The sequence below is a fragment of the Salvia splendens genome, chromosome 1, assembly GCF_004379255.2.
Source record: "Salvia splendens isolate huo1 chromosome 1, SspV2, whole genome shotgun sequence".
NCBI classification, from domain to species: Eukaryota; Viridiplantae; Streptophyta; class Magnoliopsida; order Lamiales; family Lamiaceae; genus Salvia; species Salvia splendens.
This window is the reverse complement of record NC_056032.1, coordinates 33,016,074-33,087,631: the sequence shown is the minus strand read 5'-3', so window position 1 is coordinate 33,087,631 and position 71,558 is coordinate 33,016,074. Positions and strand designations below refer to the sequence as shown.

Sequence of the window (71,558 nt, the reverse complement as noted above, 5' to 3'; positions counted from 1 at the left end):
ACTCGATGCGCAGCTTCACGATCAAGTCTTCAAGATTCATCTCCTTTCGCTTGTGCTTAAGGTAGCTCTTGAAGTTCTTCCAGCCGGGTGGAAGTTTTTCAATGACTGTGCCCGCCGTGAAAGCTTCGGGCAGGGCCATTCCCTCGGCGGCGAGGTCGTGGATGATGAGCTGGAACTCTTGCACTTGGTCCATGATTGGTCGGGAGTCGACCATTTTGTAGTCCAAGTACTTGGCTATTACAAATTTTTTAGTACCCGCATCATCACTACGGTACTTCTTATCTAGCATTTCCCACACTTGTTTTGATGTGGGAACAGTGCAATACACGTTATAGAGACTATCATCTAAAGCACTTAAAATAAAGTTTTTACAAAGATAGTCTCCTTTGCGCCAAGCGTCATACTTGACGTATATCTCGACACGTGCCTCGTCCTCGCTTGGCGGGGTTGGCTCGTTCTCCTTGAGGAAGTTCACGACGCCCAACGTTGTTAGGTAGAACAACATTTTCTGATGCCATCTCTTGAAGTCTGTTCCAGTGAACTTCGACGGCTTCTCGGCGGGTGGCATCATCCTTGGTGCCATCGGTGCCGAGGTTGTCCCATGGAAGGGACCAAGTCCGTTGCCCCCGTAGGAGCTAACCATTGGTTGGGTCACAGTACCCCCCATAGTTGTGTGGAGCATGGAGGCCCCCGCATTTGTACCGACCCCGAAGGATCCAGCACCCGTGCCGACCCCGAAGGGTCCAGCACCCGTGCTGCCCCCGAAGGAGCTAGCACCCGTGCCGACCCCGGAGGGTCCAACACCCGTGCCGACCCCGAAGGGTCCAGCACCCGTGCTGCCCCCGAAGGAGCTAGCACCCGTGCCGACCCCGGAGGGTCCAGCACCCGTGCCGTGCCCGAAGGCCCCGACACTTGACCCAATGAAGGATCCAATGGAACCACTGAAAGTGGAACCGACCGACCCACTCGAGGTGAATCCAGAAACCGTCCCAAATGGGTTGTCAAACACCCAAGGGGCTGTTGATGAAGAGGTTGAGAAGCCAGGAGTCGGAATCATCGTTATGTCCGACGACGTGGTGACGGGAGCGACGGGGGACACCGTGGATGGAACGGTGGCAGCGGCGGTAGACGGGTCATTCGACATCTCCAAGCAAAGGTGTTGAGATTGTTGTGAAAATCGAGGTACAACTTGCCGGGTGAAATTACAATGGAAAATAAAGGAAATTACACGGAAAATAACTGAACAAAATACACAGAAAAATTTGTGGAAAGCGGTAAGCCGAGTCGAGGAGTCCTCTTTCCGCAAGACGAGATACGCCCCGGTAGTGCTCTCGGTTTGGCGTGTCGTCCCCAAAGATAAAACGGCTTCGTCTCTGGAGTAGCAGCACCGCTAGCAACAGAGCTCCGGCGAACGGGAGTGAGGCGGGGGCAGAGCTTCGACGGGAAGTTTATGCAGAGAGGGAGAGAGCGTGTATGCAAAATGCTTGAGTATGTTGTGTATAGAATGCAATGGATGCATGGCTATTTATAGGCCAAGTCCACCTGCAGGGCATTGATGGAGTCAACAGCCATTATGTGTGCCATGATGGCTTGACTGTAACCGCCGGGGGTTATTGACTGGTGCACTAGCCAGTGGGAGCTGAAGAGACACGACGCACCTGGACACGCTACACGACGGGATACACCATGGACCCGTCAGGGTCCATCGGGGACCTTTTGTCTCCCGTTATGGGTCGGGGTCCAGCGGGGACCTTTTGACTCCCGTTGTGCGTCGGGGTCCAGCGGGGACCTTATGTCTCCCGTCATGCGTCGGGGTCCAGCGGGACCATGACGTGGACCAGACCCGACGGGTATAGCGTGGAGTTTGGGTTGGTCTAAAAAGAACAAGCGGGGCACGAACCACGCTCAACGACCAGCTCCAAAGAACAGCCCAAAGACCACCAAAAGACCAATTGCCAAGGCACAAGGCACAAGGCACCCGGTGCACGGGGCACGGGACACGGGTCACGGTGCGCGGCTCGCGGGCGGGCGGCGGCGGCGCGCGCGTGTGCGCGCGTGTGGGCTCTGTCACCCGTCTTATTCCACGATAATTATTACACATGATAATTCATCTGATTAAATACTTCATCAAAGAAGTTTATCATCCCCGATGTGGAATAATTAACACCTAGTTAATTAATCCCTTAGTCTTTTCACATAGCTCATTTCTAGTTTTATTGTGACCAACTTTAATATATTATTTCTCACTCACCGGGAATCGGATTTGAGAAAGTGAATATACTACGGTCATCTACTCGGAACGTAGATCGACGCTATTGCATTTAATTTCACAAAATTAAATGTCTTACACCATTTATTATTAGTCAAAAATCCTTTGACCAAGCACGATTCCAATAGTATATTGAATACAAATCTCAAACAGAAAATGATTTAATTGCAAACTGAGTTTAGAGTATGAGCAAGCACATTCTGGATCCGTACAGCCCTGACAAGCTTGGTGCAGAAAAAGTCAATAAAGGCGGCGACGCGAGTCCAAAGACGGCGGAGGAGGGATAGTCGGACATGGGGTTGAGGTAGGCCCGCGCGGCCTGCTTGACAAGGCGGTTTCGGATGCAGATATAGGATCCGGGCGGGGCTATTGTGACATTGGGGGCATTCACTGCCCCGAGCGGCGGCAGCAGATCTCTTAGAGAGCTCTGTAGGTGTGGGACCCGCCTGCTTTCAGTGGCAGCAACTCCAGATCGTCGGATGCCACGGAACAAAAGCCGCGGAGGTTGATATCGTATTCCACCGCTGCAGATGACGGCGGTTTGGCGAATTAAACGGCGGCGTTGTCGTTCCCATCGCTGCTGGATTCATTCTGTCGTGTGTGCGTGTTTAATGTGTGGCAACGGTGGTGTGGGAAAGTAACATTAAATATGCAACATTTGGAAATCGACACGGGTTTTTATGTAGGGTTTTTTTGAGTTAATGAAGAGAGATGAAAAAATAGAGATAGAGACGATTCCATTTTAGGAAACATTTCATTTTTAATGGGATAACCTAAAAAGGAAAACGTTTCATTTCTAATGGGACAGATGAAGTATTTGTTATTTCTTTTTTCCCCCTTTTTTAAATATATGGAAGGTTTTTTAACATAAGTTCATCCACAACCATGTTCCAAAAATAGCGTAAAAATCTTCTCCAACTATACGCCAAACTCAAACTCATTTTTAGTATTTTTTGTGAAACAACACCAAATATGATGTTACTGCAAAAATTTTGTCAAACAAAAACTAAAAAATGGTGTAAATTTTTAATTTGTTGTAAATGATTGGAGTAAAACTACTTTTTGGTGTGACGCATACTCAAAAATGGGTTTGAGTTTTGTGTAAATGGTTGGTGATGATTTAATGTATCAATTCAATATGACTACAGTAAGGGAGGGTTCGGTTTGCAAAATTGTATCTTAAGATTAAATATATACTACTCCCTTCGTCCCTTAAAATTTGCCACCATTTGACCCGGCACGGGTTTTAAGAAATGTAATAGAAAGTAGGTTGAAAAAGTTAGTGGTATGCGGGTCTTATTTTTATATATTAGTTTTAAAATAAAATGTGAATGAGAATAAATTAGTGGAATGTGGAGTCTACTATAAAAAATGGTAAAAGTGTAAGGTGACAAATTTTTAGAGACGGACGAAAAAGGAAATAAGCGACAAATTTTCAGGGACAGAAGGAATAGTATGTTTGGTTTATGGAATTTAATCACACAATTCAATCTTAGATGAATAATAATAGAACAAGTCATAGCTAACTTTCTTCAATTAAAATAATCTAACAGTTAAATCCTAGATTGTATCTTAGTACTATTTTATCTAGTAAATCGAAAACCAACTAATTTGGTTTAGATGAATCGACTATACGATTCCATATTTTTTTATGTGTAAATAATTACTATAGTCAAACCGATTAACTAATTTGGTTTAGATGAACTAAATGATCCCATCGAATATCCACAAGTTGACTGATTTCTCTAATAATCGAGCTTTTATTTTTAATTGCAGAGATCGTATGCGCAATGGCTAAACTGAAGCTAATCTATAATTTTATTTTTTATACATATACAAACGGGAGAAAATAGAAGATTCTGGAGGTTGCCAACAATAAGATAAGATAAACTTGCAAATTACTCCCTCCGTTCCAAGGAAGATGGCCCCTTCCTTGGGTGACACGGAAATATATGCAACTTTATTTTGTGTGTGAAGTGGAAAGAGTTAAGTGAAGACAGAAATATTTCTATTTTTAGTAATGAGTCATCTTGATTGGGACAAATCAAAAAAGAAAATAAGTCATTTTCAATAGGATGGAGGGAGTACTCTGAGAACTGATGCATCACGTGAACGCATAATAATTGATAAAATCATAAAATTAATTCCAAAGTAGGAGTATGTCTATGAATTAAAGAAGGTCTAAAACAAAAACGTTGCAAGATCGAATAAGCACCGTGAAGTACTCCTTGACACTTCTATGAATTAAAGAATGTCTATGAACTAAAGAAGGTCGAATAAGCACCGTGAAGTACTCCTTAACACTTCTTACTCAATTTTATACTTCATCTGTCACAGCTTAAATGGAGGCATATTACTTTTGGGACGTCTCAAAAAAATTAAGTCATTTCTTTTTTAACAAAAAATATATCATCTAATTAATCGTACTTTATTCTATTATCTAGTTTATTCTCTCTTATCTTTCCTACTCTTTTCATTACTTTTATTTTATTTTATTATTATTTAACTCATTCAATACAATTTCTTAATCTTTATATCTAAAAAAATAACCTTTTACTTAATTGGTACAAAGGAGTACTAATGAAATTAAGAGGTGTTACTTTTTTGGTTAGCTTAACCAACTTATTAAACTTAAATATCCATCCGGCTAACTTTTTCTTTTGTAACACAACGACCAACACGCATTATTATATACTCCTAGTTCTCCTAATTCACTAAGCTTACTACTGTGAAAACAACTTTTAACAACTATAAATAGCATATTAATCACATTACCTCAATTTTCAGCTTCGATATTGGTATAGATAGAAATAGAACCCATTAGCAAGAATAACGTTACACTTTACAAGATAAACTATGTAAAAGCAAAATTCTCACTTACTACTTCACCTTTACTAGCAAATTCATAGTGATTTGGCCTATGTAGTTGTTCAACATGTGTGACACTGTAGGTGGGATGGACCTCAAAAGGCTGTAATCGCATTTCAAAATTATCTAATGCCTAAAACTTTAATCCATATCTAGCAATGTTTCATACTATAATCTGATACTGTAAACATTTTGAAGCTAAAATTCGGAACTCTTGATAGAATGACCGAAAGGAAATTGTATTGATATAAATATTAACTCTTCAGCTCTAAAACAATGAGAAGATTGTCCACACAAAACAAAAGTGTATCTCACAAAACAAAGAAAAAACTGCAACAAACATAAAACCAAAAAACTTTTAAACAAAGGAACTAACGCTAGTTTTTATTAATGGATTATCTCATATTAGAGAATGAGTAACACTTGCAAGCATATATGTTACTTATTCCAATTCTATTAGTATTAGGTTTTTTTTCCTTATGAGTTACCTACTCAAGCTCTCATAAGGGAACTCCACCTCACTTCTGTTGTTGGTAAGCTCTAACTCACTTGAGACTTTAGGGAGCTCCACCTCACTAGAAGTGGACACGACATCGAAGGACTCGAGACACGGAAAAATATTTTTTTTAAAATAACATCCCAGCTTATAGTTACCTTAAACCCGGCTGAATACCCCTTATCTGAATACCCTAGGAAGATACTCCCTCCGTCTCACAATAGGAGTCACTCTTATTGTCGGCACGAATTTTAAGAAATGTAAAGTATGGTGAGTTGGTCTAGTTTGTGGAATATGAGACCCACTTTTTATATTGGTTTTATAATAAAATGTGAGTGAAGTGAGTTAGTGGAATGTGGGACATGCTTACTATTTATGGTAAAAATGAAGTGTGATTCTTATTGTGGGACGGACCAAAATGGCAAAGTGTAATCTTATTGTGGGATGAAGGGAGTACTATTCTTTTGGCGAGTTACAACACTACACCCAAAAGTCCTAAGGTGAGAAATATTTAATCTTTTTCTAGAAAGACAGACTCGGGATGCTTTCCCACGAGGGGTATAGACTCGGGACATTGTCCTTACCATAAATTATCTCTTGTGTTGATATAAGAGATGTTTAGATATACATTTATTATGTATAGAGGAATGATATGCTACATACCTTATGTGAGTACCCCTCTCATTTGACACACGTTTAGTATTATTCGTTTCGATTTTATGTATTTAGTTTGATTATAATACATTAAAACTGTTATTGAAATTTTTAATTTCATAAAATTCATAAAAATTATAGCTCGATTTACTCATTTTTTCTACAATTTCAAATAAATTAATAAAATAATAAATCAAGCTTTGATATTTACGAATTTTGTGAATTAAACATTTCAATAACATTTTTACTGTATTAGAATCAAACTAAATAGTATATAAATCAAAACGAACAACGTTAAACATGCATTAAACGAGAATAGTGTTCGCATACGTACGCAGCATATCATTCCTCTGCTTAACTAATAAGCTAAAACTGTATTGGAAATGTGAGGAATATTTTAATATTAATTTTGTTTAACAAATCACAATCTCTAGCTTCCTGACGCTATAATGTACGTATAATCTGAAATAGAGGATTTTATTTTATTAAAAAAGAAATAGTTTTAGAGGAAAAAAAAAACATTTGTCCAATTAAATGCGCTTGATATTACTATTATGCAATAATTGCCTAAAATATGTTTATACTAGTATATGCTAGCAGTATTAATAACTAAAGATTAAAAATTAAAATTGGTCCTAAATATATAGTCAGAATATGAATTTGGTCTAAAACATTTAAAATTGTTATCGAACTGGTCCTAAACATTTGAAATCATTGTCGAAGTGGTCATTTTCTGCCACGACCGCACTTGCTAAAGATAGCATAGTCGGGGAACCGTGACTAGGGGTGAGGTATAAGAAGCGGGGAAAAAAATAAGGGAAAATAAAATCAAACATTCGTTGCGAGACATGACTAATTAAGTGTTGATACATAGAAGAAAGATACTCGATCATGAAGACTCGAGTAATTATTTGTAAAAATTTCAAAACATCAGAGTTTTGAACAAAATAGACTTGAGCCTTTTTAGATGCACAACAGAAGCAAATGAACGCGGTTCCATGTATGAAGACATGAACCTCCGAGAGTCAAAATCTGACTGAATTAAATGTCTTGTCTCAATAGCACTTCCTCCACCACTTCGCTGCTCAACCTGCACATTTAGAAATATATGTAGGGTTGAGTACAAAAGTACTCAGTGAACACATTGCAGAAAAATACAAATATACATTTGAAAATATTGTCAAGCCATCATCACAGTAACACTCGGGGGTGTTATTGAAAAAGACCCGAGCTTACTAAAAATATTCACATTGGGCTGCAGCCCCTTTTTCCTGTACTTTTAGCCATATCTGATCACATTGTGCCGTCGAGATGGTGTTCTCACACGGTCACCTTCTCTGCCCATCATGTCAGAGGTATCCTTGTGCCGGGAAGGTGACCACCTTCCACGGTCACCTGCTCTGCCCAACATGTCAGAGGTAGCTTGTGTACACTAGTCTGAGCGGGGACACCACCCTCACTGGGACCCGAATTCGACTTATATCATCATTCATAATTCACTTGGCCTTAGTCAAACAGATAGGCATCATACAAAAACATTTATGGCAAGACAACATCTTTAAAAATCACGAACATGTGTTCGTATTTTCATATAATACGATTTATATTTTTAGTATAAGAAAGCTCACCTTGTTCGTTTAAAACTCCTTAACTTGATTTTTCCTGACTCCGACCTTAGCTCGCGGAGATAACCTTTTTGAAAACAACACAACGTTCTAATAAGACTCGAGAAATTCATATACTTATAGGAATGCATGCCCAAAATTAATCATGGCCCAAGAACTTAATTAACTCTATCTCCGGCCAATTGCAAAATAACTGAACCAAACTAGAATTTATTCCGAGCTCAACTTCCATTATGCCTATTTGATTTATCTTGGCACACTGATCAATCATTCCAGCTCAATATGAGAATACAAATCACAACCCATCATCCCTTATTCTAATCTTCCCACTCAATAATGTAATTTAGGCCCAGCTTGGAGTAATTAAAAACTGCAGGCCCAAGCTCCTTAATTAATTAGGTGGCCCAAACAAAATAATGCTACTTACTCCTTAGCCCAATCCAACAACCACAACTCTCTTTCCTCTCCCCACCTCTTACGGTGATTTCTCTCTTCTCATCACAAATCTGAAATCACCAAAATGAAACCCAATTGAAAACAGCGGCGCCTCCCTTCTCCTCCTCACTACTTCTATCGGCCTCCATCTCCCCTAAAATTAGAAGCCCTTAATCTGAGTCGAAGCAGCGGTGCTTCTCTTCTTCTCCCTCGCTATGTCAAGCTCTCTCTCCATCAAGCCCTCTCTCCGTCGAGCTTCCTTACTTCCTCAATTCTGTGAATCCTAGATCAAAGAACCGAGAGGTAGCGCCTCCCTACTTCTCTTCTTCTCTCCGGCGAAATCGCCGTCAATCTCCAATCTCTCTCTTTTCTCCTTAGGCGAAACGCTCGCCTCCGCCGGGAATTCCCTCCTGCGTCTCTAATTCGCTCTCCATCGGGCACTTTCTCCATCGAGCTCTCCGGAAGGCAGCGACATCATCGCCCCTCTCTCTGTCTTCACTCAGCGGCGCCGGCACCAGCCGCCGCTGCCTCGGCAGCGCCGCTGCTCCGGTCGGCTCTCCGGAACTCCTTCGTCACTCGACCCTCACCGGACAACCCCGTATGAAATAAGCTAAGCCCTCTAACTCTCATCATCTAGTTCATTTTGTTTGAGTTCCTCTTTGGGCAGTAGCTTGGTGAGCTTAAAAGTCTCTTGAATTTGGTTGTTGTGGTGAAACTTTGGTGCATCTCTTGATATTAGCTCATGATCGAACAGTCTCTTATTTGAGATTTCAAAAGCTTTAATTTCTTGAGGTGCTAAATTTCCTATATGCAATATGTTGTAATACGTTGAAAAAGTGTGGTGTTGATGGTACTCACCTTTGTATGATTGTGAAAAGGAATTGCTGAATTTGTCTCTTTTATGATACTATGACAAAGGTCTTGGTGGATTGCTTCCTCCTGCTTTCGTTGGGAGAGTATTGTCGTTGGGAGAGTATTATGGGAGCTTTGTTTATGTGAAGTGGGTGGATGAAAATGATTGTATATCTATATGCATATACATAAAAGAGGGCGGTGAAAGAAACGTGTAGCAAGTTGCCTACATTCCTATCTCTAATTAAATGCAGCATTTAATGTTGTCTGAAAAAAAATCTGCTCTTTTATTTTATTTTATTTTATTTTATTTGTTTATTAAATTAATTATTTGAGTATTTGTTCACTTGTTCATTTAATTTGGTGTAGGTAAGAACTCGGTTCAAGCTCGTGGTTGTCCACGTTGAAGTACCCGATTTTCTTTAGAACGAAGGATGTATTAAATTAAATTTTCGTTGGACTTTTGTTGGATGTATCGGACATTAAAATTTTAAATTTTGGGGTCTTATTTATTTATTCACTTCCCTATCGTCAAACAAACAGCGACAATCTAACGTAGCTCGGATTTAATCGCATAAAAGTTACTTATATAGATAATCAAGCTAATGATATTGTTTATAATAATATCGGCTTAGCGGGTCGTTACATACTACCCCTCTTAAAAGAAATTTCGTCCCGAAATTTAGGAAGTATTTAGACAAAAAGCTTAGGATATTTCTCCTTCATTTTCTCTTCTAGCTCCCATGTTGCCTCTTCCTGTCCGTGGTTTTTCAACAAAACCTTCACTGTAGTAATCGACTTGTTCCGAAGCTGCACCTTTCGGTCTAGTATTTCTACTGGCTTTTCTTCGTAACTCAGGTCAGGCTCTAGAGCGATTTCTTCGTGGCGAATCACATGTTTTGGGTCGAACACGTACTTTTGAAGTTGGGAGATGTGGAATACGTTGTGTACGTTCCCAAAGTTGTGTGGTAATGCCAAGCGATATGCTACTGGGCCCACTTCCTCCAGAATTTCATAGGGTCCAATAAATCATGGTTTTAGCTTACCTTTGAGTCCAACTCTGGTTATTCCTTTGGTAGGGGATACTTTCAAGAAGACCTTCTCCCCGATGTTAAATTTCAATTCCGTTCGACGTTCATCGGCGTAGGATTTTTGCCGGTCTTGCACTTCAATTGGGTTAATAGTTCAGGATGATTGTGGTTTTGGTGTAGGATGTCGACCTCCTCCCAGAATTCGAGCAGAATGACTTGGCCGAGGTTTGAGGCAGTTGTCTGTGATAACGGCCTTGAAGCTGATGTGGTGACATCAAATACGGATGCCAATCCCGGACGACGCTTCTATCGTTGCCAAGTCTGGAAGAAGGACGATTGCAAATTCTTTCGTTCGATTGATACATCGTTGTCACCGAATCAAGAATACTTCTTTAAAAAATTGAAGATGAATAGGGACAACGTGCAAAGAGCATTGAGAGATAGAGTTGCTAAGCATGATGCACTTGACGAGAGCGTTCGTTCCAAAACTGCTGAAGTTGAAGCACTCCAGGGTGTTGTCGCAGATTTGCAGCGTCAAAACCGGAACTTGAAGGTTGTCATTTGCATTTTATGTATCGGCTTGTGGATATTGTTGTAGCTTATCTAACATAACTCCAATGTAATAGTCTATGCATGTTGAACTCCAATGTAATACACTACGGAACCAAGAACATTGTAGTGATTTTTCCCCTATGAATGCATTGAGTTTTGAGTTCAAAAGCAGCTTATTGTTACTTATGGGACTCTGCTCCTTCGGCTACCATTTGAAGCTATAAGTATTAGGAACTTTGTAATGGAATTGTTGGTATGATGTAAGTTTGGTTTTTTAGTGTAACACACCAAAAATTACACATATTAGTTCGATGCAACACAACACATGGTTTAGTCATATAAGTTTGGTGCAACACAACACAAAGTTTACACATAAAATAGCACACAATCACATATAGTCTCATGCTCCCCAAACACATTGATAAAGACACTGTTTGGTGTTCACAAAACACATTGTAAAGACATGGTTAACACATGGTTTTCTTCCAAATACAATTACTTCCCAATTCCAAATACACAACACATTGTTTTCTTCAACCATCTTCAACCATTGTTGTTGTTGCTTTGCTGCGTGGGGATTGAGTCATCACCTCTTCCACTGCCTCCGCCACGTCCTCCAGTGCGCCCTCCACCACGGCCTCCTCCACGGCCTCCCCTTCTTCCACCTCTCCCTGTTATTGCGGTGGTACCACTTCCTGCAAGGGATGGTGTCTTGCGAGGCCACCCCATCTTGGCCTATAAGTTGAGAACTTGCAATGTTAGTAAAAAGTAGTAACATAATTGAGCCAAATGTTGATTAACACTAGAATTGAATACCTTTGCCTTCGGTTGCACTCCTACTGGCTCGTTCTTGCAAGATTTGGAGTTGTGGCCTTCTTGGAAACACTTCTGGCATGTCATCACACATATCTTCTTCATTCTGTTGGGTCTGGCTGGATCCTTCTCGAATGGATCCCTCATTCTAACCTTCTTCGGCCTGCCGGGCATCTTCTTCACAGGTGGAGGTACAACCGGTTACCCCTCAGCCTGAGGCCAGAGCTTCTCTCCATTCAATGCTGGCAACCCATATCCATACGCCAACTTGTACTTGCTCAAGGAGAAGTATTCATGTACATAATCATCAACATTGTGCTTGAGAAAATGAATAGCAGCGCATGCATGAAGACAAGGGATGCCAGTCAAATCCCATTTCCTACACCCACACTGCCTTAAGGAAGGAGTCACTACAAACCTATCCTCAAAGTGACTAACTTCAAATCCCCCCCCCCCAACTGCAGGAATGGTGGTACAGTTTCTACTTTCATTGACCATAGCTTCTATTTTCTTCCTGACCTTTGGGCACACAGTTGAAGCAATCCCAACACTCTCCATTTCTACACCCTTTCTATAAAGTCTCTCTATTAGGTTCTCATTTCATCTAGCATGTCTAACACATGTTTACTCCTTGCCTCCAGAATATAGGAATTGAAACATTCACAAACATTATTTAGAATGGCATCGGAGCAGTTGGCAGGGGTTAGAAATGCCTTACAGAATCTGCTTGGATTCTTGGCCATCAAATCTGCATATACCTGGCCATCTTCCTTCTCCAGCTCTCTGCAAGCAATCTCATACTCTTCCATGTAAGTACTCCTAACCAGCTTCCAGAAGAGCTGCTTCAATAGAGGACCTTTGTGTGTTTTTTTCCAATTTGCATAGATATGCCTTACACAGTTTCTATGCTCAGCCAATGAAAGTAGACTCTGTACTGCCTTCTCAAGTCCCTATCAAGCAACAATGTAAGTGTCAGCATAATAAAGCAGACAACAAATAACAAAGTAGACAACATTACAAATGAGGTAACGTACCTTTTGTTGATCACTGATAATGGTAACTCCTACTCCTTCACCCAATGTCAACTCTTCAGCAACAATTTTGATGAACCAAGTCCAGCAAACTTCATTTTTAGCTTCAACCACTACCCATGCAATGGGGTACATTTGGTTGTTTCCATCAGTCCCTACAGCGGTTAGCAATATCCCACCAAGATAAGTCTTAAGGGAAGCCCCATCTAGACCAATCGCAGGTCTACATCCCTCCTTGAATCCCTTTCTTAGACCACTGAAACCAATATACACTGCCTTGAAAATAGCACCTACATCTCCCTTCTCTGTCAGACTTGCTCAACTCCAGAATATAGCTTCTCATTTTACCATAATGAGCTTCCACTGTTCCCCTCAACATGTCAATTGCCTTTCTCTTAGAGTGGTATAACCTCCACTTGGTTGCATCAAATGCAAACCTTTGCATCAAGTCCTTACCCAACTCCTTGCAACTGAACTCTAGCCTAATTCTAAACACATGCAAGTATTTTCTGGCAATCCAATTAGAGGTCACAATCTTGTTTCTCATAGCCCTAGGACATGTGTGCTCTGGTTCAAGTTTCTTTATTACTACAGATCCATTCATCTTCACTAGACTTCCAGAACAGAACCATTTACAAGGACTTTTGCAACCTGTCTCAAATGCCTTCCTACTTGCTCTTTTAAAATGAATCTCCCCCCCCCATTCTCAACAGCATTGTCTGTCAAAGCATCTCTTGCTTGAAAACCATCATTAAAACTCATACCAAGACACAATTTCAAATTCTTATGATCACACCGTGGATCATACATCACTTTGCATACCTTTCCAACCTTCTTCTCCCTTCATCCTGAGAATCAGTTGAGCTAAAGTATATATCACCTTCTTCAGAATTCTCATCCTCAGACACATATTCACTTTTCTTCCCTTTACTGACTAAGCCATAGAAGATGTCATCAGTATCAACAAACTCTTTCTCCTTATTCTCTTTTGCTTTCTTCCTTCCCTGTGTGTATTCCTCATCCTCGGACACCAACTCCTCAGCCTCCATGTCATCATCAATTTCCTCATCTTCAGAAGATGGTATATAACTCCGATCATCCTCACTATCATATCCCAAACCCACTCCCATATTGTGATCAGCCTTATCCCCCACACTCGCATCAGTTCTATCTCTCATTCCCACAGATTCATTTAGAGCTCTCACATCATCACCCAAATCCTTAGCATCATTATCCTTACCTCCCACATCCTCACCCAAAACATCAGCATCAGAATTCCTATATGCCTCATCCTCAACAATACTCTTACCCACATCTTTAGCTGCAGAATTCCTATAATCCCTACCTCCCACATCCTCACCCACACTCTTTCCAACCTCCTTAGTCGCAGAATTCCTATCCCCCACCCTCTCACCAACACTTTCAACCACTGACTTCTAGGAAGACTGGAACAAACTCTTCTTAACACTACTTTCAACACTCTTCTCCACAACATCTTGGGTAGAAACTGACTTTAACTTGCCAGCCTTTGTAATTGTTTCATTTCTACTCATTCTGGTAGACATACTCTTATTCACAGACTCAACATTACTCCTTTTCACTGACTCAAACTCAACCACTCGATGCCTTACAGCTTCATCACCCATAGTGTCCCCCCCACCCACGGATTGATCTTCATCGATGTGCTCTATAGGCCACCCTTCTTCCCACCCACAACATACACATCACATACTTGCTCCTTACCTGTGGTCAGAAACTTCAGCATTAACATCACCTCTGCATCACCCTTGATGTTAATAAACTCTATTCCTCATTTTCTCTTGAAGCTTAGTCTATCCCAGCTATCAAACCCTAGTTTGTTCAGTTCATCCACTAGGTCGAAGTAACCAAATCTATCTGGATCAAACCCATTGCCTTCCCACATTTCCCCACCTATGTATTTCTCGCAAATCTTCCCATCAGGAATGAAATTCCCCATGGTAAATCCGAAGCAGAAAAGGTTTGCTGAAAAAATCAACACAACCAAAGCATTTTCAGGATAATGTAAACTAAACTGGGGACCAACCAAACGCTTTTGCAGTAATGGCAAAGATATACTTACGGGTTCGGATTCGGCTTGTCTGGGAAGAAACTCGGCCACATCTCCATGTTGAGGAAACCTTAAGCACAACTTGTCGCCCGTCCGTCGCTGTTGCAGGTAAGCCTTTGGACTCGTCGTCGTCTTGGTCGTCGTCGCCTCACCGTCGCTGGTCGATTGGATGGTGTTTTCGCCGTCCGTCGTCGTCGCAGCAAACTCAATTTAGGTTAATTAGGTTAACAATGTTTGGGGCGAATGAATTGGGGGTGGGGTTGGGTTTTTTCGTTTTTTAATTTTAATTGTTAAATTTATTTTGTAAATTTTTTATTTTATTTTATTGCATAGACAATAATGCTTGACCATGTCAGCCACCACGATCCGCCACGTCAATTAAACACGACACGTCATCTCACTCGTTCGCCGGAAAAATCATCATGGGAAATCGGCGACTAAATGCAAAGTTGGTGACTTTATACGTCAATTTTAAAGGTCGTGGGAAAAACCGAAATTCGGACAAAGTTGGTGACTTTTAAGGCAGTTATCCCTTAATTAAACAAAATTAAATATAAAATTAATAAAATGCTAAGAAATTCCAAAATCGACTATTTCTCCTTCTTCTTCCTTCTCTTCCATCTCTCATTCGTTCTTCCTAAATCGGAATCTCTCTCTTCTTCTCTCCGGCGCTCAACATCGTCGAGTCTTTCTCTCTCTGCTCGTTCCTCTACAAATCATCGTCATCGTGTATTTCTCCGCATTGTTGTTGTCCGAGATCAAAACCGTCGTCGTCCACCATTGTTGTCGCCATTAACCCCCATTCCTTTCGGTCCTCATCATCTCTCTCTCAATTTTCTTTCTTGGCGGTCCGGCGTTGTTATCTCCGCCGACGCGGTCGCGGTTTCCGGAAGATGGTTTCACTTCCGTCGCCTCTGCCTGGTTGTTGTCAGTCGAGCAGTATTGCTGCTCCATGACCTCATCGCCGCTGCTATTGCCTCGGTCCAACCCATTGTCATCCTCTCTCCGTCTCCCAGCTCAACCATCAATGCCCTCTCTTCTCTCCCACGTTAATCAAATCCATATCTTTCTCTAATCAATTTCTGGAACCTTAACTATCCGCCGTTGCTCAACAATTCAATCTCTCTCCCCTTTAAATTTCCGCCACGATGCTGCCTTACGTGTAGAGATGTTTGTGGTTGATTTTGGTGAGTTGAGGAGATGGAATTTGTGAGAGGTTTTGACTTTTCTCCAAATCCAGATCCATTGGAATTTTTGGCCCTGGAAGTTGTCGGTGATCTCCTCACCACGTTCCATAGTGATATTCATGTGTTTCTCCTTTTCGAGGCTTGCTGATCTTGAGACGGTGGGTGCTGAGGCTGATTTGGGGGCCGAGATAGGCGGCGGCGGCGTAGATTTCTGGAGCAGAGGACTCTATTTAGATTTTTTTTATTAAATTATTATGCATCATTATACTAATTAAGTTAAAAAAATCGTTAATTGGGTGATGACCGTCAGAAATTAACGGTTCCGTCAATTTAGGACCACTTTATTTCAAATGTTTTGGACCCAGTTTTTAAAAAGTAAATGTTTTTGACCAAATTCGTATTGTGATTATATGTTTAGGACCAATTTTGACATTTATTCCTTAGTAATTCGAAACACGTAAACCAAATAAAGTAAATAAATAAAAAAAATGATTTCTCTAGTTTGATTGAATTCTTAAATCTTATCTCTCCCAGTAGTTCACCTTCACAGCAGCAGAAATGGGTGGATCTTCTCTCTCGGTGGCAGTTGCCGCCCTTCCCACTTGTTCGCATTCTTTCTCTTCAAATCCCCTCGATCATTTCTGCTTCCCCTGTAACCTCAACTCCATCAGAACGTCCACAAAGCTTAAGCCCCTCTCCATCTCTAATCTTTCATCATCATCTTCTTCTTCTATACACTGCGCTTCCACTGCATTCGACGGCCTCGAGTTAAATCAAGATGAAGATGAGCCATCGAATGGAGCTCTGGCATCAGTATCCGAAGCCGAGGACGATAATGGCGCCCTACAAATTGCAGACGCTGGGAGGCTCTATGTTGGGAATTTACCGTTTCCGATGACGTCTGCGCAATTGACTGAGATTTTCGCTGAAGCTGGTCGTGTTGTTTCCGCCGAGGTGTGATTTGCTTGTGATTTGCCGAATTTTGAAGAATTGGTGGAATTGAATTGTGATTATTTTCATTTGTCGATTCAGGAATGTGATATTGTTGCCACATGATTGGTTTAGGTTAATTGTTGTAAATAATGAAAATTCTGTTTCATATTTGGTTTTCTAGATTGTGTATGACAGAGTTACAGATAGGAGCAGGGGATTTGCATTTGTTACTATGGGGAGTGTTGAAGAAGCCAAGGAAGCAATCAGATTGTTTGATGGAGCTGTAAGTATATGCTCATTCAATTTCTGCTTTTGTTAAATCCAATATCACTACTTTCACCATCTCTCTCTTGTAAAGCTGTATTAAAATAGAGGAAAATCTGCTCTTACTGAATTAAATTGTGTGTATAACTGAACTACCAAGTGAATTTCTAACTGAATGTGAGCTTTAGGCTACAGTTCTAATTCTGTACTGTATATTCTTTTGCACTTTCTCTATCTTGGCAAATATGCATATACAAGTTCCAGAACATTCTAAATCTGCTGGCAATTTATATACATGTTCTGCATATTAAAAACATGACTTGCAGAATTTATAAGGGTGTTCAAACATATTGAATTTTGGAAAGCTAGACTAAAGATTATAGAAAGCTGAAGTGGTGCATTCACCTCATTCTTATTGTCTGTCTGCATGAGTTGGTATTGTATTAGGGTGACTAAGCTGACTGCCAAGTTTCCTGCTTTCGCTGATTTTCAGCAAATTGGAGGTCGTACTTCGAAGGTGAACTTTCCTGAGGTGCCAAGAGGTGGTGAAAGGGAAGTAATGAGTCCAAAGATACGAAGCAGCTATCAAGGGTATGTGGACAGCCCTTTCAAAATATATGCAGGCAACCTGAGCTGGAGCCTCACGTCTCAAGCCCTACGAGACGCATTTTCTCATCAGCCAGGATACCTGAGCGCCAAGATCATCTATGATAGGGACTCTGGAAGGTCACGAGGCTTTGGATTCATTACTTTCTCCTCTGCAGAAGAACTGGAATCTGCATTGAGTGCTATGAATGGAGTGGTAATAAACTCATTACTTTAATCGTTTGGAAACCTTTTTCCGATCATCCTTGTTTGACTCGTTGCCTCTTAAATTGACGCGAGTAGGAACTGGAAGGCCGGCCATTGAGGTTAAATCTGGCAGAGCAGAGAGCTGCAGCTGCATCTCCGCCAGAGGTTGAGAACACATCGGAAAATAGTGAGCTGGTTTCAAGTGCCAGTCCCTGACTGGGAATTCTAAGCATAATTCCTTGAGACATTCTAGCTGGAATTGTTTTAAGTGATATAATAATGGCTGCGGATGTAAGTAGATATATATTGGGATCTACAGTGTAAGTTTTGGGATAGAATAGATGAGGCATAAAATGCACCTTTATTACTGAAGCTTTTGAGACAATTACCTGTAATTTATAATTTTACCTCCTTTTGAATATTTGTTCTACAATATGATTCAAAAGTTGCTATGGAAAAATCCTAACATAGGTATTTATACTAGAGAACTAAAAAGAGCAAAACAAAACAAATTTTGGTAAAAAAAAAGATCCCTCCCGAACATATTGCCCAACCGGGCATTTGGCTAGACATCATACGCCCACCCGCGTGAATTTTCTGGACAAAAACTGGAATCGCGACTGAAAAGCCCAACCAGGCGTTTCCTGGTTGGCCAATTGCCCACCCGCTCGTTTCTTTCTGGACTGCGCGACTTTCACAAAATTATCATAACTTCCTCATATGGGTTCCAATTGAGGCGTGGAAGGTACTCACGCAAAGTTCTTTCGATGATGAAGACAATGGTGGTCTTAAAAGATCATTTGGACTTCAACTTGATAGGCATTTTGACGTTTGAAACAGGCCCCGACTTCGATTTGGCTCATCATACGGCTTCACTTCTCCTTCTCTTAGTTTGACGCTTCCAGATTTACATCATCCTTTCCTTTTTGCAAGGTTTTGTCCTCAAATCCGGTTCTTCGATTCTTCTTTAGGACATCTGAATTCACAACAATTAAAGTATTGTTAAAAGATAATTAAACTCACCTCATTTGAAGAAAAAAACATACTCCCTCCGTCCCTGAAAATTTGTCACCTATTTCCTTTTTCGCCCGTCCCTAAAAATTTGTCACCTTTCACTTTTACCATTTTTGGTAGTGGACCCTACATTCCACTAACTCATTCACACTCACATTTTATTATAAAACTAATAAATAAAAGTAGGACCCACATGCCACCAACTTTTTCAACCCACTTTCTATTACATTTATTAAAACTCGTGCCGGGTCAAATGGTGACGAATTTTGGGGGACGGATGGAGTATAAAAAATATAGAGACTAATATTGTTGAACGGAGAAAAAAGAAAAAATAAAGCTATTTCACATGGATAAAGACACTACTATATACTACCTCTGTCCTACAATAAGAGTCACTCTTATTGTGGGTACAAGTTTTAAGAAATATAAAAAATAATGGGTTGAAAAAGTTAGTGGAATATGTCACCCACTTTTTATATTGATTTTATAATAAAATGTGAGTGAAGTGAGTTAGTGGAATGTGTGACTCTTATTATTTATTTATGGTAAAAGTGAAGTGTGACTCTTATTGTGGGACGGACTAAAATGACGAAGTGTGACTCTTATTATGGGATTGACTAAAATGACAAAGTATGACTTTTATTATGGGACAGAGGAGAGGGAGTAGTATAATTGTAGTTTATTAGTGGTGTTTGTTAACAATTGGCGAGGGCACGATCTCAGCATACCTCCGTCGCTGACTACATAGGTTGTTGGATTAATTTAGATTGGTCTAAAAGGAAATGTTATATAGTTAATCTTAGTCCCCAATTTTACCACGAGGAGCTAATATTATTATTATTATTATTATTATTATTATTATTATTATTATTATTATTATTATTATTATTATTATTATTATTATTATTATTATTATTATTATTATTATTATTATTATTATTATTATTATTATATTATGGTTGCTAATTATACCATAAACATGCATGTTTAATGCCAAAGCGCTTCAAATATGGCTGGCTTTGTACTTGGGAAATATACAGTACATTATATGACGACTTAAGCTAAAACTCGTTTTATTTTATATAGACTTTCCGTTTATTTCATAACCCGTCCTCTTATTTCAAGCATTCTATTTTCACATATTTATAGTTGTAAACATGCAAATCGCATTATTTATAGTTACGCACAAGTTTGAGACGCATCAAATTCTTGCCCAATAACATTCGTAGAAAATAAAAGATTCTAAATGCAAGTAGGAAATAATAAATTGAATATTATAAATATACAATCAGGAAGAAAGAGTTGACCAAGGAGAAATACTAAATCAGGGATACTAGTCATTTAAATCATTAAGTTTGGTCAAATTCTAGCCAATAAAACGAGCTTTGAAATTGGAATTTTAAATTACAAAGTTTGAATTTTTCTCAGTTGTGTCCCATCTATACACAACTCAGACATTTTTTTATGATGTTAATAACGACAATATTTCAATAACATTAAAAGAGAAATGATAATATAAAAAAATACATATTTAATAAAACACGTCTTTTAAATATTGTAAAAGATGATATTTATATATGGATAAGACAATAAAGAAAAATAAAAAATTCATAATTTAATATTACAATTTGAAAGTTGATGGTTTAAATGAGTATTAAACAATAGTTATCCATAGATAATGAATTAATCTTTATTCAAACTCTACTTCTTCCCCAGGAAATTTCCCATCCACAGAAAACGCGTTTCTTATGTTACCCGTTTTCATAAAAATCAAAAGAAAACGCCGTGACATTACATTACTCTTCTTCGTCAAATATCACCATCAGTTGACTATTCTCTCTCTACAGTAACAACTAGTCTAACAGGAAGGGCTCAGGGGCACGACGGGAGACTTATTTGACTTGTCTCTTCTCTTACTCATTCAACCCTCCATTTCTCAATTCTCCATATATCTCCACACTTTTAAATCCCCAATCCCAAATCCGATCACTCAAATCATAATTTCGTTTTAGCAAAACAATGAACGATCTATTCTCAGGATCCTTCCGCGGCGGCGGCGGCGATCAGTCCCCGCCGCCCACTCACAACATCGAGCTCTCCGGCGTGAATCTGGACCGCTTCTTCGAGGACGTGGAGTCGGTGAAGGACGAGCTCCGTGACCTAGAATCACTCCACAGCCAGCTCCAGACCTCCCACGACCAGAGCAAAACCCTACACAACGCCAAGGCGATCAAGGACCTCCGATCGCGCATGGACGCCGACGTCTCCGCCGCGCTGAAGAAGGCCAAGCTCGTCAAGGTCCGCCTCGAGGCGCTCGATCGCTCCAACGCCGCCAACCGCAGCCTCCCCGGCTGCGGGCCGGGCAGCTCCTCCGATCGGACGCGCACGTCCGTCGTGAACGGCCTCCGGAAGAAGCTCAGCGACGCGATGAATCGATTCAATGATCTCCGGCAGAGGATGGGGGGAGAGTACCGGGAGACCGTGCAGCGGCGATACTACACCGTAACGGGGGAGAATCCGGAGGAGAAGGTGCTGGATCGGCTGATTGAGACAGGGGAGAGTGAGACGTTTTTGCAGAAGGCGATCCAGCAGCAGGGGAGGGGGCAGGTGATGGACACGATCATGGAGATCCAGGAGCGGCACGACGCGGTGAAGGAGATGGAGAGGAATCTGAGGGAGCTGCATCAGGTGTTTCTGGATATGGCGGTGCTGGTGCAGAGCCAGGGGGAGCAGCTCGATGACATCGAGAGTCAAGTCAATCGGGCTAGCTCGTTCGTGAGGGGTGGGACGGAGCAGCTTCAGGTTGCGAGGAAGCATCAGAAGAATACTAGGAAATGGGCGTGTTTTGGGATTATTTTGCTGCTTATTATTATTTTGATCATCGTTCTTTCCTTGCGGCCATGGCAGAAGTGATCATGATCATGATCATTCTTTTTATTTTGTTGGGTGTGCTTTCTGCAATATGATTCTTCATTTTTGTTTGTTCATCGCATTGTATTGGATATACTATATTTGAATTCTTTACTATTTCTTGGTTGATATGGATCATTTTTCATTATTCATTCTTCAACTATATTTACCAAACTCAACTTACTCATGGAAAAATTAGAGTGAAGTTATTAGGCCATCCACAATAACCGCCCAGCCGAGCGCCGGCGCTGGGCGGTTCGCTGGGCGATCTATTGCAGCCGCCCAGCGGGCGATTGGAGAGAGAAACCGCGCAGCGCTGGGCGGTCGCGTGGCGCTGGGCGGTCCGTTCGGCGCTATTGCAGCGCCCGGATCGCCCAGCGCACCGCCTAGCGCGAAAATTAATTTTTTTTTCCGAAACACTATATATACGCGCTTTGCTCGTCATTTTCATTCGCACCACTTGTTTTAACGAGTACTCTCTCTATCTTAATTTATGTTCAAGATCAACAACGGGAAATGGATCTCAACAACGAGCCTAGTTCCGGGAGTAGCGGGTCACAAACTCCGACGATCCCTGTGGGAAGTGGATGGGGTCAGGTGCCCGGGTACTACAACATGTACCCGTGGCAGCAGATGATGCCCGGGGCCCCAATGGGGGGAGTCCGCCGGGGGGGTTTCCGCCGATACCGGGGTGGGTACCCGGGATGCAGATGATGCCCGGGGGAGCACCGGCGACACAGTGGACTCCGGGGGTCGTACCGGCGACACAGTGGACTCCGGGGGTCGTACCGGCTACACAGGGGACTCCGGGGGTCGTACCGGCTACACAGGGGACTCCGGGGGGGTCCCCGGCGACGGCGGGGGATGTCTATCGCCCCAGTTTTGATTTTTCGACTGGGTCTTCGCATACATCGACCCAAACACCCTTGGGGTTTGATAGTTTCTCCTTAGATGAGTTGGGGTTTGATACTCTCGGAACTCCGGAGACTCTAGTTCAAGGGGGGGGCAGTGCCGGGGCGTGGCGCCCCAAAGAAGAAGGGCAAGAAGAAGGTCGGCGAGTCGTCGCAGCCGGGTGAGGAGGAGGTACGGAGGAGGTGGACGGACGACGAGAACGTCGCGCTCAGCAAAGCGTGGGTGAGTGTTTGCGACGATCCTCTCGTTTCGAACGAGCAAAGGATCGTCAACATGTGAGGCAAGATAGCAGCAGCCTACCAGAGATTTTGCCCGGAGGGGAGGCCCCGCAACGGGGAGGATTGCCGGAAGGGCTGGAACCGAATCAGGGCGGCGGTCTCCCGATTTTCGGGTTTGTACACCAACGCACTCCGCATGATGAGCAGTGGCCAAACGGAGGATGACTGCAGGAGAATAGCGGAGAAAGCCTTCCCACTGAAGGGTTTATACAAGGACTTCACCTACTGGAACTGCTATCTTGTACTGAGCGAGTCCGAGAAGTTCCGAGTAGGTGTCGACTCTGGCTGGCCGAATAAGCAACGACTGAACTACATCGGCGATTACAGCGGCAGCAGCGGAGGTTCCCACGACCTCCCCGAGACGACGCAGGAGTTCCCCACGCCGCGTTCGGTCGGTGGCCGACCTCGCCCGATTGGGCGCAAGCGCGCTCAGCAGGCGGCGAGAGGGAACGCCGGGGCTTCCCAGGAGGTCCAGTCGGCATCCCCCCTTGGCCAATCCACCCAGGAGCTCAAATTCTTCGCTCGCGCCCAAACGCGCGCTCAGTTGATCAAGACGATGGCCGAATGGCGGGTGGCGACGGATCCCGTGGAGAAGAGCGTGCTTCAAACCTTGCTCATGAGCCTGCAGGACGAGTTGGAGGCAATACGGAGGGAGACCGGTGGCGGCGGCAGCGGCGTAGGCGGCGGAGGCGACGGCGATGGTGGCGGCGGCGATGGTGGCGACGGAGGCGACAGCGACGGAGGCGACGACGACGGAGACGAGTGAATTGTCACTCTTTTTTATTAATGTATTTTTTTTAAAATTAATGTACTTTTTTTAAATTATTGTACTTTTTAAAATTTTAATAGTATTATTAAACTTTTCCCGTATATGTCTCGTAAATTAAATTCCGTATATTGTGTGATTGTTAATTATGTCATTTTATATAATTGTTATTAGTGATGTGGCTATTGATGTGGCTGGGCTATTTATGATGTGGCTAGGCTATGGCTGGGCTATTTATGATGTGGCAGGAGGATTTTTAGTGTTGATGATGTGGCAGTGGCTAGGCTATGGCTGAGCTATTGCTGGGCTATTCCTATTGTGGATGGCCTTAGGAATATATGTTGGTAATGTATGGAAAATCATTAATTGCCTCATTTTAGAGCATCCACTATGGGACCGCCGCGCCTATAGCCCCGGCGGGGGCGGTCCCGGGGCGGTTTATAGTGAGGGAGATGTCCGCCCCCGCGGCGGACGAGGAAATGGGGGCGGTAGGCGGCGGACGACGGATAGACGACGCCAGGGCGAGGACGCGCCGGGCGTCCTTTCGCCGCGCCTATAGGCCATAGTGGCCGGCGATCGGCGCGCCGGCGGTCCTAGTCGAATTTTTAATATATATATTTTTTAATTACCTCTATAAATACCACTCTCCACCACCTATTTTTTTCACCATTTTCACAAAATCCCTCCATTCACTATCTACACTTTCACTCTCTAAAAAATGCACGGTGGAGACGACAAATCACCCAACTCGCAGGAATCGGGCTATGGCGGCAATCCTTCACAGCCGTCGGTCGGCTATCCTTCACAGCCATCGGGATATGGCAGTTATCCTTCTCAGCCGACGGGATATGGCGGGTCTCCGTCCCAGCCGTGGATGTGGAGTCAATCTCCCCCGCCGTGGGCATCGACCCCAAACCTACCTCCATCTCAGTCGTGGAGGTCTTCTCCAACGCCCCCACCTATTCAGCGGAATATGAGTCGCTCCGCATTTGGAGATTACAGACCCAACCTCGACGCGCTTAACCAGCCGCGTCCGGAGTCCCCTTTCCAATCCAGTCAATCTCCTTTCACCGAAGCAGATCAAGACGCATTGGATACTATGATGGGTCTGCTCAGTTCCGGCGTCCCGGATACGGCGGTAGAACGTGTGGAAACGTCGGTTCCGGCCCGAGGCGGCGGCGGTAGGGGCGGAGGAGGTGGCGGTAGGGGCGGAGGAGGTGGCGACAACCGTGGCTCGGGGAGCGGCGGTGGCGGCTCGGGCAGCGGCGTCGGCAATGGCGGTGGCGAGGGCAGTGGCGTCGGCGGTAGCGGTGGCTCTGGCTCCAACCGGGGCAAGCTCTACACCAAACATGAGAGCATTGCCGTAGCGAGGGCGTGGGATGCCATCACATCGGACCACGTGGTGGGCACCGATCAGCCCGAGGGGATCTTTTGGAGGCGCGTCATGATGCCATACGAGGACTTCAAACCTGACGACGCCGATAAGCGCGACCCAGAACAGCTCCGAAAAAAGTGGGGTAGGATTCTGCGGGCTACCAAGCGGTTCGCGTCCATATACCAGAACAACGTTCTCCACGCTGAGAGGGGCCGAAGCGAAACAGACGTGAAAACCCTGTCGATGGGCCAATACAACACGGAGGGCTGGCCGAAGTTCACACTGTGGGAGGAGTATCTGGTCCTCGCGGATTGTCTGAAATTCAAGGTCATCGTGGCGCGAGAGGTCAACACAGCTCCTGGGCCGAAGCGTACAAGGCACAACCTTGCCGGGACTACAGCAGCGGAAGCGGCTCACACTCGTTCCAGCAGCCCGACGAGCAAGTTGAAGAGCCAACCGCTACACACACTAGGAGAGGACGGCCCCCGGGACAACATGCCTCTATTCGCAACGCCAGAGGGGCTAGAAGTGCCTCCCGCCTATCGTCGGTCGCGTCTGCATCTCGCATCCCCCAGCCCGCCCCAATCCCCCAACACATGTTGCAAGGTCCCCATGAGGTCTTGAGGGATAACATAGATGTGCAGTTGATGCAACAACTGCAGGACGTATGCAGCAAATACGCAGCTGAGAGTTCGTCAGGAACATCTACAAGAAGCTCATCACTCGGATTGAGCGTCAGCTAGGGTTGGCTGATGATGCTCCTGGGGAAACCGCGGTCGGCAGCAGCGAGGGAGGAAGAGGAGGAGAAGAAGAAGAAAAGGAAGACGAGGAAGCCGACTCCGACACCGAGTAGACGGTGGCAGAGTTTTTAGTTGTATTTTATTTTAAATATTCGTTATATAATTTTATCCTTTTGCAATACAATGAATATTCGGGTCCAATTACCTCGTTTTCTAATTATTTACATTGCGATCATTTTAATTATACTTGATTAAAACTAAAAATATTTTAAAATGAAAATTGATTATAAAATTTGGGGGCTATTGGAAGTGTCCACCATAGTGGCGGAAACAAAATTTTAGGGCTATGGACAAAAAAACTGGAGCTATAGACAAAAACTGGGGCGGGTCTATTGGGGTGTCCGCCTTATAGTGGACACCCTTAGTTCAAGTCATTAGGTTGATAGTTTTTGGGTCATTTTCATATTAATATATAGTTTGGTGGGTCATAAAAGACTCGATTCATTCAAATATATGTGAGGAATTTATTATCATGTCAAGTTGGTATACACATATAATACTCCCTCCGGCTGTCCCAGTTCATTTTTTGCACTCCTTTTGTAAAAATAATAATAAATAGGTAAAGTTGAAAGAGAGTAAAATAAGAGAAAAAATAATGTAGGTAAGAGTATTCTCTACATTATTCTCTTTTTACTTTACTCTTTCTCTACTCTAACTATTTATTATTATTTTTGCAAAACGAATGTGAAAAAAGAAATTAGACAATTTTTCTGGGACGGAGAGAGTATAATAATCCAAATGTGGTCCATCTGTCCTCGTATACATAGATATTCCCTCCACCCAAGAGAATATGCACGACACGAGTTTTATTATAAAATTAATAAAGTAAAATAGAGGTAGAGACAAAAATAATTAAAATATTAATGAATCCATTTCATTATAGAGAAAAAGAGTTTTCTAAATTATTTTTGTGGGAGTAAGTGTTCATATGTCCCTAAATTGAGGGTTTTTTTCACAATATTTAAGAAAGGAGAAAGTAATTGATGTTTAAATGTTAAATTGAAGAACACTGTATGCAACAATAATACTACATTCAATCACTGTCATTTACAGATCGTATATTGTAATATTACTACAAACAATTTCCCATTAACTGATACGAGGAAAATAATTCACAGTTCAACTTCATTGTTTTTGAAGCACCGTAATATGGTAAGGATGGCCATGACATGAACCCGATCGCACTCTTGATTCATTTTCGTCGTCTCCTGTGTCTCCTGGCAGCAAATTCCACTGCAACGAGTAGTTCGACAAGTCGAACGTACCCTGGCAAAATACCCTCATGGGCTAGAGCCTTCCCAACTGGAGCCCCAACAGCATCAGATGTAATTTTAGCATCGGTTAAATGAGTTGTATCGTGCCAATCAACCAACTTCGTTCCCAGAGACTGAAGCAGTAGAGGTGACTGAGCTCGATCGAGTTAAAGAATCAAGGGTATTAATGCGAACTGGTACACGCGAACTGGTACACACAGACATACTAAGATTTATCTCACATATACCAGATAAAAAGTCAAGCCTCACCAACCGAGGACCATCCATTGATCACCATATTGGGCTACTGCTTCCGACTCTATGTTAAAACAGAAAAAATAAACAAAAAGAAGATCAAAATATGAATTCTGTAATCACAGAGAATAATCAGTGAAGTATATCTAGTTTGTAGACACTTGATAGCTTCAGCAGAAGACATAACAAGAAAGGTATTTTTACCTGCAATGGCTCGTGTAGTGACAAAGAAATTCTGTGGTTCTTGGTGGCCCGGAATTGTTACCATCCTCTGACTCGGCTATCACGATGAAGTCGATAGTACTCCCTCTTGAAGATGGTAACCGAGAGGGATAAGAGATAAAAGGCTAGGCATGGTGAATTGTAGAGAACAAAGTTTATGATTCTCTTATTTCTGTATTTCTGTGTGTTTTACATTGTATACAATGATCTCTTTTTATAGGAGAGAAATACAAGTATATTTGGAAACATATCAATCTATTCCAGGTATAATCACTAATTGGTATTCTCCTAAAATAGATTTATTTCTTTCCTTGATTCTTTCCTTGAATTGTGTCTTCTAGGGTTTGACACTCCCCCTCAAGTTGAGCCGCGGCATCTCCGATGCTCAACTTGCCAAGAACTTCTTTGAACACTTTAGAATTCACAGCTTTGGTTAAGATGTCTGCCAGCTGATCCTCTGACCTCACAAATGGAAATTCTATGACTCCTTTTTCTAGGTTCTCCTTAATGAAATGTCGATCTACTTCCACATGCTTAGTCCTGTCATGTTGCACTGGATTTTCTGAAATACTGATCGCCGCCTTGTTGTCGCAGAATAACTGACTCTTCTGTGTTGGAGGAAATCCTATCTCCGTAAGTAACCTTCGCAACCACATAATCTCCGTTAAACCACTCTTGATTCCTCGGAACTCTGCTTCCGCACTAGATAAGGCAACGACCTTTTTGTTTCTTGCTTCTCCAAGTGACCAGGTTTCCCCCTACGAACGTGAAGTATCCTCCCGTAGATTTCCTGTCAACTGGATTGCTTGCCCAATCAGCGTCAGTGTATCCATGAACCTCTAGATCTCCTCCTTTTTCTAGGAGTACTCCGTATCCTACAGTCCCCTTCAGATATCTTACAATCTTCAAGGCAGCCTCCATATGGTCTTCTTGCGGTTTGTGCATAAACTGACTGACTATACCAACTGCATTGGTAATATCTGGTCGAGTATGTGAGAGATAGATCAACTTTCCCATCAATCATTGATACTTCTCCCGGTCTGCTAGCTTTGCTCCTTCTTCTATCTTCAATCTATGGTTGGGTACCATAGGAATATCTGAGGGCTTGCAATCTAGTAAACCAGTCTCTGCTAGTAAATCCAGTACGTACTTCTTCTGTCTCAGGAAGATTCCCTTCTTCGATCTCAAGACTTCGATTCCAAGGAAATATTTCAGTGCCCCCAACTCTTTCATCTCGAACTCCTTAGATAGATTCTCCTTCAGATTCTTGATTTCCTCTTCATCGTCTCCTATGATAATCATGTCGTCCACATAGATGATCAGACATGTCACCTTGCTGTTCTTCTTCTTAATGAACAATGTGTGGTCAGAGTGGCTTTGTTCATACTCATGCTTGAACATTGTCTGGCAGAATCTCCCAAACCATATCCGGGGAGACTGTTTTAGTCCATACAAGGTTTTCCTCAATCTGCACACCTGTCCGTCTCCGAATTCTCCAAGAAAACCTGGAGGGCTTCCATGTAGACTTCCTTATTTTCTTCCAACTCTCCATGTAAAAAGGCGTTAGTGACATCCAGCTGATGTAAAGGCCAATCTCTGGATGCAGCTATAGACAACAGTGTTCTAACTGTATTTAGCTTGGCTACCGGAGAGAACGTCTCTGCATAATCCACTCCATAGACCTGAGTGTATCCCTTAGCCACCAGTCGTGCTTTATACCTCTTGATTGAACCATCTGCTCGTCTTTTGATTGTGAAGACCCATCGACATCCTACTGGCTTCTTTCCCTTTGGTAGAGTACACTTCTCCCATGTTCCATTCTTTATTAAGGCATCTATCTCTTTCTTCATTGCCTCCCTCCAATGTTTGTGTTTCATCGCCTCCTCAAAGGATTGAAGAATCTCATCCTCATAGAGGGCAGCTTCAAAAGCTCTAGCCATTTCTGTGAGATGTCCCTGCACAAGATTAGTTACAGAATATTGGGACTTTCGTCCTTTCCAGTCTGGAGAGTATCGCCGAGGAGGAACGCCTCTCGTACTCCTTAGCGGTAACTCATAACCCATGTCTGCTTGTTCCTCAATTTCCCCATTCTCCCTGTCACTATTAGTTTCATCCACAGGAGTAATATTTCCAGAGTTATGACTATTTACATCAGGATCCCTGACCGGGGTAGATAGCGAGGTGTCACCGAACTCCTCGTCCTGCACATTGGAACTTGACGGCGCGGCGTTACCGCTAACTGTCTCTGGTGGACCGACGTTTAGAACAGGTTGACTTGGACTCGTCAAGTTTCCCTTCCCCTGACTGTTGTGATTCTCTTCCTGGTTTGGTGTAGGCTCGGATATTGGTGTAGCTGTAGGTTCGGGTACGGGTGTAGGTGTAGGTTTGGGTATTGGTGTCGGTAGCCAGCCTAATGAGTCATTTTCTGGAATTTCTGGTCGACTCTCCCCCTAACCGCTAGGTTGGCTATAGAAGTATTCTCCCTCAACAAAGTCGCAGTTCATGGTGGTATACATGGTTCTTGTTTTAGGATCATAGCATCTGTAGCCCTTTTGATTCCGGCCATACCCTAGGAAAACACATTTAACAGCACAAAGGGAAAATTTAGACCGCTTGTGTTTGGGAATATGGACAAAGACGGAGCACCCAAATGGCCTAGGTTCTAGACGATGAGATGATGGGATAGTGGCTTGGGTAGATAGGATGTCCAAAGGTGTTTTGAAGTCCAGGATTTTGGTAGGGAGACGGTTTAGAAGGTAGACAACAGTGGCTACGGCTTCTGACCAAAAAGATTTTGGGATTCGAGATTCGATTAGGAAGGCTCTTGTGACTTCTAGAATATATCGGTTTTTCCTTTCTGCTACCCCATTCTGTTCAGGAGTATGTGGACAGGTGGTTTGGTGGACTAATCCCTTTTTAGTGAAGAAAGACTGCATTTTAGAATTGACAAACTCCCCCCATTATCGGATCGAAGGATTTGGATATTGTGTTTGTATTGAGTTTGTACGAAGGTATAGAATTGGGTGAACTTGTCAAAAACTTCAGATTTTGTTTTTAAGAAATAAACCCAAGTCTTGCGTGTATAATCATCAACAAAGAACAAAAAATAGCGAAAGCCCGATCCCCCAGTAACATGTGCAAGACCCCACACATCCGAATGAATTAATGAAAAGGGAGTTTTCACTCTAGTATTATTTAACTTAAACGAATGTCTATGGCTTTTGGCCAAAAAACATGTTTCACAATTAGAGGCAAAAGAATCGGTCAGTCCGTGAGACAGCAACGCAGTACTCTGATGGGCCACCGCATCCACATAGTACAGTCCATGTCGTTTAGTGCCACGCCCAACTATCGTCCCCGTTTGGGTATCCTGTAGTAAACAGAAACGAGGCTGCATTAGTAACTTGCAGTTCAATTCTTTAGTCGCATGACTAACTGACAATAATTTGTGAGATAGTGACGGAACAAATAAGCAATTCGAGAGTCGAAGGGTTTGGGAGATAGTGATGGTTCCCACCCCCTGAATAGGTGCCAGATCTCCACTCGCAGTTTGAACATGGGTTTTATTTGACTTGGAAATACTTTCAAAATCAGACATATCAAAAGACATTGTGTCAGTTGCACCACAATCAAAAATCCAATTTTTATTCTTTTCTCATATTTCTGAGGTAGATGACATGGCCAAGGCTTCAAAGGAGTTTTGGCATTTTATTGTGGGATGTATCACAAGATTTTCACAAGGTTTAGGGGCTGGAATGTGTTTATGAAGAATTTTGGGGAGTTTAGAGGAGTTATTTTCGAAGTGGGGTACGGGGTGCAATATGTGAGGAGTTTTGGGGCTGGAAACAATAGGTCTATGGGGATGGGGTAAAAAATGTGATTTGGCAGAACTTGGAGGGTTCAAATGAGAGAACCCCCCTTTACCTTCATTCCAAACCCTAGACGGGTCCGCCGCGTTTGCTTCTCCTCCAATCTGCACTCTCGCCACCGTGATAGTGGCCACGGCCTTCTCCTCCCCGCGTCCGCCATAATTTCCGGTGGTGGTTGGAGTACCGAAGCCACCCGCCGTGTGCTCGGCGTAGGCGACTTGGCCTCCGACCGCCGCTGCTGCTGATGCCGATGCCCTCGGTCCGCCGCGATTCGCCGCCCTCTGGAGCTTGGATTTCTTCATTTCATCCCACCATTCGGGATACCCATGAATGAGGAAGCATGTATCATTTGTATGCCTCTTTCCTCCGCAACGGCTACAAAATAATTTGCTTTTATCTTCGTCGCCTTTGTGGTGATTGGCTGGATACCGGGACGGCGCCGGTGGTGGCGGTGGAGGCTGACTGGCCCTGTTGCGGTCGAATACGATCAGTCCCGCTCCAATTCCGGAGCCTGGTTGTTCGGTAGGTTTCAATATTCGCGCATTGTCGGCATTGCGCCTCACCATCGCGTATGCCTCTCGAGGAGTCGGTAATGGCTCTTTGTTGATGATCTCCTTCTTGACTGATTCATACCGTTCATCGAGTGCGGTAAGAAACTGATACACCCTCATCCTTTGGGTCCGTTGATTGTCTTTCTCGATTGACGGAGGATGGTCAATCGTGCTTGGATCTCGGGCGTCTATGGATATCCACAGATCCTGTAATTTTTGCCACAATGCTTCCAAGGTCATTCCTCCTTGTTTGATCGTCATACATTGTCTGTGGAGGTCGTACACCTGAAACGGATCTCTCCCGCTGCCATACGTGATTGCCAGGCCCTCCCAAAGGTCCTTGGCGGTCGCGTATTGAGAAACTTCGTTTACAAGGTCGGATTCGATGTTGTTGATAATCCAATTGAAGGTGCAGTGATCTCTCTGCTGCCACCTCGGGTAATTTGGGTCGGTTATCGGCGGTTCGGGGTCTGAAACTCCTATTATATGAGAGGTCAGCCCTTTACCGCCAATAGCCCTCTTCATCAGGTTGGCCCATAGGGGATAGTTGTTCCCGTTGAGCTTTGTTTTGATGGTTACTTCCCCCAGCGATTCTGGCTGGGTTGAGGGGTTTTTCGGGCTCTGCCCTGATGAAAATTCCTTAAATTTCAGGAATTCGGCAAATTGTGCCGCGAAATCTGGTGGAAATTTGGTTTGGTTTGAAGTGTTTGTGTTATGTGGATCTGTGTTTGAACTCTCGGTGGTTTCTGACATTTTGTTTGCTCACAGGGTTAAGGACAGACGGTCGGGAAAGGTAGCCTTGGGAAGGTGATGAACTCTCTCTGAGTCCCCACCTTAATAACCTGCTCTGATACCATCTTGAAGATGGTAACCGAGAGGGATAAGGGATAAAAGGCTAGACATGGTGAATTGCAGAGAACAAAGTTTATGATTCTCTTATTTATGTATTTCTGTGTGTTTTACATTGTATACAATGATCTCTTTTTATAGGAGAGAAATACAAGTATATTTAGAAACATATCAATCTATTCCAGGTATAATCACTAATTGGTATTCTCCTAAAATAGATTTATTTCTTTCCTTGAATCGTGTCTTTTAGGGTTTGACACTCTCATTACCCTGTTACATTCCAAGAGAAAACGATTCATAATAAAAATGGGATCATCATGGTGGAGACCAGAACTAAATGATTGATATTGTTGGTATCTATATTGGTGTTACTTTTATTATGATTCATCATAATAAAACTAATAAAAGTAATAAGACACTCTCATTACCCTGTTACATTCCAAGAGAAAACGATTCATAATAAAAATGGGATCATCATGGTGGAGACCAGAACTAAATGATTGATATTGTTGGTATCTATATTGGTGTTACTTTTATTATGATTCATCATAATAAAACTAATAAAAGTAATAAGACATAGAATAATGTAGAGAATAAGTCTTCTCTACATTTTTATGAGAAAAAGAAATGTCTTGAACATCAATATATTATCTCATATAAGATATCAAAATGAACTTAATTCTAATTATGTATACTATATTTAGTGATTTAAATAGATTATATAGCTTGATTATTGAATTTAAATAATTTAAATTATTCATATATATAAATATTAAATAAATAAATTTAATATACTAAAAAATTATAAAAAAGGTTTAAGAAATTAATTTATACTTATATTTATTTATTTACTTTAATAAAAGGAATTAATATTTTAAAATTTATATTTATACATATAAAATCCAACAAATAAGAAACAAAGACATGTATTTTAGCCCAAAATCCCAAACTAATTAAAATCGCAGTGATATACTATCAAGTGGAATTCCCTCCAACCCTACTGAAAGTGGCATCTCTTATTTCCTTCTTTCTCCTCCCCACTGGCGAAATCTGCCCCGCCGGCCTCACCGCCGTGCCGCCGCGCTCACCGCCTCACCCGACTTGCCGCCGCGCCCAACTTTCCGCCTGCCTGCTTCGCCGGCCTCACTGTGGTGTGTTGTAGCAGTTCTTGATTTGCTTCTATTTTCTTAGTTCGATTCAGGTATTCTGATCTTATAATTTTTATTTTGTTTCTGTTTGTATTGATTTTGTTTTTATTCTAGATTGAGCTCCTGTTCTTTTTTCTATGCTATGTATAAGATATTTAAAACTTGTTTGGTATTCATGAAAATAGTCCCAAAACTCTCTCTGCACCACTAAAGCCCTAAACACAGGTTTGCTTCCTTCGTGCGCAGGTCGTTTCATTTCGGCCGACCAGAAATAGCAATGGGCCGTTCTGACCCCGGCGTGCTCTATGCTCACACATTCGTTCACCCCCATCTTGATGAATACGTCGATGAGGTAATGCTGTGGCTTGATTCTCTGTTTCTGGTTATTTTGCTTAATGCCATCGCGAGCAATTTTAGGTTGGAGCCTTGTGAGCCATGCAAGTTTTTTCACTCAAACTGATATATGTATCTAAATGCTTGCTTGATAGAGTTTTTGCTTTACTTAGTTGGACCGTGTACTACCTTATAATAGCTTCTTACTCGATATGTGGTGTCATATTCAGTGTTTTATGCACCGCAAATTTCCCCTGTTGTTTTAATTAGATCACAGCTTTGCTAGTGAGGCAGTTTGTTTCCCTTTCTTTTTCTCATGTAAACTGAGGGTTATGCTTTCTTGATTTAATTCCTTGGTTTCGATGAAAAGATTTTGCTTTGCTGTTATGTGGTGAACTGTTGTATAATCTAGTTAGCATATTTAATGTTTTGTGTAGTATTGAATTTCACTTGAAGTATAAATTAGAATGCAGATGTTAGGGGTAGAATTTGTTCCTTGATATGCCCAACAATTTGGTTCTTTGTTCCGACAGACTGACATAGTTGTGAACTCGCTCGATGAATCTCTAATCCATCTCCTAAGATTGGGGGGCAGGGGGTTCCTTAGTTACTTACGTAATGGTATTTTTCTTACATTCCATTATGTTCCATGTAGCTTATACCAACTTCATCATGACCCTATATCTCTTTAGGGGAAATAATGTGGATTGTTTCACTTATGCTGTTTACTGGTATGCTAATGTATGCACTTACGAACATTTATTAATACCTGATGCATGTTTATGCCTATTTTATGTGAGATTTTGTATTACTTCCCCCTAGTTCTACTTCATAACCATTCCGAATTATGTATTATAGTGTGACTTAAAATTTTATTTATATCAGGTGATATTTTCGGAGCCTGTTATCATCTCTGCTTGTGAGTTCCTTGAGCAGAATGCTTCGTCAATTTGCCCTGCAGTGAAGCTTATGGGGTATTATGGATGTCATTTATTTGTAAATTAATATCGACCGGATGCTATTTAAGTTGATAATACAGCATCTCAATCACTTCTGGAAATAAACACATGCAAGAGAATATTTTTGAAAATATGCTAATTATTAATTCAATTTTTCATGCAATATTTTTTTGTTTTATAATTTTATAACTTTCCGTTTAGGATGCTAACTTACATTATATCACATTTTTATAGGGCTACTTCACCCCCATCATTTGCTTTGGAGGTTTTTGTTCAATGTGAAGGAGAGGCAAGATTTAGGCGGTTATGCCTTCCTTGTCTGTATTCACACTCTTCATCAACTGTTCTCGAGGTTGAGGTATATACTATCAATTCATGATGTTTACTTTAATTCAAGATAAGCGCTATTTCTACATAATAGCTATTGTTACCTCTTGTGAGTGAATTTTTTAATCTTCTTTTGTGTCTGACTTTTTCTTTATGTTATGAAGAAGATTTTGGTGGGTCCTCATCATGCCTGATCTTGAATGTTTTTACCCAAAATTCTTTCCATCCCACTTTCGTATCTCACTGCTCGTGCATATGGCAACCTGTTACCGATATATGCTTAAGCTTACATAGTGGGCCCATCAACAGTTTCTTAAACCCCTTTTCATGTAGGATATAGTCAATGCATTCGATTCTCACTGTATTTGATTAATGTCATTCAGTGAAATTACTGTCTCACTAATCTAAGTTGATCAATAGTTGAAGTTGATTATGCTTTGCAAAATTCTTTCTGCCCCACTTTCATATCTCACTAGGCATGTATGTGGCAATCTGTTATTTATTTATGCTTAAGTTTCTATAGTGGGCCCACCAACAACTTTTAGGTACCACTTTTCATGTAAGAAATTCTAGTCAATGCATTTGATTCTTACTGTATCTGATTAATGTTTAATGCGTACAATGGTATCATTGGCTCACTAATTTACATTGAATTTTATGTTATACTACTAGTTGATTATGTTTTGCAAAATCAACTAGGTTAGTAAGCTCGTGATACGTGCCGAATATGTAAAAAGTTTTTATTTTTTTCTGACTGGATTTTCATAGCACTTCCTCTTTTGTGTATCTCCACCCAGAAAACTTACCACTGCATCATCTTTTTGTAGGCCGTGGTTACTAATCATTTGGTTGTTAGAGGCAGCTATCGCAGCCTAAGCATGGTGATATATGGGAATACAGCAGAAGATCTAGGCCAGTTCAACATAGGAGTGGATTTAGATAGCTCCTTGACGGATACTACTAGTACTGTTGAGGGAAACCTAGAAGATTTACCGCCTGCCTTCCATTCCACTATGCTGACAATGGAGGAACTTGCATCTCCCTTGAAAATTTTATCTCAGGCAGCTGTAAAATCAGATATTCCGCTTGAATTAAGGAAGTTTCTGTTACTAGTATTCAGAATTTTAGATTCTCAGAATGTTGGGTTAGCAGCAGCTGATAATGTTATTAGTTCCTTACTTTCAGTGACTTCAACCTATAGAATAACTGGCTCCTCTCACAATAATATTGATCAAAATCAATTGGGCTTTGATGGAGTTAAAAGTGGTGGAGATACTAATCAAACTCTTAGTGACGCAGAAAAGGAACTTTTGGACCTTTATAAAATGATTGAGAATGAATCAAGAGATCCATCTGCGGAAGCTTCTGGAGATTTCTTGTTTCTTGAATCTGAGGAAGGCTCTACTTCCAAAGAGTTGACGGATACTCTCCAGCACCGTTTTGACTTCTGTAGCAGCACTCATAATGTGGGATATAAATATCTTTCACAGGTAGGTGTAATCTGCATCCTCAGAAAAAACATGACATCTGTCACACATGCTTGAAATTTCTGTAGGATCACATCACAAATTTTCCTCTCTTTCTGTTTCATGCATCTTCTGTACCATGTAATGTGCCTTCAGAAGCTGATTTTACTTCTTTGTTTTGTCTCCAGAATAAGAATGCAATCCTATGGTCCATAATGGCTCTTTTATTGTGTTCTACTAGAGAGAGCTGCTTTCATTTCGTTAATTCTGGTGGCATGAAGCAGCTGGTATATATCTTAACACATCGAATCCACAATTCTACAAGTCTTACATTACTGCTGCTAGGAGTTATTGAGCAGGCTACTATGCATTCTGTGGGTTGTGAAGCTTTCCTAGGATGGTGGCCTCGGGAGGATGAAAATATACCAGCTGGCACTAGTGATGGCTACAACCAAATACTGAACTTGTTGCTGAATAATCAGAGGCATGATGTTGCATCCCTTGCAACTTCTGTACTTCAGCGCATCCGGTTTTATGAAGTTGCTTGCAGATATGAGGTACATTCCACACATGGGAACTGTATATGTGGTAGCTATGTCTTGAAGTACATATGTATGATCTTGTGTTTGAATGAAGTAAACTGACACATGCAAATACAGGCAGATAAATATGAACTCACAGATGGTCATAAAACATTATATGAGAACCATTTTCACCTTATATTGTGACTATAGATGATTTCATTTTGTTAGAGTTTGTAATTATACGATCGCTTGTCTGCAGTGTGCAGTATTATCAGTACTTAGGGGCATGCCAACTGATGGCCGTGTTACTAACTATACCTCAGACTTGCTTGTCATTGCTAAAGTGCAACTCAAGAAACTCTTGGTTAGTTTTATTTGTATTATTCATTGTATTGGCTGCTTATTTTGCTATGTTATTCAGTGCTCTTGTTCTTAGAACTAGCTGTCTAGCTCATAAACATACTTTTCCCTAAGTAACATTTGTCAACTAACATTGTTGCAGAATTTAATGAAGTTGAGTGGTCCAGTTGAGGATCCTTCTCCAATGGCTGCTGCAAGCAGATCTCTTATCCTTGGTGATGCTGGGTCATTAGCATATAAAGCAACAAATAGCTTGATCAATCTGTCTAGTTGTCGCTTTTTGAATTGTGACATTGACTCACATTTACTTTCCATCTTAAAAGTATGCTCTCTTCCCATCATTCTCTCTATTTGCATTCCCTGTGTTTCAATCTTGAAATGATGCATAGTTTGCTTTCCATAATATGCATTGTTCACATTATGATTTTATTCTTTGCTCTATGTTTTTGCATTGGGCTCTTTTCGGCCTGTTATATGCTTTCCTTGTGCGGCACTTCCTAGTCTTTGAGTTATTTCCTGTAGTTTGTCTCAATAACCCTGATTAGGATTCCTCATCCCTGTGTACTTAATATTTCATTCACAATTTACCAAAGCCTTGCATGCAGAGTTTTTTCTGAATGGCTAACCACGAAATCGAACACACGACCTTTTGTATGACCTGGCTTTGATATGGTGTTGATTACTTCATCTAAAAGCTTAAGCTGACAGAGTGTATTATCATTTTCATATTTAATCGGATATCTTTGGTATGCTGTTGAACGATTACTCAAACCATTACTGTGTACTTTATACTTTTGCAAATTTATGTGATGTTGTCCTCTTGCCCCTAGTGCTACTTAATTAATTCCGTTATTCTTGACAGGAAAGAGGATTCCTTCCTCTGGCAGCTGCATTGTTATCATCTTCTCTCTTGCGATCTGAAACAGGGGATGCAATGCACTTGTTCTTGGACATTGTCTTGAATGTTGAAGCTATAATTCTTTCTCTCCTGTTTTGTCGCTCAGGTTAGATTTCCCGCTACCTCCACACCTAATCAAGCTTTAAGATATTGTTGTATTAATGTTGTCAAAATTTTCTTTCAGGAGTAGATTTTCTTCTACGGGACCAGGAAGTCTCCTTAATTGTCATCCAAGCTTTGCGGGGTATCCATGGCGTTCAGAATGGGGACTTTATTTCACTTCGCTATGCGTCTGTGTTATTGTCTAGAGGCTTCTTTGTTCGTCCCAGGGATGTTGGCATGATTGTTGAGATGCAGATGAGGGCAGTAAGTACTTTTTATCTCTTTCTGTTTTCTATGTCATTTCAGATATTTGTTTACTCGAAACGGCCTGGTTCAAGTTCTTGAGGTTGATTGTTTTCTGGTAACTCTGATTAATAATGTTTATTTGCTTTTAACTTCTTGTTAAGAACTACTTGCATTTTCTGGTTAATATTTTCCAGGTTATTGCTGTGGATAGGTTATGCAAGTTGACTTCAAATACTGAAGAATTTTTATGGGTGCTTTGGGATATTTGTCGTCTCTCCAGGTAGAGTATGCTTGTAGGTTCTCTAAGGTGAACACTCATTCATGTTTCTAACTGGCTTAAGGATTTGAGGTCGTCTATTTCAGGTCAGAGTGTGGACGCCAGGCTCTGTTGGTCTTGGTAAATTTCCCAGAGGTAGCAAATTTATACTCTTCTACTACATTTATGAGTGGCCAAGTATTCCCATTTCTTCTGTATGGTCCTTGAAATATATGAACTTCATCCATATTAGCCTTGTAATTTTGGTTAGTTGCATTTGTTCTGAAATCATCACAATTGATCAAATTTGTTCTGGAGGGCGGTGACATGGCTCTATCTTTCGCTTCCACTTAATGTGGATCTTTGCTCTTTTGCACTGTAGGCGTTCAAAGTTCTGATTAATGCTTTGCATTCTGGAAAGGAGCTTGAACCTGTTTCACCGAATACAGGTAAGCCAGTTATTTGAGTGGGGTTTCACAGTTTTCTTATATACTTATTAAGTGGCAATCTTTAACTTGCAGGAGTTTCACCTTTGAATCTTGCCATATTTTACTCAACCGCTGAGATTTTGGAAGTCATTGTTACTGATTCTACTGCAACTTCTTTGACATCTTGGATAGACCATGCAAAGGAAATGCATGCTGCATTACACTCATCCTCCCCAGGTTCCAACAGGAAAGATGCTCCTGCACGACTATTGGAATGGATAGATGCCAGTGTAGTTTACCATAAAAAAGGAGCAATTGGGCTCCTACGTTATGCTGCTGTTTTGGCTTCTGGAGGAGATGTTCACATGGCTTCAGACAGTGTTTTAGCATCTGACATGATGGATGTTGATAATGTAGTTGGAGATTCTTCCACTAGTTCCGATGGCAACATTGTTGATAATCTTTTAGGAAAACGGATTACAGAGAAGGATTTTCCAGGTGTTATTCTCCGCGATACCTCTATTGCTCAGCTCACTACAGCAATTCGTATTTTGGCGTTTATTTCAGAAAATTCGGTATGGTACTCTTGTTAGTTTCATTCCTGGCACTTTCTAGTAACAGACCTGCACTAACCAAGTCCTCTATGTTTAATATAAGGTTGCTGCTACTGCTCTCTACAATGAAGGTGCTGTGATGGTTATCCATGCTATTATGATCAACTGCAAACTCATGCTTGAGAGGTCATCTAATATTTATGGTCAGTATTCATTCCTGTGTTGAAGGTCCTTGAGCAAATTGACAGCATTGCTATATTCTAACAAGAATAACTGTTTCTTAGTGAACTTGGCATAATTTGGATATCTGCCGACTGCTGAGTGATTTGTTGTCTATGTTAAATTTTTCTCACAAAACTGCTACCTGAAAGTTTTCATCGATTGTAGGAGCTTTATATTCTCAATGATTTGTTTTGTTTACAGCTGCATTGCATACTATATTTAGATTATGCTTAATGTCGAACTAGGCTATTGCTCTGTAGCTATGTTTTTCATGGGTAACTTTCATGCTTATCCTGTCCTTTTATAATACTATAGTATATAGCTGACTCCTGTTAGACACGGATTGGACTCACCTTTTATTTCGGGAATGTAAGCTGTACATGCTAACCACTTTTGGAGTTTAATTTGTCTCCTTTTCTTCGGTACTACTGATATGGATGGTTCAAGTTACAGAAGAGGTAATATTCATCTCACTTGATAGTGAAGTAACCATAACCATTGTCAGAACAAGACGATGTTCTAAAGAGCCCATAACCATAGTTTTTCTCTTTTTTTTCTTTCTTTCTGGAGGCATTACTGCTAAATTGTTATGTATGTTGGACACTGTCAATTCCAAATAAAAATAGAATAATACACCTATTAAGTTGTACACTACAGAAGTACTTAGATACACTTACCTGCCTACATGGCTAGACATTCCCATAGCAAAAGTTAAAAGTATCTAAAACAGCTATACTAAGTCAATGATCATAGGTGTCTCACTAAGCTATAAGCCTGTTGAGTAGGGAGTAAATGAGTGAATAGAAAATCATAACCTGTTATGGTTGCTGAATCTTAGTTTCTCGCTACATTTTTTCCCTTAGCCTTGTCCAGAGGGGGGCTTTTGATACCTTTTGAGTGCTTATGATTCAGGAACCTAATGCGTGGCTAACTGTCTTGAGCAGATTATCTTGTTGATGAGGGTGCAGAGGGAAATTCAACTTCTGATTTACTTATAGAACGTAATCGTGAGAAAAGCATGTTTGATCTGCTTATTCCTTCACTGGTCCTGCTGATCAATCTGTTGCAGGAGTTACAGGTTCGTGGTGACAATTCTTTCTTATTTTACAGTGTACACTGGTTCCCAGTTCAAATCCAGACTTTGATGTCATTTCAATATTATTTTTGCTCTGGAATTATTTAGTTTATATTGGTCCAGTCCTAGTCAGGACACATTCAAAAGATTGCTCATATTAACTTTAATGATTTTGGATATGTATCGTTTTCTTATGGAGTTTCCAGATTAAGGTTGTACAGGGACTTTTAGATAAAACCTGAGTAGGAAGTTCTACTACCTTTTATGCCCAAATGAAAGGGAATGCAGAGTACACTTGTACACTAGCACATTACTACTTTCTATTCTTTGATAATGGTGAATGGTTCCAACTTCAATCAGTGTGTGAGTTTTTCTTGCTATATTCAGGAATCAAAGGAGCAACACCGGAATACCAAACTAATGAATGTACTCTTACAGTTGCATCGAGAAGTGAGGTAGTGCAAAAATTATCTTTTAATATTCTCTATAGAGTTATGTGCCACTATAGTTGATACTGGTTCTTTGTAGCCCCAAGTTAGCTGCTTGTGGAGCAGAGTTGTACAGTTCTTGCCCAGAAGTTGTGCTTGGTTTTGGTGCTGTTTGCCATCTTATAGCATCAGCACTAGCCTGTTGGCCAGTGTACAGTTGGACTCCTGGCCTTTTTCGCTTTGTCCTTGATAGCCTTCATGCAACTTCACTATTGGCACTGGGTCCTAAGGAAACTTGCAGCTTGCTTTGTCTACTAGTAAGCGAATCTTACGATTACATTGATTATATTTCAAGCGATTGGTGAATCTTGTAATCCATTTTGCATAATAACAGAATGTCAGTATGACTAATTCTTCCAATTTTATGTCTTTCAAGAATGATTTGTTACCAGATGAAAGTTACTGGATGTGGAAGAATGGAATGCCAATTCTGAGCCCTCTAAGAGCAATGGCTGTTGGGACATTACTTGGTCCACCAAAGGAGAAACAAGTGAATTGGTATCTAAGGCCTGGCAACTCTGAAAAGCTAATTGCTCAATTGTCTCCCCAACTTTTGAAACTTGGCGATATTATATTGCATTGTGCTGCTAGTGTAAGTGTCCATGTATATGTTTTGTCAAGCTAAAATTGTGTGGCATGGTGGGTTAGTCCCCAAGCTCAACTTTCTCTTTATGCTTTATCTGTTTATCTTACTACAGTTCTGTAACATGCCAGATATCAGTCATTGTGCAAGAAGTTCTACGTGTCTTTGTTATTCGGATTGCATGTCTCAATATTGATTATGCTTCACAATTGGTGAAACCAATAGTTTCATGGATCTCCCATCGCCTCTTAGAGCAGTCTGTGTTGTCTGATGTGGACGCTTACAAGGTTATCAGCAAGACTAGCTTTAATCTTATACCTTTTTGTTGCTGTACTCCTAAGTTGTTCTCACTTCATTAATATATTTTTGTTTTCCCTCTTAAATTGCAGGTTAACCGCCTCCTTAAATTTCTTGCTATCTTATTGGAGCATCCAAATGCTAAGGTTCTTTTCATATTTCAAAACTAACTTGTTCCTTTTTTCCATCAAATAGGGAGTTTGCCTAATTCTGTTATTCCATGACAGCCACTATTGCTGAAAGAAGGTGGATTTCAGATGCTAACAGAAGTGCTAGAGAGGTGTATAGGAGGTGCCAATTTTGATTTAAAGCAATTCCCCGGGAACATAAATATAGCAAAATATGAATTTCCAGTTCTTAGTTGGTGTGTACCAGTTTTTCAGTGTTTATCGTTGATTAGCGATGGGCGTACATCCCTGCAGTATCCTGGAGTACATGAAAGGTCAGGATTTTCCATTTGTGTATGTAGATGGGACCTTTTCATAACACTTACCTGGATAGACATTGACATATCATAAATATTCGCTTGTTGTTCCAGGAGTAACCCTTATTGTTTTACTGTTGAAGAATGTTCCACATTTTGGATATATATCCTAAGGTTCTGCATGGTATGTTCCTTTTTAATATTGTTATCTGCATATAAATCTATGACTAAAATATCATGCCATTATCTCCTTGTCAGTTTTATACTATATCATCCCTGCCTCTATAAACACAATAAGTTCATATCATAGGTCTTGCCCGTTGCAACAGAATTGGTTACTTGTCTGTCCGCCTTCAAAGAGATGGCTTCCTCTGCTGAAGGCCGGAATGCTTTACTTTCTATTGTGAAGCACGCTATGCCCTCTGCTGTAGAGGATTCTGAGAATCAAATCAAACATGAGAGCAATACAAGCTGTGGCATAATTTATGCAACTGAATTGAAGGAGAATCCTCCATTATTGTGCTGCTGGACCGCTTTGTTAAAGTCTATTGATTCTAAGGATGTTCCTGCTGCACAGGTTGCTTCAGCAATTTACACATTAGCCTCTGGTGCTTTAGGCTTTTGCATTGATGGGGAAAGGTAAGAAAATTGTTCTTTATACTTTGTTCTTGTTTTTTCTCTTGATACTTAAATTTTTTTATATATAAGCCATCTTGAATTTCAGTTTGTTATGCTAGAACATATTCTGAAAATATGAATTGGCTCTCTGATTAACAAAGTCATTTGTGGGGTGTTTAATAAAATGTAAGGTGTCATAATGTTCTGCATCGCTGGGGAAATGATTTTTTTAGAGTGTATGTATGGGCACAATGAACTTTTTTAGCCCTTAATTTGTTCATTTTTGGTGTTACAAATGATATTTAGTCGTTTGAGGGTATTATCTGTTGGGCAATCCTGTAGAGGAAGGAGTGAGTGAAACGAAGAACTTTGCGAATTGATGGGCATGACTGCATTCTCCTATTTAGTGAGGAAAATATATGTTTGTTGACTTTGTATTCGGGGTCAGTGGGCTCTACTCCTACAGCAAGACAGTTAACTATTCTTGTAAAGCGTAGCCGTAGAGTTGATTAGTGGTAAGTTGACTATTTTACTAACAGTGTGACACATGGATATAAAAGCTTGCATTTGAAAAGGTGTTCTGTCTTCATAGTTGTGTGACGACTTATGCACACTCTTACTATTCCAGATTTCCTTAATTATCAGTAGCAAGCACCATGCCAAATTTTGAAGTATCTTGATTGTCGAACTTTTAGGTGGTGACAGTTCACTTAACATTAACAAAATTACAGAAAATTTGCAAAAGATTGCCAATGTTTACCGCAATGTTTCTTTTATGAACACATTCTAGTTTTATGAGAGTTGAAATGCTTATGTCAAATATTTCACATGTTTTCTTTCTAATCAGCCTGAATAGAGAAAGGGTTTCTGCTATCAAGTTCCTGTTCGGAGTGAGCGAAGACTCTTTGGAAGATTTTTCTGAAGAAAATCTGAAGCAAATTGAGGAGCTTATCAGTTTGTTGGAAGCAGAGGCGAGCTATAAATCAGCATCTGAGAATCATCCTATGTCTCATCAGGTTTTTATCGCTCTCCTTCTAATTCTTCTTGTTGATGAGGGGTTCTTTCTTATTTTGTTTTTCATTCTTTTTCATGGGTTGTTTAGATCAAGGAGATTGCAAGCTTATTAATGCTTTTAATGCAAAAATCATCTGGCACGGAGGAAGCTGATGCTGAAATTGCCCGCCGTTGCACTTCATTGCTTACTCCTCCGGTTCCTTCAAGGGTGCATAGATTTGCGGATAGAAGTATGGAGCTGATTGAAGATTACGGCTTGGATGAATTCGGAACAATGTTCTCTTGGGAGTGTCCGGAGAATATGCGTAATAGAATGACACAGACAGGTCTTTCTACAAAAAGAAAGATCTCCTCTCTCGAGGGGCCAAATAGGCATGGCAGAGGGGAGAACTCAGTTGTAGAGGCTGCTTCCCAGAGTACATTCTCTAGGGGGATGGTACCCGTCACTACCCCACCTGCCCCTACACGTCGTGATACCTTTAGACAGCGTAAGCCAAACACTAGCAGGCCTCCTTCTATGCATGTGGATGACTATGTTGCAAGAGAACGAAATGCTGATGGTACTAACAGTTCTAATGTAATTGCTGTCCCACGGATAGGATCTGCTAGCGGGAGACCACCGTCAGTTCATGTGGACGTCTTTATGGCCAGGCAAAGGGAGCGCCAAAATGTCACGGGGGTAGCAGTTAATGAAGTAGCAACCCTTGCGAAAATGACAGCCCCAGATGACAACTTAGATGGAGACAAGTCCAGCAAACCTCAGCAGTTGAAATCGGATCTCGAAGATGATCTTCAGGGAATTGATATTGTTTTTGATGCTGAAGAAGCTGAACCCGATGATAAATTGCCCTTTCCACAACCGGATGATAATCTGCCACAACCTGCTTCTGTTATTGAACCGCATTCTCCTCATTCAATAGTAGAGGAGACCGAGAGTGATGTAAATGAGAGCAACCAGTTCTCTCACTTGGCTACTCCGTCTGTATCAAACATGGATGAAAACACACTGAGTGAGTATTCATCAAGGATGTCTGCATCTCACCCAGAGATGCCCTTGACTCGAGAACGAAGCATTTCCTCCGATAAGAAGTTCCCTGAGCCAGATGTCTCAAAGGGTTTACCAATCAGAATTCCTCTCCATGCAACTGAACCCCCTGCAGTAGCAAGTACTTCAGGAGGTGCGGCTTCTATCTACATGAAGGTTACCTCATCTGCGGCAAGGTTTCCTCCTGATTCCAGGATGCAACCTCATTTATATTCTAAACCACCTCTACAACAAAGTGGTCCTGGGTTGCAAGCTTTCTATGACCAGAAATTTCCTATGAATCAGCCTCCTCTCCCGTTGATGCCACCTCCATCAACATTCTCATCCGTGCCATCTCAAAATATGCTACCTGGTGTGGGTCAGTCTTCATCTTTTGTAAAGTCTGCACCAGATGTTCAGACTCAGGGTCCTCAAGGCTACAACAATGTATGTGAAGATCGACTTGCTGTTTAAACTGGTTTCTGCATTTTTCTTACTTGTGTGTAGTTTCTCACTCTTCCTCTGATTTGCAGGTTCAGTCAGATTATATGTCTGAGGCTGGAAACTCCACATCTGCCTCAAAGCAAAATTCAAAATTCGGAAGGACATCTCACTCCTCTCCTGCGGGATCTACAAGACCTCCTCCACCACTTCCTCCTACACCACCTCCTTATTCTGGCAATCCTTCAATGATAAATTCTACTTCTCAATCACCACAATATTTTCAGCCCGACATGCAGCAAAATTCTGGCGCACCTTTGATTAACCTCCCAGCATCACACTCAATGCTAAACTCTTACCCCCCGCCATCGATGCAGCCATTACTTTTCAGGCCCGGTTCCATGCCTGTAAATCTTTATGTAAACAATTTAGTCCAACAACATGGAGACAACATGGCGAATGTATCGCATAATCTAACCATCTCTGTGCCTTCAGCCCAATCCATACCTACACCTACACAGTTGCAGCCATTACAGCCACCACAAATCCCCCGTCCACCTCCGCATCTTAGACCATCTGTTGCATCTTCCCCACAGTCTGAGCTGGCAGTACCAATGTTGCATGGTTCCTTACAGATTCCTGCTCATCCATCCCAGATGCTGCAGCAGCAGCAGCAACAGCAACTGCAACTATCCCCTGGTCAAGTGTATTATCAGGCACAACAACAGGAGACTACACAGGCGCCGCAGCAGCATCAAAGAGTTTTGCAGCAACCAGGAGAAACATCTCAGCAACTAGATTCTGGGATGTCTCTACAAGAGTTCTTTAAATCCCCTGAAGCCATTCAGGTACTAAATGCTCGAGACTAATATAATTACAGACTTCAGTTGATTATAGGGTTATGAGTTGATCGTTTGACTCAACTTGATTGCAGTCTCTTCTTAGTGACCGGGATAAGCTTTGTCAGCTCCTGGAGCAGCATCCTAAGTTAATGCAGATGCTTCAGGTTTGACGTTATATAAAATTGCTGCTCCCACCTATGTTATTGACATTTCATAACTGACACTTTTTTCTTGCTTATTGCATATGTTCATTGTCTTGGCATGTTGTTGGTCATCTAAAATATCATTAGGTTCAGAAGGCCATAGAGCTTCCGTAAACAACAAGTTTATTTTGCACATTGACATCTAGTCTCTAGATAATATTACTGCAATACCTGGAGTGATCTTTTGTTGTTTCATTGGTGCTTATGTCTCACAACCTGCCTTGCTATTCTGTATTGTCAGTCGAATTTTATTTCAGTAAGTTTCAAGTTTAATAGTACTATTTCTGATCATGTGTTGCCATGGTTTACCAGGAGCGATTGGGTCCATTGTAGGAAATTTCTGGCGGTTGTATCTCATAAAGGCTCCTGATTTTGAAGATATGTTTGTACATTGCTTTACATTTTTTTTATTGAATTATCCGGATGCAGCATCATCATTTTGTAAGGGGATGTTTGGAATTGCTTTAAACTGTTTCAAGAGCTTAAAAGATGTTTTAAGCTTGTCAAAGTGTTTGGATAAAATGAGCTTATAAGATGATGAACTGTTTGGCATTTTAAGCTCCTTGTATGTTGTAATGACCAAAAATGACATAACAATCATGTGGCATTTTTAAAGCTCTTTATACTATATTGCAATGTCCAAAAGAGACACCTCCATTATATTTTTATTTTCAGCAAAAATAAATGAAATCAGCTCCAAAAAACCACTAGATGTCAATTTGGGGTGAGTAGATATATACTCAAAATCTAATTCCAAAAAATTTCATGGATCATGGAGTGGTCCACAAAAATGCTCGAAGAAATAGCTATTGTATTAACTCACAAATTAAAATCGCACCCAAATCAGGATTTCAAAGTCATTAGAAAGGTTCCAAATTTGTTAGTACCTTTAAATTCATTGCATCTTCCATACTTGATTGCATTGCATCTGCCATAATTGAATTGCATTGCGTTACGAAAAAATGAGCTTTCAAATGTTTAGTATCATTTGGCCCATATGTTTTAGGACCAAGTTTGAGTATATTTGGTGTTAGAAGTAAATAAAAAGTTGGGTGAGCAAATAATGGGATAAAATATCCTTTACCCTACTATATATACAAACTATATCTTGTAGATATCTACCATGTGATTATATTGTAAAATTACTGATACCTTTCTTTTATTGTACGCATGCTCCATTCGTTTTTTATTATATGTACCCAACCTTCAAATTACGCATATTAAAAAATAATTTATATTTTATCCCTAGGAGTATAAATTATCATTATAAATACAAATATACAATTAAATACAGTATCAAATTTAAAAAAATATTAAACTCTTAATTTTTGAAATGTGACACTCGGTAACAAATGCTAAATATGACACTTATTTAAATATGAAGAGTACAATATAATGCACTACAATAATGCATAACATTGTAGTGCATTGTATTATGGCAGGTTTGTGTGATATACAAGACTCACATATAAATAATAGGTAAACACATGAATTTCCAACATTTGTATATTTCTACAAACTTTGAATTTTTTGAATAAAAATGTAGTTCTGAATATGTAAATTAATAATTTCAAAGTTGCTCGTTCATTTATGTCATGCTACAGGTAGTAAGGTATCATATACGTGTGAAGTTGGTTATATATTAATTAACGCAAGTGAATATCCAAACATGGCAAGACACTAAATAAAATGTTAAAAAAAGCTTCCGAATTTTGAGCCTCTACAAGTATCTATTTAATTTAAAATTAGCAATGTATAAAATCCCAACAAATATCTAATTGAGTTAGATTGGGTTTTGAGCTGCATACACTTTCGTTTCTTCTCGTCCCTTTATTGGGTCTGTTCAAGATTAAACCTATAATTTCCTTTTCATAATAGTCATTTGATGCAACACCTATTTTGACGTAATTGCCCTGATGAAGTAAGATTGTTGTAGAAATGAAGGAGAAAAAACCCTGAGCTTTAATTGATAAAGATAATTATTCTGTAATAATTCAAATGTAAAGGACACAGTCACTATCAAAAACATCATCCTTAGCCATTTCAAAAAAGCACGAGTCTGTCAAGGATAAGTGTCTTGAAACTAAGGTGGTCCATCCCAATTCATCATATATGATCATGACAATAATTATATATAATAATAAATAAATAATAAAATGAAATGGGAAGCTAGTCTGTCAAGACTTTCTACCATAGAAGCAAAGGTCTAAATAAAGATAAATGTAACAATCATCCATCATTCCTTTTAACAATTGCTCTATCTCATAATGGGGAATTTAGCCATGTAAAAAAGAATAGATTTTTGAGCTCTAATCTTTGTCTTAAGCTAGTGGCCTTGTTGTTTTCATTGGTAATTTTAAATTTTATAACTTTGGGATCTTTATTCTTCCCATGATCTTTCGATTTTATCAATGCTACTCCAAAGTAGAATCATTGGATCGGCTGCAGATGCTGCAATCTATTAATTTGCCTAGATGTTAGAGCACAAGGAAATACTACTAGTATATAAATACCTACAAAATCAGGAAAAATGTGAAGCCACTCTTTATTGTTTGTATACCATCCAAAATAAACAAGTTTCTCCACATTACAATATCACAATCATCATCTATTTATCTGCAGGAAACAAAATTAATATACAATCCCCAACCAACCACATGATCTCTCTAAGATCCTAAAGCTGTTCTTGAAAATGTATACATACATACATACATACATACATATAAGTAGATAGATAAAACTATAATATATAGTAGTATAAAATATGGAAGTACTATCTAAAACCTTTGTTTCATTGTCTACACTAGCAATAACAATGGTGTAGATCAACCTAAACCTTTTACCTCTTCCGGCAATTGCGTATGTATGAATTTCAAATTCAAGCCACAAAGTCCGGCAGCAGCTGCGCCGCGAACCGCTTCTGGTTCTGTATGTTGATGTTGTCGTACACATTCGCATTGGGCGGCGCCGCCCCGAAATCATTAGCTTCTCCCATCTCCACTCCTCTGCCTAATTGCATCGACTGATTAGGCAGGAAGCTCTGGTGCGGCAGCCCCAGCGTCAGCGACACTCCATTCCCTGAATACGGCGTCGTTTGGAACTGCTCCGCTCCGAACCTCCCCAGCTCTCCCATCGGGTACGACCCGAACCCGCCTATGAAGTTGGTGGGGGCCCCCATCAGGGTGAACCCCGTTCCGTCTCTGCCCTGCCTGTCCCCGAATTTGATGGTCATGGCGTCGCTGTCCACGTCAGGAGGGGGCTTTGTGTCGGCGTCGCCCATTCTTTGCTTCTTGGGGCTGGCTCCTTGAGTGATGGAGGAGAGGTTGAATCCCCCAGCCACCATGGCTGTGGCGGTCGGAGACGTGGAGATGTTGTTGTTGTTGTGCTGTTGGGATTTTTCTTGGTCGGCCTTGTCCTCGGAGGTGGTTCCGTTCGCCTTGTCCTGCTCCTTGATTTCCTCCATGTACATTTCCTCTACCATAGGCTTCCATAGCCTGACTCGGGCGTTGATGAACCAATTTGATACCTGAATCGATTTTTAAATTTATGTATGTTCATTTGGGTAATTAAAAAGAAAAATAAAGTAATGGATACCTGGCTTCGGGTGAGGCCGGTTTGTTTGGCAAGCATGAGCTTATCCGAGTCCTTTGGATAGCTGCAGGAGATAAAGAGAGGGTTTGGTTAAGAGGATTGGAGTGAAGAGATGGTGGAAGTGGGAAGGAAAGAGAGTTACGGGTGGAGGAAGTGCTCGAAGAGCCAGGCGCGGAGGACGGAAACAGATCGCTCGGGCAAGCCTCGCTGGGGTCTCCAAGCATTGTGCTGGATCATTCCCAATTGCTGCAAGGCTCTCTGTTGCCTGATTTGGTTGTCCACATATTTGAGTCTAGAACCTTCCATCTTCCCTTCCAAACTCTCTTCTTCACCTAAGCTTTTACTCGCCCCTCGAATCTGTCCTAGAATCGCATCTTTCAAGCACCGGAACTGCTTCGATATCGTCTCCAGCGCCAGAGCTGTGTAGGTCTTCGCAGACCCTATTCCCGCCGCCTGCTCGAACCACGATATCACCATCTGCATCTGCTGGTGGTACTGTCGGTACCTCTGCTCCACCTACAATTACCAATCAATTTTATACACAGAAGACAGACAGACAGACAGGCTTGATAGAAATTTTAAAGTTTTGAGCGACTCAATAGACTTGGTTTCAGGCTTACCTCATCGAGCATGTTAACCAGCTTCGCCTTTTTCATCTGAATTTCTTGTCTCTCCGCTGTGCTCAGCTCCGCGCCACGTTTCGCGCTGCTATCTCCGCCGCTCTGACCGTCGCCGCTCGCGGCCGCCACAGCGGCTGAATCCCCGCTGCTCTTCGCCGGCTTGGACGATTCCGCGGTGGCCTTGCCGACGTTAACCACTTCATCGAGAACCTCCTGCGCGGCCTTGAGATACTTAGAGCTGAGTAAAACGCTCTGCACCCCGTTCGAGACCCCCGACGCCGACGACGGCGACCCGCCGGACACCCTCACGTCGTCGCAGCGCGGCGGCGAGGACACGGCGGTGACTAGGGGCTGGCTCGGGACCTCCCGGGCGGTGAAGGACGCGTACTGGGGCTGCTGGGAAGAGAGGCTCAGGGAGAGACCTTGAGGAGCGGCGCGTGTGACGTCACGCGCCTCCATGGGGAGGTTGTAGAGGTTGTAGGGGACGCGGGGGAGGAAGTGGTCCTGGGTGGGGGCGGAGGTTGTGGCGGCGACGGTGGTGGTGTTGAGGGGGACGCCGACGAAATGTTGCTGCGGCGGCGCGTGGTGGAGGGAGGAGGGGTTGGAATTGAGGAATACGAAGTTGCTGCTGGGTTGGGGGTTGTCGGAGTATCCGACGTAGGCGGGATTCATGAGAATCAGCGTCTGTAGACCGTCGCCTCCTCCGCCGCCGGCGGCTTGGATTTCAGAATTGCCATGGTAGTAGGTCGCCATCGATGATGATGATCGGAGCTTATATTTTATGAACTCACGCTGCGAAAAGAGACTACGTTAGCTTTCACTTCAACATCCAATCCAACTTACTTTTCACACACAGAAATCAAGAGAGAGATAAATATAAAATATAAATATAAATATAAATATAAATATATACACGGGCTTGTTGTACCTGTAAGAGAGATGAGTGATGAAAACTGTTGTGGTTGACTATAACCTACTAATATCTGTGATCGGAAGAGCCCTGAAAATCCAATCAAATTGAATCAATTATAATCAAGTTTTCAACATATTGTATAATCAAACCACCAACAAGAAAAAAGAAGCTAAGTAAAGATAGATTTGAAGGATGGAAAAGGGTGAAGAAGAGAAACAATCTGGTGTGACCAGTCTAGATATGATTTCCCAAATAGAGATAGGGTGATAGAAGAAACAGAAAAAGAGATGGATTATTAGGGAAAGAGAGATTGAGTGGGGGAGAAAGGGATTGGTTAGGTTAACACTATTGCTCTACCTCGTCTGACCAAGATTTCTCTGTGCACGTGTTCCATCTATTTCTATATAATCAAACAACAATTACCCACACACACTCTCTACAACCCAAACAAGAAGAAGTAGTAGTAGAAGTAGAAGAGCGATCTAACATATATACTCACCAGGATTTAATTCAAGTAATTTGAATTTATGTATGAAGAGAGTGGGGGCATAGATATAGACTGTGGTGAATGTTTTGAAAGTGTGTGTGATTTCTTCAGTCTAATAATATGTGATCGGACACAATATCCATGGCTGTCTGCAACTCTCTCTCCCTCACTAAGATAAATAAAAACAAACAAGTGAAGAGAGAGGGAGGTGCTAAAAAGACTTGGAAAAAGATGCCCATCTTTATCCACACAATTTGTGGCTCTTTTTTCTTTCACACATAAATCAAACATAAATAATTAAACAAAATTAAAAATAGGGGGAAACGGATTCTTCAAGAAAAGTATGAAACAAATACTACTAATACTACCATGGATCGATGCTTCTTTCTTGCTATATTTTCTCTCTCTAAAAATCCTTCTCTTTCTCTCTCTTTGAGTAATTGATCAAACACCCTCACTGATTTGACTCTCCTTTCCAAATCATTTGATGCATCTCTCTGCACAAAGAAATCAAACTTTTCAGACAGATAAAAAAAAGACGTCGATGTCTGTGAGTTCGTTATATATGCTATTATGTCAGAAGATAAACACAGCCGAGGTAACGTCCCCTTCCCACTCAGGATTTTGGATTAGCAATTAACAATTACTAATAATTAACAAATTAAGTAGATGATTATGATGAGGATAAAACCCATCGTATATTATATTATTTTAATTTTTTTAAATCTTTTTGTGAATGGAGTGTCGGATGGGTAAGGAGGGGGTCCCCTGGTTACATAATTGAATTTTCCTTTGTCCCTTTGTGTTAGATTTTATTTTCTCAAGTAGTATAATATATGGTTTTTATTTATGTGGTGGAAGATAGAGTTTGAAGATAAAGCAATTTAAATGCCCAAGGAACGCGGGACCAACTACCATAACACCTACTTATTGCTCAAAAAGCTATTGTATTGTCATCTCATCTCTTTTTTCCACAATTTTATTTTATTCAATCAATATAGTACAGTAGTAGTTTAAAAATGGGACAAAATATCTCAAGCTGGCAAAGCCTCTTAGGTAGAAAATTCGGAAATTTGAATACTATATTTGAGACGAAACCTAACCCTCTTAACAAGTGTTACACCATGGTTTGTATACAAATTCAAGAAATTTGACAACGTTACACATATTTTATGTGGTTTAATATTTTCATAATTTAAAGTTAAGAAAATTAATTAGGCTGGTTGAGGACCCCATGGCATGTTCATTGGTCAATGGCTTTTAAATCTAAAGAGGGCAATGTGGTCCTGGGCAAACCATTAACGCATGGAAAATGCTTTGATTTTTCAAGAATTTCTCGCCCCTTCTTTTTTTTTCTAAATTTTAAATTATAGTATAATTACTATTTTATTCATCTTTCCATTTTCTCATTATTACAAAAGTCCATATGTGTGACTTAAACATACATGACACGTATAGTACGTGTGGTTCACTAGATATATTTTTGAAACCAAAATTATACTATTTAGTACTTATGAGTTAACTCGTCAAATCATAGATAGTGCTAATAGAAAGCATGTGTGTATATATTTAAACTTGTGGGTTTGTAATTCACTAGTTTGTACTACTATACATTGTAGTAGGACATTGTATATATATATGGGTGGAATGGAAGAAAGGAAGGATAAAGGATTGTAGGAGTAATATATAGAGCATGTAGTACTCCCTCTGTCTCATAAAAGATGACATACTTGGGTAATGATACAGGATTTTAGGAGATGTTGTTTTGTTTGATACGTAGAGAGAGAAAATAGTATATTTATATTAATGCGAGAGAGAACTTTTTCAAAAAAAAAAGACATCTTTTATGAGACAAACTAAAAAGGAAAGTGTGAGATGTGTTATGGGATGAGAGGGAGTAATAAATTAAGAAAGTGGTAATGTAATTAAATAAATAGGGATAGCGTGATCAAGTGTCATTCTCCGATCATATCAATATCAAAGTTTGTTTTTATATCCCAATAAAACCCTCACTTCCTAAGATTCTCCCTTAAAGGTCTACAGTGTCCATCTCTTTTTCTTGTTTCTTTGTCCTCCAGCTTGTGGGCTACATACCCCCCATTTATTTAATTTTGTGTATTTTATTAGTACTAAAAGACACACAAACCTGTTACTGATCAAACATTGACACTACTTTTCAAACTACTACTACAATAAAATAGAATTCCAACCATTTGTACCAAGTTACTGATCCCAATATTCTTGATCGCAGTTCTTAAAGTGTGGTGATTTTCCATATGTAATTAAGTGTACTATGAAGGTACTATCGTCTGGGTCATTTTCTTCTTTTTAATCTAGGATATTTTGGAGTTTTAGTTGTCAAGAAGCAAAAAGGAGAAAATGAAGCAATGTTGACAGTGGTTTGTTAATGATAATATTGATGCGTTAATTAGAATCTGTTTAATATGGATTTCTATCATAACACCACGTCCCGATTGTGAATAAATATACTAATCAAACAATACATTTTGACTAAATAAATGTTCTGACCCAACAATACATCTAACCTTTAAATTTATGCCATTAGTCTAACCCAATCAGAAAAAGTTCAGCACCTTAAAAGATTTGAGAGAGTTTTAACAAATGATATAATAATATTTCATATTTGTGTAATGAAAGATATGAACGGTGTACCTATATAAATGTAATGAATTACGTACTCCTTCAAATACCAAATTTGATTTTAGAATATAATTCTATGACTACATTAATGTTAGTACTAAAACAATTAAAATTGACTTGGTATGTATAAAATACTGACAAAAAGAAGTTAGGACAGCTATGATTACTGACAAAATATTACCAGCAGTAAATAAATTGTACAAACCCGTACAATTTATTTTTAATTATTTCTATATGTCCCTTTAGTGGCCATTATATGATTAATTTTCAAGAATATAAGTAGTAGCCATCACATCTTCAAAATACTGCATTCACGTGCACAGGTCCCTTTTGAGTTTAAAGTGTAATTTTTTTTAAATATCCCTTGTGTCAGATTTTTAAATAAACAGTCAAATCAGAAGCATTGTTTTCGGAACTGTTGCTAAATTAAATAACAATTGTTTATAAGATTTGGGTCAATTTGGGTTTTACCAAAAAGAAAAGAGAAAAAAAACCCCAACAATCATATTCTCACATACCTACACAGAGATGTGATACTGAACTGCTTTGTACAATCAGTCTGCGATAGTATCAAGACATGCCAAAAGTAAAACCTTAAAAGAGACCTATCAGATCGAATTCTATGAAGTAAGAGAGTTGTTTGTGGTCAAAATATTTTGGAATTTATAGCCAATTTATTGTATCTCTCAGAGTCTATTCTTTGCTTTGAATCGTCCCAAAATAAAATGATAAATTGATTCATTGGAGTACACACTATTATTGGCCATGCTTTCTTCAGAATTCACATACTGCATTTATTTGAACCTTTTTCTTAATTATTGTTGGAATTGAGCTTCACCTTCAAAAGACCAACCCTTTTAACATTCAAAGAGAATACAATGAAGAAAGAAATGACAAAAGTAATAGGCATTGATTATCAAATAACTGGAGAGAGATTTCAAAGAAGAATTTTGAACATAAAATTTATATTATGAGAAGCAAAGAAAAAAAATTAGAAAATGGTAAAAAAAATACTTGTTCACCAACATCTCGAGAGGGAAAAGATCAAGTTTTTTTTACCAGCTTTGTATACACTTATAAAATCACTAAAAAATACTACCTCCGTCTCATAATAAGTGTCACATTTTGTCATTTCGGTCCGTCCCACAATAAGCATCACATTTCACTTTTACTATAAATGGTAAGTAAACCCCGCATTCCACCAACCAATTCTACTCATATTTTATTATAAAACTAATACATATATAAGTGGACCTATAATCCACTAACTTATTCAACCTATTTTTCTTTAGATTTTTTAAAAATCCGTGCCCACACTAAATGTGATACTTAATGTGGGACGGAGGTAGTATATATTAATTAAGTTTGTTTAATTTAGTTGAAACTAATTTTAACGAATAAGCTCCAATCAAAGAAAATGGTGTTCTACTACACGTTGTAGCATATATAGGACTTGAAAAGTTAAATTGGTCAAACCTTAAAAGGTATACGCAAATTTACTTGTATTTCCAGATGATTAATGATAATCCTAATTCTTTACAACTGAGGCTAAGATAGTAGTATAGTAAGTAGTTTAAAACACAGAAAAATAATGTCTCTCCTATATTTTAATTCAAATGTAGAACTTTCAACATTTGGCTTTTATTATAGTCATGTGATTGAAAATTTTTAGGACCCACTTTTGATGAATCAACTAGAGTTGGTGAACAATTTCTTGAAATAAAGGGAATCAAACTGTTACAGCTTACAATTAGTCACATACAATTAATGGCTAAGTGTTTATTAGTACTAAATTTTCTCATTTATAATCATGGAGTTGGTGGGATGAGTTAGGAGGAGAGCTAAAATTAATAGCATACCATAGATGCACAACCATCCAGATTATGAGTATTAAATTTGATAATTGCTTTGGAGAAGGTTAAATCAGCGCCGTATAGATATATCATGCAGTTTATTTTTAAAGTTTTCACATACATTCCTCTACCCCTTCAAATCAACATAAAATATTTTAATTCTAGGAATTTAATTATAACGTTTAAAGTGTCATCTTCATATCAATTAGTCATATAATCTTTCACATCATTTAGAGGTAAAGGATCTGCTGTGTAGCAACAAAGTTTAGAGGTTAAAATTCGATCGATGCTGATATTTTGAAAAAAGTGGCATAATATGGAGAGTCCCTATTCGAGAGGTAAAGAATTTGTAATATTTTGAAATTTAAGAGAAATGAGAAGTATATGATAAAAGGGGTCCAACTCTCTTTAATGGACACAACAAAGGATGGTCCTTTTCTCTGTTATGCGATTCTTTCTTTTGCTACAAACTCATCCAAATACGTAACACTAATTATGATCATTAGGTTTATAGCTAAAAGAATATCAAACCCCACCAAAAAGAAAAGTTATTTCTTTTTAATCCAATTGCATGACTTAATGACTTATGTCTCTTGTGGACTCCACCACTTATTTCACTCTCTAACCCACGCGCTTTTCTCCTATACATGTTTGACACGCTATAATAAAGTGTAAAACAAAATATTTAAAATTAAAGTCATTACAAATTTGAATTTATGGAAAATGACTATCTATTTATTTATAAATATATCTAAATGTGATAATGATAAATGTGAATAACAAACTATATTACAATGATCACTATTTTAGAAGACGCTGATCAAATAAGATGTAACCAATTTTTTATCATTAATTATTGAAACGTTCTCCATTAATTAGAATAAGTGTTTATAATATAAAATTGTAAATCATTTAACCATTACGATGAGATCAATTGTCTGCATTAACTACAAAATTGAAAATTATCATGAATTATAACGAGAGAAGAAATAATATTACATTTGATATAATAAAACGTTTTTGAATGTGATATGTGATGGAAGTCCTACTGTTTTTATAATGCCACTATAACCTATATAGTAAAATTTATCCAACATTGAGTTGATAATTTAAATTAAAATTTTAAAGCAAAATGACGAGAAGATTTAATATTTTTTGTGCTTTAATTTGAATCATTAAACTATGTGCTAAAATCGATTAGGATGAGTAAATTAATAGTGATAAATACTCTACTATTTATGTAATTAAAGGGTGCGTTTGTTTATAATGTATTTTCTCAGAAAAATGCTGAATAACAATTTGTTACATTGAATTAGTTTAATATGAATTGAAACAAAATAATTGGTACATTTTGAAATTCCATTTTCTTATAACTTTCATTAGCTTAATGGTTGTTTAATAGTGGTTTAATTTCATAATTTTTCATATTCTCAACCTGTGTTTATTAAAAAAGCATTGAGGTGTAGATGATTATCACATCACAACATAAAGTATTTATTGTTCTCTCTCATTTGCATAATAGTATTAGCTAGTATTTTAGGAGTGTTGTGTTGCTTGGTTCTCTACTCGATGCTAAGTCTACCGGTGCCTACGCGCTTGGAGTGCTTCTACTAGATAGGAGACACGTCGTTTCATTGCCTAAAAGCTTTTAGAAGAAAATGTTTAGTCACTTCACGTCACCATCTAGCTTCGGCGCTCCTCCGCCACATCGCCTTCACGGTTCAGGCCAAGAAACCTAGAAGAGGTAGTTGTCGACGGTGAAGAGGAAGGGATTGGGTGGAAGGAGACGGGGATGTGACGAGAAGGATGGCCGGAGAGAGGATGGATGTTTTTGCGTTACTGCATGCGTTGTTGAATTTTTACAGATTTGCAATGTAAAATTAAATTAAAGCAGTGATTGATGATAAAAAAAATATGAGATTTGGATAGTTGGGCTTAATCAAATTTGAATATTAAATTTGGTTCATTTAAAAAAAATACTCCTTCTATGCCATTAGATATGCCATTAGAAATGAATTGTCTCATTAAAAATGAAACATTTCCTAAACCCTAAACATCATCTCTACTTTTTCTCATCACTTACTTTACTCTCCTTCATTAACTCACAAAACAACACTGTATAAAATCTCATGCCGGAAACCAAATGTTCCTTATTTATTGGGACAGAGAGAGTATATTTCAACATAAATTTCGTCTATGCAAAATTTAAAATTATATAAATCAGGTGGTTTAGCTTTTAAAATATAGTATTATACAGTTGAAATAATGATAATTTTTATATTCTTAACTTTATTTAAAAAATTTAATTACTCCCTCCATTTCTAAACCATTTGCTTATTAGTTCATCTCTAATAGATTATGAACTTTCTAATTTTGAAATGGTTAAACAACACATTATCCATACTCATTATTTTATTTACAACTTATACGATTGCACTACACTGCGAATTATGTGGAGCACACTCTCCACTAACTCTACATACACTACCTTTTATCTCTCTCTCATTTTACCATTTATACATTAAAACTCGTGTCTTACTAAATGGTCATACTTTTCAATGATGGACGGAGTATAATTTTAAAATAAAATGTATGTGTTATTTATGTATGACCACTTTATTTCTAATAGAAATCCAATATTGTTTTAATCAACAAGAGTATTTGTATTATTTTATTTCAAAACTTATTTAGTTTTATCTAATTAACAATTAATTTTAGTGCAAACACAATAAAATGTATCGTGCACGGTGTGATACTAGTTTTCACTAAAAGCGAAGTTTGGTACAATATTGATTCACCGTATACTTTTTAAAACTGAATGTTGAATTACGAAGTTAAAAATTTTCTGATTTGTTCATGAAGTTATGTAAGACATCGGTCGTGTATGATAATTGAGGTGAGTTTTATAAACTAAATGCTTCATTTATCCTCGTATATTAGTCTTTGATATGAGTTTTCATATTTAATCAATAAGATTGATACTTTCATTGGAATACACAATGATTTTATCAATAAGATTGATACTTTCATTGGAATACACAATGAGATGGTATTGTTTCCATTTTAGGAAACATTTCATTTTTAATAGCACAATCCTAAAAGGAAAACGTTTCATTTTTAATGGGACAAATGGAGTATATTATAATATTTAACATTCATTAAATTTAAATTATAGTACTCCCTCCGTCCCATAATAGATGTCACACTTTCCTTTTAAGTTTATCCCACAAAAGATGTCACATTTCCTCTTTTGGAAAAAGTTTCCTATCACATCAATTATAAAATTATATTTTCTCTCACCACTTTAACACACAAAACAACATCTCCTAAAATCTCGTGCCATCGCCCAAGTATGCCATCTTCTTTGGGACGGAGGGAGTAGTATTTTATATTTTATGGAGTAGTACATAATACTCCCTTCATCTCGTAGAAATACCGTAATTGGGGATGACACAGGTTTAATTCGTAATTAGTAAAGTGGGAGAGAAGAAGAAAAAGTAGTTGGCATAATGCAGTGGGCGGTGGAGCCCATGAATGATAAAGTAAAAGAGAATGATACAATGATCCATAAATGGATATGGACTATTTTTAACGAACGGAAAAGGAAAGTGTAAAGATCAATTTTGGTCCTAAACATATAGCCAAAGTACGAATTTGGTCCAAAACATTCACTTTTTGAAAAACTGGTCCATAACAAATGAAATTCTTGTTGATTCAGTCCTTTTTTTACGATTCTGTCAATTTCTGACAGTCAACGTCAATTAGTGAATTTTTGACCCGATTAGACTTAATCTGGGATTATTACCCACTTAATAATTTTCTAAATATTTAGCTAATTAATTTTTTTATCTGTTTCTTTTGTAGTAATTCTTTTTCCATCTCCTCCATTTCCTTTGAAAACACGCTGTCTGCATCTCTATATCTCCAATTTCTATCCTCGACAACGCCACCTGTTTCCAGCCCGTCAAATTCGCGACGGTGAGCTCACCACTTCGCCCAATCAAGCCCTCGGTCCTCTCCGCTGTCCGCCTTCGCAACTCACCGTCAAGCGGCTGTTAGTTGAAAATTTATGCCCGTGATACAAAGATACACTAACCCGGCGTAATACAACACAATGAAGAATGGAGAAATTAAACGGAAATAAACTGAATTAAAATTACAAAGAAGAATTCGAAACAATAAACCGTAAAGATGTAAGCCGAGTCGAGGAGTCCTCTTTCCGCAAGACGAGATACGCCACGATAGTGCTCACGTTTTGGCGTGTCGCCCCCAAAGATAAAAAGGCTTCGTCTCTGAAGTAGCAGCACCGCTAGCAGCAGAGCTCCGGCGAACGGGAGTAAGGAGGGGACAGAGCTTCGACGGGAAGATTATGCAGAGAGGGAGAGAGCGTGTATGCAAGAATGCTTGAGTTTGTTGTACGTTCAATCGTATGCAATGCATGGAGTGACTCCCTATTTATAAGCCAATTCCACCCATTGGGCATTGATGGAGTCAACAACCATTATGTGTGCCATGATGGCTTGACTGTAACCGCCGGGGGTTACTGACTGGTGCACTAGCCATTGGGAGCTGAAGAGAGACGACGCATCTGGACACACTACACGACGGGATACACCATGGACCGTCGGGGTCCATCGGGGTTCTTTTGTCTCCCGTAATGCGTCGGGGTCCAGCGGGGACCTTTTGTCTCCCGTTATGCGTCGGGGTCCAGCGGGGACATGACGTGGACCAGGACCACCATGAGTCTGTTGGAATATAGGAAATATATTGGAGGAGTATTTTAGTTTGGAGGAAATATTTGAGGGGACAATGGGTGGAATATTTGGGAAGTGATTTAGGAGATGTTGATGTGGGGAAAACTAAGACACTCTTTATTTCTCAAATTTTCTTAACTTCTCAACTTATCTAAAATGTTACAACTCACTCCTATTTATAGGAGTCCTCTTCCTATTATAGAATCTACATAATAATTTTATATTCAAAATATCTAGATTTTTATCTATAAAAATCTAGATATTTCTTACATAATATCTAAAATCTAGATTATTCTCCTAAAATATCTAGATATTTCTACTAAAATATCTAGATATTTTCTCAAGCTTATTTCTAGACAATTCTACAATATCTAGATATTTCCATTACAAAATCAAGTTTAATAATATTTCAACACTCCCCCTTAAACCTGATTTGTCATTCCGAGCAATGTCCTTATCTTGATAAAGTCTTAATGCTTAAGCGGCTTTGTGAAGATATCAGCAACCCGATCTTGCGACTTCACATACTCGACTTGAATCTCTTGATTTGCAACACATTCTCTGATGTAGTGGTAGCGGGTGTCGATGTGTTTGCTTCGGTTGTGGAACACTGGATTTTTGGATAGCGCAACGACTGACTTGTTATCCACACAAATAGTTGTTGGCTCCTTTTGTGGCCACCCGAGCTCCGATAATAAACTCTTGAGTCAAATTGCATGACAAACACTGAAAGTGGCGGCCACATATTCGGCTTCGCATGTTGATAGTGTGACAATTGGCTGTTTCTTAGACATCCAAGTGAAGGCAGTGTCTCCCATGTAGAACACATATCCACTTGTACTCTTTCAATCATCATTGTCTCCAGCCCAATCACTATCGCTATAGCCAACAAGCTTGAAATCATTAGATTGTGAATAAAATAGGCCATAGTCGATCGTACCTCTGAGATAACGGAGTATCCTCTTTGCTGCCTTGAAGTTGGAAGTAGTTGGATTTTCCATGTAGCGACTTACGAGCCCAGTAGCGTACAATATATCTGGCCTTGTGCAAGTTAAGTACCGTAGGCTTCCAACCAAGCTCTTGTATAGTGTCGGATCCACCTTTTCTCCTTTGTCGTTCTTAGATAGCTTGACCCCGCACTCCACCGGCGTGTTGATTGGCTTGCAATCCTCCATTTTGAATTTCTTCAGAATCTCCTTTGCATAGTGTTCTTGTGTGATGAATACTCCATCTTCAAGTTGCTTCACTTCTATACCGAGGTAGTATGCCATCAGCCCAATGTCCGTCATCTCAAATTCGTCAATCATGGCCTTCTTCAATTCCTTGAACATGCTTGGATTGTTTCCTGTGAAAATGAGATCATCCACATACAAGCACACTATTAAGACATCATTTCCTTTACTTTTCATATAGAGCGCATGTTCATGTGGGCATTTGGTGAAGCCGTTATCTTCAAGATACTTGTCGATCCTGCTATTCCATGCCCTTGGTGTTTGTTTTAGCCGGTACAAGGCTTTCTTCAACTTCAAAACTTTGTCTTCTTGGCCATTTACCACGTAACCATCAGGTTGTTTGATGTAGACTTCTTTATCAAGAAATCCATTCAAGAAAGCCGACTTTACATCCATTTGAAAAATCTTCCATCTATTTTGGGCTGCAAGAGAGAGTATTAGTCTAATAGTTTCCAAGCGAGCGACAGGAGCAAATACCTCATCATAGTCGATTCCGGCTCTTTGACTATATCCTTTTGCGACGAGTCTTGCTTTATATCTTTCAACTTCACCATTGGAATTCTTCTTAATTTTATACACCCACTTAACTCCAATGGCCTTGTGTCCCTTTGGTAGTGTCACCAACTCCCACGTATCATTCTTCTCTATAGCCTTAATCTCTTCATCCATTGCGACTCGCCAATTTTCACTTTCTGTAGCTTCTTCATAGTTGACTGGTTCACAATCAGCAAATAAGCAGAATAAGGTAAGATCTTCTAACCTTTCAGTGTCCTCATACACTTCATCCAAACTTCGTGCGCGTTGTGTGGCTCTTTCATTCAAGAAAGATGGCGGCGAGTCTCCAACAGATGTCGCAAGAGATGCAGGTGGAGTTGTTTGTTCTTGTTGTTCATCTCTTATCTGCTCGTCTATTCTTGGATCTCCAAATGGAGGTATGGAAGTGGTGTCATTGTCCGAGCCGAAATCCCATACTCCTTCTTCATCGAACTCCACATCTCGGCTAGTCATTGTTTTCTGCGAAGTTGGATCATATAGCTTATAGCCTTTAGTGTTAGAGTCGTACCCGATGAAGATGAATGGCTTGCTTTTGTCATCGAGTTTATTCCTCGTTTGATCCGGTACATGTGCATAGGCTTTGCTCCCGAACACTCTCAAGTGTGCGATCCCTGGTTTTCTTCCGCTCCAAGCTTCTTGAGGAGTCATTCCCCACACACTTCTGGTTGGAGACCGATTAGACAGGTATACTCATTGGGCAAATTCTTCGTCTTTAGCATACTCCGAGTCATCTCAATGATAGTCCTGTTCTTTCGTTCGACCACTCCATTCTGCTGGGGGATCTTGGAACTGTTAATTGCCGTCGAATTCCTCTTTCTTTACAAAATTCTTGAAACTCCCCGGATGTGAATTCTCCACCTCGATCGGTCCTCAATGCTTTGATCTCTAGACCGCTTTCCTTTTCTACGACAGCCTTGAACCTCTTGAAAGCATCAAATGCTTATGATTTCTGCTTCAAGAAATATACCCACGTCTTTCTTAAAAATCATCGATAAATAGTAGGAAATAATTATTTTTACCGAGGGAGCTTGGCTTGATTGGTCCACACACGTCTGCATGGATTAACTCCAATGGTTTCTGAGCTCTTGAACTTGACTCCTTTGGGAATGGCTTTCTGAAGTGCTTCCCAAGTAAGCATCCTTCATAGAGTTGATCGGGGTGCTTAATGGGCGGTAATCCTCGTACCATTTCTTTATTTGATAGCAATTTTAAGCTACCAAAATTCAGGTGCCCAAATCGAAGATGCCAGAACCAAGACTTATCTTTGTAGCATGCTTGAAGACACTTCACCACATCATTTTGCACATTTAATAAAAACATTCTATTCTTGGACATTGGCACTTGGGCGATCAAATTATTTTTGCCATCTCTTATTGAAAGGCTATAATCCTCCATATGAATATTATAACCTTTCTCTAAGAGTTGTCCAAGACTCAAAATATTGTTTTTCATATTGGGCACGTAATATACGTTAGAAATAAAATCATGAGCTCCATTCTTCAAACGAATTAGTATCTTGCCTTTCCCTTTAACTGGAATTTTAGATTCATCACCAAAGGAGACGTTACCACTTACTGATTCATCAAGCTCCACGAACATGCTTATGTTCCCGTACATATGATTGCTCGCTCCTGTGTCGAGATACCACGTATCATCTTTTCTCCCAGCTTCTCCTTTATAAGCTAGAAGGACACAACCATTTTCTTCATTCGTATTCTCCACGTAATTAGCCTTCTCTTCAACTTTTGATTTTGCATCTCTGCACTCGGAAGCATAGTGCCCATATCTATGACAATTGTAACACTTTATTGAAGATTTATCGTACCTCGACTGTGGGGAACTCCTTCCTCGTCCCTTATTTGGGAACTCCTTTCTTTCTTCATTGTTAAAAAAATATCCTCGTCCACGTCCACGAGCATATCCTCGGCCACGACCACGATCTTGTCTTTGTCTGTGACCTCATCCTTGTCGTGCACCACCACTGCCCGAACTTTCTTCTTTCTCCTTTGGGCTCACTTGCAACTTTAAAAGTTGCTCCACAATTTCCTGTTTCTTCTTTTGTTTCTCCTCATATGCTTGTAGCGATCCCAATAAGTGATCGATACTCATTTCCTCTAAATCATTTGTTTCTTCAATTGTAACTACTATATGCTCAAAATTAGGAGTTAGAGAACGCAATATTTTTTCCATAATTCTAACATCCTCCAATTTGTCACCATTTCTTTTCATTTGATTTGACACCGCCAAGACTCTTGAAAAGTAATCCGAAATTGATTCAGACTCTTTCATATGCAAAGACTCAAATTCTCCTCTTAAAGTTTGGAGACGTACCTTCTTTACTCGATCCGCTCCAATGCACGAGATTTGGAGCTTCTTCCACGCTTCTTTGGCGGTGCTTGCACTCGAGATCTTCTCAAAATCGTCGTCCCCTAGAGCTTGGTAGATGAGATAGAGAGCCTTCTTGTCTCTCTTTCTCGCATCTCGCAATCTATCCTTTTATTGTTGGGATAGAGCGGTCTCATCTTGTGGCTCCTCATAGCCACTCTCCACGATCTCCCAAACGTCATGGGCTCCCAATAACGCTTTCATCTTAATACTCCAATTATCGAAATTGCTCTTATTGAGCATGGGGACTTGAAACGACGGCAAGTTAGCCATGCTATAGGTAGGAACTTATGGCTCTGGTACCACTTTGTTGGAATATAGGAAATATATTGGAGGAGTATTTTAGTTTGGAGGAAATATTTGAGGGGACAATGGATGGAATATTTGGGAAGTGATTTAGGAGATGTTGATGTGGGGAAAACTAAGACACTCTTTATTTCTCAAATTCTCTTAACATCTCAACTTATCTAAAATGTTACAACTCACTCCTATTTATAGGAGTCCTCTTCCTATTCTAGAATCTACATAATAATTTTATATTCTAAATATCTAGATTTTTATCTATAAAAATCTAGATATTTCTTACATAATATCTAAAATCTAGATTATTCTCCTAAAATATCTAGATATTTCTACTAAAATATCTATATATTTTCTCAAGCTTATTTCTAGACAATTCTACAATATCTAGATATTTCCATTACAAAATCAAGTTTAATAATATTTCAACAGAGTCGAGGTCCGTCGGGGATAGCGTGGAGTTTGAGGTGGTCTAAAAAGAACAAGCAGGGCTTGAACCACCCTCTTCTGGTCCGGGGCTAGCCCGGCCAGGATCGCCGATGAGCGGCTCTAACTTCGCTCCTCCCCGCTGCGGGGTAGATACGCCCTGGGTGTCAGCGGCGACAGGTTGTGCTGGGCCCTCATCCCCTTCCTCTTCGTCGGAGTCGTCCCAACTGTACTATACCAGGGAGAAGACGAGAGTAAGTTTTGGAACGTAGGGAGGGGATTTTATTTTGGTGGGAGATGGTGCGGGATTTTGGGGTGTGGGAGTTGGAGCAGGATTGTCAGACCGGGAAATTCCTAATTGTGCTTTAATGGTGGCGTAAGCCGCCGCGGAATCTGTCCCGGTGGGTAAACTGCGGAGGAGGCGCTCCAGTCGCCTCTGGAAAACGGGGTCCACTTCACGGGGTGGAATGGAGGCGCTGGGTGTTGGCGGTGGGACTGCAGTGGGTGGCGTGGAAGGTCCACGGCCACTACTGCTGGCGCCGGGAGCCTCCTCACTGGATGATGTGGTGATTTGTGTAATCTTCAGCGTTCTGATTTCTGGGGGGGGTTGTTTTCTCTGTCTGTGTGTGGAAGTGGTGGTGCTCTGGCTAGGGTTCTGAAACTTGAGAGAAATGGATGAGAGCAAACAAGCGTACTATAGGTAGTTGAGAGAAAAAGTGAAGTACAGTACAGAGAACTCCCTTTTAAAGCCAATGCAGACTGTTGGTATCCGTGCGACTCTTCGAGTACCGGCGTGCCTTTTCAGAGCGACAGCTGGCTTGGCTTCCTTGATACGCTATTTCCTCTAGTACGACTTTTCAACGCAACAGTTTGCCTTCTCCGACGTTTCGTCTTTCCGCGCTTTTTCAAATGAGCGCGTCCTTTCATCACCCTGCCTTGATCAATCAAATCACTGTAACCCACCAATTAAATCCAAATTCCAATTGATCAAGTGGACAGGTGGTTCCAGAAGAATACTCAATTAATAACCACTTGATCAGTTGCCCCCCTTTTTTTCCAATTTAAAAAAACTAACACACGAAAAATATTTACACTAATTACCAAGGACTTGACCGAGTTCCCCTAGGACGTCACTTGATCAGTTTTGTAGGTTTAGAAATTAGTTGCTTGATCAAAGAGACTACCCAAAGAGTACTCAGTCACTCCTTATACCTGCTTCACTGGCGAGAGTTAGGCATGAGCAGTGGAATGTCGTCCACCACATACACCTCCGTTCCATCTCTATATGGCTTCACCCTATGCCCATTCACCAAAAAGGAAGGCGAATCAGGATCACTTCCTTGGAGTTCGATTGCTACATTGGCTTTTATTGCGATGATGGTATAGGGGCCTATCCACCTTGACCTCAACTTCCCAGGCATCAGCTTGAGTCTTGACTGGAAGAGTAGCACTTTCTGGCCCACCTTGAGCTCCTTCTTGCGAAGGTTCTTGTCATGCCACATTTTTGTCTTCTCTTTATACCACATGGCAGAGTCGTAAGCGTCAAGGCGGAGCTCCTCAAGCTCTTGCAGATGCAATCTACTTTCTTCAGCACCAGACTCGGCATTCAGATTCATCTCTTTGATCTCCCTGAATGCTTGATGCTCGACTCTCACAGAAAAATGACACATCTTCCCAAATACCAGTCGATAAGGGAACAATCTGATATGCGCCTTGAAAGCGGTCCTGTACGCCCAAAGCGCGTCTTCCAGTCGATGACTCCAATATTTTCTCGTGGGGTTCACCGTCTTTTCCAAGCTCGCCTTGATCTCCCTGTTAGAAACTTCAGCCTGGCCATTTGACTGAGGGTGGTAAGGTGTGGACAGTCGGTGGTGGACGTCATATTTCCTCATCAAAGCTTCGATGGTTCTGTTGACGAAATGAGTCCCTTGATCAGAGATGATGGCTCGCGGTACCCGTACCGGGTAAAGATGTTTGATTTTAAGAACTCAGCCACCTCCCTGGACTCACACGTCCTCGTCGCCTTCGCCTCTATCTATTTGGACACATAGTCCACTGCCACAAGAATATAGAGATTGCCTTCAGAAGATGGGAAGAGTCCCATGAAATCCATTCCCCATACATCAAATATCTCACATACTATAATGGGGATCTGTGGCATCTCGTCTCTTGCAGAAATTCCTCCATTCAGCTGGCATCTTGGGCATCTCTTGCAGAACTCGTATATGGAGAGCCAGTAAAACCCACTGTCAAGTACCTTCCTTGCTGTCTTCTTTGGACCGAAATGACCGCTACAAGCTAGTGTGTGGCAGTGGACCAACACGTCCTCTTGTTCCCAATTTGGTATGCAGCGTCGGATGACTTGATCCGCCCCCATCTTCCACTAATACGGATCATCCCAATAGAAGTATCGGGAGTCGCTCTTGAGCTTCTGCTTCTGTGCCCTTGTGACTTCATCATTTCTGGGCAGCTAGCCCATCACCAGATAGTTGGCCATGTTCGCAAACCATGGCTCCTTTTGCCTGTGTTGGATCTCTCTGCCTTGGTCAGCTTGATCAATCCGCTCAGCTCGGTTGATCCACTGATGGCTGGACGTTGACTTGATCAGGTACAAGTGCTGCACAGGGAAAGCGTCAGGAATGGCTTCCCCATTGTCTTCTTGCATAATTCGGCTTAATTGATCAGCCACTCTATTCTCACTCCCCTTCTTGTCAACTTCCTCCCAGTCAAACTCTTGTAGCAGGAGTACCCATCTAATCAGCCGCGGTTTTGACTCTTTCTTCGCCAGAAGGTATTTGATCGCCGCATGATCAGTGTAAACAATCACCTTTGAGCCCAGCAGGTAGGGTCTGAACTTCTCGAAGGCATAGACTACTGACAGCATCTCCTTCTCGGTCGTATCGTAATTCTTTTGTGCTTGATTTAGAGTCTTTGAAGCGTAGAAGATAACATAACTTTTCCCATCGATCTTTTGACCCAAGATTGCCCCTACTACATAATCACTTGCATCGCACATCACCTCGAAGGGGCGACTCCAGTCGGGGGCGCGGATAATCAGAAAGCTGATCAGTCTGTCTTTCAATAGCTGGAAGGGGGCCTTGCAATCATCAGAAACCTCGAACTCCACATCATTTTGGAGGAGCCTTGTCAAGGGCTGGGCTATCTTCGAAAAATCCTTGATAAATCGCTTGTAAAAGCCCGTATGACCCAGGAAGGCTCGGATCTCCTTTTGATTCATCGGGTATAGGAGCTTCGCTATAACCACCACCTTGGCTTGATCCACTTCTATCCTTCTGTTTGACACCGCGTGGCCCAGGACTATTCCTTCAGTGACCATGAAATGGCATTTTTTCAAAATTTAAAACCAAATCCTTCTGCCGGCACCTTTCCAGCACTATGTTTAGGTTATGTAGCTCTTGATCAAATGTGTCCCCATAGACGGTAAACTTGTCCATGATGATCTCTATACAGTCCTCCAATAAATCAGAGAAGATGCTCATCATGCATCTTTGGAAAGTGCTTAGGACGTTGCAGAGGCCAAACGACATCCTTCTGTAGGCGTAGGTGCCAAAAGAGCAGGTGAAAGTGGTATTCTCTTGATCCTTCGGATTCACCGCGATCTGGAAGTATCCACTGTACCTATCAAGGAAACTGAAATATTGCTTCCCCGCCAATTTCTCAAGCATCTGGTCAATGAATGGCAGAGGGAAGTGATCCTTCTTTGTGGCAGCGTTCAGCTTCCTGTAATCAATGCACATCCTCCATCCGATGACTGGTAGTGTTGAAATCAGCTCATTCTTCTCATTTTTCACGACCTGTATTCCTCCCTTCTTCGGCACCATATGAACCGGACTGACCCAGTTGCTATCCGGGATGGAGTAGATGATCCTTATGGATACCAGCTTGATTATCTGTTTGAGTACCTCTTCCCTCATATTGGGGTTGAGTTTGCGTTGCTGGTCACGATGGGGCTTAGCTCATTCTTCCAGCCTGATATGATGCGT

At 40.5% G+C, this 71,558-nt stretch overlaps 4 protein-coding genes and 1 long non-coding RNA gene across 8 annotated transcripts; 3 read left to right on the top strand and 2 right to left on the bottom strand.

The window, feature by feature from the left end:
- Positions 1-7,319: 7,319 nt before the first annotated feature.
- Positions 7,320-9,694, bottom strand: LOC121804707. Its single transcript, XR_006051202.1, has 3 exons — positions 9,206-9,694; positions 7,916-7,979; positions 7,320-7,377 (listed from the first exon to the last, which is right to left on the bottom strand). It is a non-coding gene; the product is annotated as an uncharacterized LOC121804707 (long non-coding RNA).
- Positions 9,695-16,421: 6,727 nt separating this feature from the next.
- Positions 16,422-18,312, top strand: LOC121747574 (33 kDa ribonucleoprotein, chloroplastic-like). Its single transcript, XM_042141647.1, has 4 exons — positions 16,422-16,856; positions 17,017-17,118; positions 17,593-17,901; positions 17,988-18,312. The coding sequence occupies exons 1-4, from the start codon at positions 16,461-16,463 to the stop codon at positions 18,105-18,107; spliced, it is 927 nt and encodes a 308-aa protein (XP_041997581.1). The 5' UTR covers positions 16,422-16,460; the 3' UTR covers positions 18,108-18,312.
- A 2,389-nt stretch (positions 18,313-20,701) lies between these two features.
- On the top strand, positions 20,702-21,946 carry LOC121747580 (syntaxin-121-like). Its single transcript, XM_042141658.1, has one exon. It carries the CDS (start codon positions 20,925-20,927, stop codon positions 21,816-21,818), a length of 894 nt encoding a protein of 297 aa, XP_041997592.1. The 5' UTR covers positions 20,702-20,924; the 3' UTR covers positions 21,819-21,946.
- Positions 21,947-33,899: 11,953 nt separating this feature from the next.
- On the top strand, positions 33,900-48,405 carry LOC121747567 (protein virilizer homolog). Of its 2 annotated transcripts, XM_042141634.1 has the most exons (30): positions 33,900-34,146; positions 34,340-34,445; positions 35,312-35,400; positions 35,620-35,743; positions 36,540-37,202; positions 37,367-37,735; positions 37,962-38,066; positions 38,205-38,384; positions 38,925-39,066; positions 39,145-39,326; positions 39,503-39,588; positions 39,672-39,720; positions 39,947-40,013; positions 40,086-40,567; positions 40,650-40,749; positions 41,713-41,846; positions 42,231-42,298; positions 42,372-42,588; positions 42,708-42,923; positions 43,046-43,201; positions 43,304-43,357; positions 43,439-43,653; positions 43,750-43,819; positions 43,946-44,274; positions 45,101-45,269; positions 45,356-45,755; positions 45,867-46,738; positions 46,825-47,580; positions 47,667-47,738; positions 48,090-48,405. In XM_042141634.1, the coding sequence occupies exons 2-30, from the start codon at positions 34,371-34,373 to the stop codon at positions 48,108-48,110; spliced, it is 6,462 nt and encodes a 2,153-aa protein (XP_041997568.1). In that variant the 5' UTR covers positions 33,900-34,146; positions 34,340-34,370; the 3' UTR covers positions 48,111-48,405. The 2 variants fall into 2 exon arrangements, with proteins under 2 accessions (XP_041997568.1, XP_041997557.1); XM_042141623.1 differs by having other exon boundaries at positions 45,356-46,738.
- A 1,893-nt stretch (positions 48,406-50,298) lies between these two features.
- On the bottom strand, positions 50,299-54,072 carry LOC121747545 (BEL1-like homeodomain protein 1). Of its 3 annotated transcripts, none has more exons than XM_042141608.1 (6): positions 53,757-54,072; positions 52,917-52,988; positions 51,989-52,780; positions 51,511-51,884; positions 51,372-51,432; positions 50,299-51,303 (listed from the first exon to the last, which is right to left on the bottom strand). In XM_042141608.1, the coding sequence occupies exons 3-6, from the start codon at positions 52,739-52,741 to the stop codon at positions 50,656-50,658; spliced, it is 1,836 nt and encodes a 611-aa protein (XP_041997542.1). In that variant the 5' UTR covers positions 52,742-52,780; positions 52,917-52,988; positions 53,757-54,072; the 3' UTR covers positions 50,299-50,655. The 3 variants fall into 3 exon arrangements, with proteins under 3 accessions (XP_041997542.1, XP_041997533.1, XP_041997546.1); XM_042141599.1 differs by lacking the exon at positions 53,757-54,072 and adding an exon at positions 53,401-53,632; XM_042141612.1 differs by lacking the exon at positions 53,757-54,072 and adding an exon at positions 53,259-53,366.
- Positions 54,073-71,558: the final 17,486 nt, after the last annotated feature.

Bases quoted from the DNA above. Each gene is read 5' to 3' on its own strand.
- LOC121747574 (XM_042141647.1), top strand. From the start codon at position 16,461: ATGGGTGGATCTTCTCTCTCGGTGGCAGTTGCCGCCCTTCCCACTTGT. The intron at 16,857-17,016 runs GTGTGATTTGCT...TTGGTTTTCTAG, and splicing joins GTCGTGTTGTTTCCGCCGAG to ATTGTGTATGACAGAGTTAC. The intron at 17,119-17,592 runs GTAAGTATATGC...GCTGATTTTCAG, and splicing joins TCAGATTGTTTGATGGAGCT to CAAATTGGAGGTCGTACTTC.
- LOC121747580 (XM_042141658.1), top strand. From the start codon at position 20,925: ATGAACGATCTATTCTCAGGATCCTTCCGCGGCGGCGGCGGCGATCAG.
- LOC121747567 (XM_042141623.1), top strand. From the start codon at position 34,371: ATGGGCCGTTCTGACCCCGGCGTGCTCTATGCTCACACATTCGTTCAC. The intron at 37,203-37,366 runs GTAGGTGTAATC...TTTTGTCTCCAG, and splicing joins GATATAAATATCTTTCACAG to AATAAGAATGCAATCCTATG. The intron at 40,750-41,712 runs GTCAGTATTCAT...TGTCTTGAGCAG, and splicing joins GAGGTCATCTAATATTTATG to ATTATCTTGTTGATGAGGGT.
- LOC121747545 (XM_042141608.1), bottom strand. From the start codon at position 52,741: ATGGCGACCTACTACCATGGCAATTCTGAAATCCAAGCCGCCGGCGGC. The intron at 51,885-51,988 runs GTAAGCCTGAAA...TGGTAATTGTAG, and splicing joins TGGTTAACATGCTCGATGAG to GTGGAGCAGAGGTACCGACA. The intron at 51,433-51,510 runs GTAACTCTCTTT...TATCTCCTGCAG, and splicing joins TTCGAGCACTTCCTCCACCC to CTATCCAAAGGACTCGGATA.